The sequence below is a fragment of the Phalacrocorax carbo genome, chromosome 1 (genome assembly GCF_963921805.1).
Source record: "Phalacrocorax carbo chromosome 1, bPhaCar2.1, whole genome shotgun sequence".
Taxonomy (NCBI): Eukaryota; Metazoa; Chordata; class Aves; order Suliformes; family Phalacrocoracidae; genus Phalacrocorax; species Phalacrocorax carbo.
In genome coordinates this window covers 98934392-99006480 of record NC_087513.1, presented here as the reverse complement: position 1 = coordinate 99006480, position 72089 = coordinate 98934392, and the positions used below count along the sequence as shown (strand labels likewise).

The 72089-nt window shown below is 39.7% G+C and overlaps 1 long non-coding RNA gene across 1 annotated transcript; it reads left to right on the top strand.

The window, feature by feature from the left end:
• The first annotated feature begins 15559 nt into the window (after window positions 1-15559).
• Window positions 15560-25434, top strand: LOC135316197 (uncharacterized). The gene is made up of 5 exons (XR_010375633.1): window positions 15560-16138; window positions 16463-16569; window positions 17738-17803; window positions 22234-22440; window positions 23120-25434. It is a non-coding gene; the product is annotated as an uncharacterized LOC135316197 (long non-coding RNA).
• The last annotated feature ends 46655 nt before the right edge of the window (window positions 25435-72089 follow it).

The window sequence follows — 72089 nt, the reverse complement described above, 5'->3', positions numbered from 1 at the left end:
CATAAAATAAAGATAAAAGCAAAGAATTCATTTGCCTGCATAGCGATGATCTTCATAAATGAAAATGAGATTTTTGAAGTATATTGGGCAGAAACTACTTACTTTTCTTTAGCTAGCCCAAAACGTTTCATAAAAAAGTATTGGCAATATACTCTGACGGCAATCTCGGATAAGTGGGGATCCTCTCCAGTTATATTTTCATGTGTCTCTAAACGGTCTGGTCATTCCTGAAGGCTTTTCAGGAAATTCTAGCACCCACAGCACCCAAACTAAGGGTTTGTACCTGACTGTAAAGCAGGCTGAAAGCAGTTGCTCAAGGTGCAAGAAAGGCATCAACCATCTGGAGATGCTTGTTTGTAGTTACAGGGCTCCATAAGCTATTCATGAGAAAAGGAAGAAAAAAAAAAATTAGAAGTCAGTGCTTAAGGTCCTGTTCTGTACAGCTGGATTCCCATCCACTATTTCTGGTAAAGGTCTATCCATTCAGGTAGGTGTGGCAATGCTTTCTAGCTAGAAACAATTACCCTATTTCTGAAAGCTACACCAAGACCCTGGTGTGAAAAGTAAAAATTAAAAAAAAAAAAACCCTCACCCAAAATGAAAGCAGCAAGTCCAGTTATTATCATCAACAACATTCTCTGTAGCCAAAATGCGCTGGGATGAAACGAGCACGCCTGCTTTATATCAGCAGACATTTTGGGTAGCTTATGCAAAATGTCTCTGAAGTCATAGCTCTGCACCACACTCACAGTAAGAGTTTTGTTACACAGTAGCCGGAGCTTTCACTCTGCTATTACTGAACACAGCCCTACCAACATAGGTCTTACCTATTCACAGGTCATATGAACGTTTATATTGTCTGTTTATGCCACTGTCTGTAAAAAGTAAGAGGGCAAAAAAGGCCAGATGAAGTAATTTTCTATGCCAAAGCTTCATAGCAGGCACAAGACAGGCAAAATGGATTTTTCTCCTCACATGTGCTTCTGTCCCCCATGCAGCCGGCAGGTTTTGCACCAAGGAACGGAAGAGGGAGTGTTGAAGAAAAGAGGAGGTGAAGTGCACAGCTCTAGGCTTTTTCATTGCTTTCCAGAGGTCCAAAGAGACCAGGGGAAATGGGATATAAACTGGATGTTCTGACTTATGCTGGTGATCAGGCAGGGACCAGGTGGCTCTTGCGTGCCTTAACCAAAAATATCACTTACAATAACCTTAATCCTTATTTTTCCCCTGAGTACTAGGGATGGGGAACAGAGCTGAGGCCAGTCTTTCAAATCAGCCACACTAGTGCTACAGGGAAGTGGGAACACCAGCTTTTCTCCCAGACGTATGAACCACCAAATGTGTCTCTGTCTCAGTTCGATTTTTAGGTAGTATTACTTCTTCCTCTCCACTCCTCATCCCAACTGTGCAGCGCATGAATCTATTTTAGATTGAAGAACCCAGTAAGACTTCAAGCTAGAATAGAAGGTAGTCTCCTGTCAAAAGTCAAGCAATGATAAAAAAACAGTATTACTTTTCAACTTAACTTGGAACAATTATCCATACAAAAGAAATGAGGCTGGAAATTTGATCTGGTTTGCCCTGTAATAAGCATGACTTTTTGTTTTTGTTGTTGTTTTGGTTTTGGTTTAACTATAATAAAGGAGGATTATTTTCAGTTTGGAAATATGGAAGGCATATGAACATTTGTAGTTTCCTGGATGTCCTGAAGCCTTTTCAAAAAGCAGCGTCGAATAAAAAATATCATAGAGCTCTAAAACAAGGCTGACTTAAGTGCTAAGATGCAAGACGAGTTGACTGCTCTTTGAGTTTATTTAGAGTTTTTGCATGGGTTGCACACGTAGGGCATGGCCCTTGCCCCCTTTATTATCAAGTCACTTCAGCATCAGCAGTTCCTCAGGACAGTCGCCAGCAATTGATTACAACAGGGAAACTTCCTTGAGCCCATCCATAACGAGCTCTCACAAATGTAATACTTTCAAGCTTTTCTGCTATAAACTTGCCCTCTGTAGTGGTCATTTTACATTTCAGTAATATATTGACCCCATCAACTTGCCAGGAAGCTTCCTGCTTCTGACGTATTTGCAAAAAAAAAAAAAAAAAAAAGAAGCTTTTATTGTTAAATTTTGCACCCTTGCTCCGCAGAAACTTTTTTGGCCAGCTTTGTTATGGCTTTATGTTTAGCTTGCTGGAAGTTTTATTATCTTTTCTATGTTCTTTATTTGGACTTCCACTTATTGAGGGATGTCTTTTTTACTTCTTATAACCTCCTTTGTTTGTTTTTAGCCATTCTGGCTTCCCTTCTCATCCTCAGTTCTCTTAGAATTCAGGAGTATTGGACTAGATTCCAAACACACTCTCTGAAAATGCCAAAAGAAAAAATTACCTAACTTCTTGAAAGCTGCCAGATTTTAAAATTAAATTTGAAACTGAAAAGCATGCCCACCCTGTAGCAGAAAACCATGGTTCAAAGTAACTTGCTCCCTCTTAGATGCCCCCTAAAGTCATCATAGCTTTCCAGGATGAAAATAGATGCGTCTGAAAAACTGACAGAGAATACCTTTCATGTGGGGATCCCCAGGAGGGAGAAAGATTTAGGTATGAGATTAAGTTCTTCAATATGCAAAACATCTACTTGCAGGTCTGAAAGGTTTAATCAGATCTTACAAAGTGATGCAAGTTCAAAGAATTTAACATAAGTGTGTACTGCAGTGCTTGAGAAAAAATCCTGTGATGTTAATGCAAGAAGCTCTGAAGTGAATAATTCTCAAAGCACGTCGTGGAGCAGGCAAAGATTGTGCCCTTAAAACAGTGGTCGAGAGGGAATGTGTGATTTAGTAAATCAGTCAAGCAGAGAGTTTTCTTCTTTGGAGCCCTGGTTTATAACTTACTTAAGGCGTTAATTATAAGTGTCTTGGGTATCTGTCCCTCACTTAATTAATCTCCACACTTACATGAATTGTGAATCCAGATCATAACCAGAAGCTCTCCTAGCACACACAGGCTCATCTGGCTGGAAGAGAAGGAAAGCTACTTTAGGGTCCAGATGTAGTGGAAGGACAACTCGCACCTAAAGACTTACAAATACTTGTGCACCAGAGATGAGAAAAGATTTCACTCTTTCACCCAGCAGTGGTCTTCCGAGTCTGAGAATCCTGATCTAAACCGGGATCCTCAAAATTACCACACAGTGTAACTTCCCATCGAAGAAGGTTTTGTAGGATTTAGTGCCCATCTATTCTGCAGGCTTTTCTTAGGAGGTTACGTTAGTTCATGCTGATTCATCTGGTTGCTAGACCTGTATTGTTAACCAAGCGAGACAGTTGAGAGCCGGTATGGATATCTACACTGTTGTCCTATAAGTGTAGAGTAGACATGCCTATGACCTTATGGTGTCTGGACCTTCATTGTACAGTGGTGTTAAATTTCTGATTCAAAGAAAGTTGTCCATTGAAACTTCATTGATGGAAAGAAAAGGAAGCCAAAAGCAATAAGAAAGGTGATATGAAGATGAAAGAGAACAGAGATAGAGGAAGAACCAGGTACCAAAAAGAGAAACAGATCTTAGAGAGAAAAATAAGAAAAGCAGCAGACATGTCAAAGGTAATAGATTTAAATGCTTCAAAACCTAGACTTTTCTCATAAAGTACATTAAATGGAGAAACACTAAGAAACATAGTTTGTTTCACTGCACTACACAAAGCACTTGCTAATTAAAAATAAATAAATCAAAACTGAGATTTCTGTGCACATCCCAGTCTTGTTACCTGTGTAACTTAATTTTTAAAGATTTTTGATGTCTTCTAGTGATGAGTTCATACAGAATAAAACATCAGTGGATTAAAAAAAAAGAAGACAAAAAGCTTTTTAACTTACAATTGTTCTTTTCAACCAACTGCAGCATGGACATTCTTCATACGATTAGTTTTGCACGTGAGTTAAAGATATAATTCCATAATGGAGTCGTTAGGTTACGGGAGCTTCTACTTGTAGCATTTATGCAATCTGTTTATTATTGAAAAGGTAGAGAAGCACACGTTATTGCAAAGCATTTTTAACCACTATAACAACATTTAAATGTTAGATAGTAGTATTCATTTTAGGTTTTTAAAGATTTTTTCTTGTTTCGTTATTCTGCCCATAGTCAATCTTAAATTAAGATTAAATTAAGATTATAGTTAACCAAGATACTACAGGCTACGTCTAGGTCACTGCTTCAATTTGGAAGCTCATTTGTGTCTATTTTCTAGAGTACGACAACACATCAGTGCCCAAAAGTTAAAATTTTGTAGATCATAGGTTATTATATGGAATATCTGAATTCCCGCCCCAGCTCCCACAAAGGACAAACAATATTTCTCAGATAGTATGATCTTTGCCTGCAGACCCACTGAATTTGGCCCTGCAGCTCCAGATGATGGTCATTCTTGATGAATATTGATAGGTTTAACATCCTCAGTCCAGCTTCATTTCTGCTTAATATTTGCACTGGATAAAGAGTAGTTAAATAACTGAATTAAATAAAAATTCTGCTATTGAATGAAACTATGAATAGTTTTGTCATGAAGATTTTTTGCCGACTGTAACTGCATAAGTTTTACTACTTACAGTAAAGCTATAGTTCTACTATTATTATTCTAGAAGAGGATAAAACAACTTTTCCACTTTTTGAGCAGAACCAAATGTGTTAGAAAGGCATCTGTTTATAATTGTCAAAGGTCTGGCTTCATGGCAAGTGCAAAATCACCAATAACTAACATAGCTGCAAATTCCAGTCACCTTTTCTATACAGAAACAAGCTGGTTGATGATCCAGAAGCCCAATGTAGAAAAAAGGCAGGGGGTTTGCCACCAGGGACCTGGCTAGATGTCATCAGATAACCTAGAATAAATTTTTTGTACAGAAATACAATTATTATTAAAATACAGTAAAGCATATATTTGCCATATCACTCTGAAGGTTGTTGGAAAAAACTTGGAAATATGCTTCTTAATAGCTTAACACTGGACTCCAAATAGGTAGCATCTCTTTAATTTAAAACTTCTGATTGGAGGTTGATTTCCTAGCTTTTAGGGACCAGCTTTTGAGTTATGAGCACTTGAGAATGCTGTTATTTTTATCTCCTTTTTTCCACTCAAGGGTAACTAAAACCTAACTTCCTATATCTAATTTCTTCTCATCGCTGTAAGCTCCATGCGCGCACACACACACAGAGGCTCATAGCTTCATCTGCCTCTTATGGACCCAAAGTGCTTCAGAGGAACAACTTGAAATGTCATTACTGTTAGGACTCTCTTTGACACAAAAATAAAGTTCCAGCTATGCTGTAAAATTACACAGCTAAAGTGAATCTCAATTTTATTTTGCTTGGAACTCAATGGATAATCTTTGGTACAGAAATCAGCTAGATGAAGGATCATGAATTCATGGGTCTTGAGCCTCTTGTGGTTCATGAACAAGTCAAGTGTGGCTCAAGCATGCAGGCAAAGTCACGCAGCAACGGCTGTGTCTTGGTGGTGCCAGCCCTATGGTAAACCACACACCCAGAGAGACGATGGAGCAGTCTAATGGGGAGTGTTTACTCAGTTCATTGGTTCATCCCCACCCTTGGCGAGGGAGGTGGCTCCTTCTGGTACCTCCCACATGACAAAGCTTTCCTGGAGTGCTCTGCCGAGCCTTGGCTTTCTGGCTTTCAGTTCCTTCAGAATTTCCTAATGGTACTCCTAAGATAAGCAAGTTGTTTGTTGCACTACTGGATATGTCTTCTGTTTTGTTTCTGACCCCTGAGACCAGTAAAAATCACGTATCAGAAGGGATCTTGCTTGACATGAAATGGTGTTGAGTCTGCAAAAAGCAGTAGTTCCTTACGAAAAAAAGAAAAAGAGAAAAAAAGTAAAAGAGAAAAAAAGAAAAAGAGAAAAAAAGATGCAGAATATACAAGACTCTGCTTTCTGTGTGCTCTCACTCAAAATGTGAAGACTCTGACAGTCACATTGCTACAGGGACTTAGAAGACATTACAGAATGAGTGGGACACAAGGAGAAAAGGACTTTTATCACTTAATTGGCAAAGCCAACATAACTTCCTATTCTATATGGGGAAAACAAAAAGGATACACTCTTAAAAAAATAAAAGCTTTAGGCAAATGAGTAGGTGCTCAAAAAAAATATTTTTTTTCCACTTGAATTTATTATATTGAAGTGTCACTCACCAAAATACAACATTTCAAATAGTTCATACAGTCCATCCAAAAGATGGACAGAAATCCCACAGTCTTCATGAATATTTTTTTTCTTTTTTGAGTCTACGCTTCTGCCTGTTTTGTTGGGGCACCATGAGGCAGGTGGAGGTGTGTAATACTGCAGGGAGTTAGGCAGGGGTGGCAGCTTAAATAAGAGCCATCACAGTGAAAATAGTCTGACAGTCATTTCAATTGAGTTGCTTCCTGCTGGGGATAGACATCTGATGGCCTTATTTCCATACGAGAGCAGCAGATATTTTAATAACTATGTCATTCTTCACCAGCAGGCTATGAATATTCAATAAAAAATATTTCCTACAGTATTTCTTATCCTGGCCTTTTTCCCCTCCAAATGAAATTAAAAAGAAGATGAGGAAAAAGTCACAGCTGCTTGCTCTACATTCCCATTTTTTAACTTTGTTGCTGTTCTTTTGCATAATACTACAACTATCCAACGATCACAAGAAATCCTGGGTTGCAACTACCAGATTTCACACCTTTTGCTCTGCTCCAAATGCTTACCCTTCAGCGGCCCAGAAAGTAGTAACCATCACTGCTGTATCTGTCATGTTAGCCTCTTCTTTAGGGCTGTTTGACAGAGCATAAAAGATGGTGTAAATTGTACAAGCCTGACACCATAAGAAGAAGTTTCTGTACAAAATTAATCAGAAAAGATTACTTTTGTTCCTTCGTCAGACTCGTAATCACAGAAACCAGAGATTTCAGGAGCACAGGAACCTAGGTCCATGTTGATGCCCAGCTGCTGTCCCTTAAGATTTATACTTAGGCAATGACGACAGTCTTGTTTTACCTCTACTGTGCCTCCTGAATATATAAATAGATTAGGGCCATTGATACAGCATCCGCCAGGAACTACAAATATTTAGGATCTGGAATTATTCCTACAGAAGTCAATGGAACTCTTACTGACGATTTTAATGAATGTTGGACCAGGCTCAAGGACAGGGAAAGAAAAGGTTTTGTTCCTGTAAGTACCTTAGGCCTATTCTGACCTCCCCTCTAATATTTTATTTTTTTCCAAGCATTTAACAGGAACAAATATTTGTATAGGTGTTACACAATTGTTCTATGGGGAAATGTTGAATTACAAAATAAACTGCATTCCGGACAAATTGTAATTACTGCCCAGGAGAGTGAACACCAAGAAACTGCTTCCTCTCAGTTCTGGGAACCAGGCGTGTACTGTGCACCTGATCAGAAAAAAAAAAAAAAAAGAAATAAAACCCCCAAATAAAAAAAGAAATCCCACAACCAGAGGACTTGCACAGATTCACACCAACATGTTTGGGATTTCAGAGTTCCGCACAGATGTCAGATAGGGGACTGGGATAAGAGGGACCAGTGCCTGGTAATTATGGTTACATGAGCTGACATAAAGGAAATTTGAGATTAGAATCTCTCCCCCAAATCCAGAGGCCAGAACTACACCTCCTGTTTACCAGAAGTAATCCCTTTCACTTCCATGATACGGCTCCAGATACACATTACACATGCAAAGGGCAGGATCAGGCCTTCATGTATTGCTTTTTCCACAGTGCTGTGTCAAGAGTTTCAAAGATGTGTCAACATCACCTCTAAGTGTTAAAAAAACTCCCAACTACATGTCAAGCCTCAAAATTCCTGAGATGTGCTAAAAAGTAGACTTAAAAATAATAAATGCTTAGCTTTCTTAGTTTGCCCACCCCGTTTCACAGTATGTAAAGTTCACATATTTCAGATTTTTCTCTAAAACCACAGGGGCCAAAAATTTATTTACTTTCCAATAAAAACTGAGATTCTCAGGTGAAAACCAGACTGCAGTCCATATTGTGAAATTCATGAAGCCAGAGGGCTCAGCAGTGGCAAGCTGACAGATTCCTGTCGGATGAGAGCAAGAGGTGGGTGGCCAGCCAGAGTTGGCAGGGGCTGATTGAGGTAAATTGGAGCCAAGGGGTTCGTCGCGTGGTAAGCATGACCTGAGATCACATTTGTACCAGGTGTTCCTGCATCGTGCCATACAGGCAAGACCACTGCTGCCATCAGTCCTTCAGCACACGCCCCCACCTACCCCAACACATATAATTCCCCTCATTCGGGCTTTTGCCTGCTTCAGCTGCTGATCCAGCTTTTGCTGACGGGAACTAATGTGCTCCTCCCTCATGTCCATAATCCTCCCAGGGCCTGTCCACCACCCTGGAGGGCACAGGGTCTCTTTTCACAGAAATGGGAGCACAGAGTCACCCTGTGGGGCCCCAAAGACCTTGGGGTGACTCACCCCCTCTCCCCACCAAGCCTGGGCCTTACACACCCCCTCTGCCAGAGCTCAAGTCTTTGCATACCCTGGGGCTTAAAAATGACCCTTTAGGGCAAAATGAGAGTTGAGGGACACAAACCATCTCTGTAAATGGGTCTTCAACAAAAGACAGCTGCATGTGAGGCATAAGGCTGTGGATCAATAAAATGGGCCCAATCGTTTCTATTTCCTCACAGAAGTGGAACATCCTTGGGCTTAGGGCAAAATCCTCAGAGATTTCGTCAGTCTTTCTCTGACAGTTTATATTTTTGCTCTGAATCATTGGAGACAGTTAAACAGCCTGTCTGTCTCTGCTCTGACCCAGCCAATTTCCTTTCATCTTGTGTGGGTATGCAGTTAAATAAAACCAAATTCCTCAGCTCCTCCTTCCTGAGGTACCTTTTTCCTTCCAAACCAGGAGGCTTTGCTTCTCCAGCCACTCCTGATTTTTCATTTCTACTATCTGTGAGGGAAGAGGGGTACACTCTCCACCTCTTGGAGAAGCTACAGGAATCAGTTCTCATAGCCAGCCAATCTCTTGTCCTCTACCCAAGTTTGCAGCTAAACAGGGGATGAAAGGCTCACTGGCATACCATTATCCCCAGCTTCTCATGTGGGAAAAGATCAGAACCAAGACTAGCATGCTTTACTAGCAATAGCAGGAGCCATGCTGCAAAACTACCTGCATTGTATGGACATCAAAAGCTTCCCAACCGGACAAAGATTGAGGCAATGGCTTTTGTTTTGTGCCACCTCTTGTGGCTCTTCCAACTGACCAGTTCTCTCCTCTCTCTACGAAATAGCCCCATGCAGAAAGGCTCAGACACTACAGATATTTTTTACATATTTGTCCTCATAGTTCTGCCAGAAGCAGGGAAGCACACCTTTAAAATAAATGGGAAACTGGGTGAGTAGCACACCTAATGTCACACAGGACATCTGTGGTGTAGCAGCTCAGGCTTTCAAAGGCCACTCTCGGGTACCTCAGCCACTCAACCACTCCTCCTTTAGTTGGGTTTGGAGCCAGGAGATGATGTCTAAACACCCTTTTAATAAAAAGAAAACCAGGTAAAGCTTTCAGGTATAGATCCAAGAGCCTAGCCTTAATTCTCCACAGAAGCTCCATTTGCTCCAATTTCAGTCATGGACAGCTAAAGAAAACATTCTAGGCCACATTGTCCACTCATTCAACCCTGCAAAAAATCACTCAAACCGACAGCTTCACCAAAGAGTTTCCCATATATCTTATTTCTTTCTCATTCCTTGGACGTAGCCCTCATCCAGATGAGGCTAAATCATGTAAAGCAGAAAAAAGGTGACACAGATCATGAAAAAGGAAATTGTGAGAGGGTAGAAGAGCAATACCATTTTCCCCCTCCCCATTTTCCATAAAATCGTGCCTTTGCTAGCATATTACTTTAGCAAAGGAAGGGAGCATGGGTTGCATTTTGGGTAAAGTTCAGCCTCCTCCTGTGGTTGATACCTGGACCAATTGTCCAGTGCAGCCAGTTTGTCAACAGTCATAACTTGTCCTTCTAAGCAAGAGTACACCAAAGAGAACGGGGAATTCAGACTTCAGGCTGGATAACAAGTATTTAAATAGCTTTCCAACTCAATGAGGCATTTTAAGCTTTTCATTAGCAGCAATTATGCAAGAGGTAGAGGTCACCACCAGAAATTTTACAGAGCTTAAAGAGGCAGGATTCAAAATGTTTTTAAAGTTAGAAAATTAGATTGTACATTAACACAAGAAGCAGATAGATGGAAGCCATTGATATTGTGAATCATTCTCCTGAAAATTAATTGCCTTTATTTAAAATTATGTCGCTTTCTTGCAACTTTTGACTATTAAAGCACAAAAGCTTTAGGTCCGAGGTGCTATTAAGAGGACTCAGTGAGGAAAATGAAGAGAAACATCACATTGAATTAGCTCCTTAAATTATCATGCAACTATTAATTTATTATTTCAGACAGGGAAAAACAAACCTCTTGTCATTTGGCAAACAAAATCTTTCCTTCATTCTTCCTGTCTACTACATCAGGCCAAGCCAACCCAGAGAGAGCTAAAGACTTTGGTTACTGATGTAGAAACCAAAGTTCTCTACCCCAAAAGTGCTTCCATGTAGGTGGATTCTGAGCAACAACATTTATAGGATCACAGCACTTGTGTAAGATGCTGCCTTTCTCTCCAGTAATATTCCAGGAGTAGCAACAGAAGAGCTGTAACACAGCTGGAGGCCCTTGGAAAGCATTCTGATTTACTGAAGTAGCTGCATACAGCACTGTGAAGCTGACCCTCGTGCTCCTTTGAGAGCGAGCCTGTACTTAGAAAACTCATCATTCATTTTCGCACCACGTGGGTCAGAATCCCTGAAGGACCGTGGACTTTCAAAATGCAATGCACCTACTCTTTGAAGGGTCGTGGCGTACAAAGCTAGTCTCAGTGCTCAGCATGAGTGCTGATGCTAGGCTTTCCACCCAGCATGCTTCCTCACTCCAGGGCAGCTATAGCCTCATTAAGAACAAATACTGACTGTGCCCATGCACAAACTTTGAGTAGAAGGATGAAGGCAAGCAAAGGCTTCTTGAGCCTTTGCCCCATGGTTTGCATCTCTGTGGAGACAAGCTACATATTTGGTTGCCCAGATCAAATTCTTAAGAGGTATTTGAACCTTTAACTAAGCAAAGTTTCACAGAGAGAGGTAATCAAGGGTTTATATCAAGATGGAAGTAGCTTACTGGTGGGAAACAGACTTCCTGAAACATGGGAGCATTATTCCCCACAAGGAGAAGGACAACCTGTTTGATGTTACAAGCGTACAGATTCTTTAGAGAGCAACCAAGTCACCTGTAATAAGCCTGTTCTCTAAATGTCACTACTGTCCATCCAGAGGAGCTTCAAATACTGGCAATGTGATTATTCTAGGTTGGCAGTTCTGAACAAATAAGTACAACCTGGCACATTAGTTTTCTTTATCCATTTTTGATTTAGGAGTTGAGGGTTTCAAATGGACTGAGCAACTCAAGAACATTTGAAACCACCAGCAGGACGTGCTCCAAAATCACAGAGCACGTCACATGTCTTGATCTGCAGGAATCGGAAGAGACCAAGTCCCCAGCAAACTCTGCTAACAAGTGAAGCTCAGTTGGCTTTGAAAGCGATACACTGTTTTCTAGCAGCTATCAAACTGCTCATAATGGCTTTAAAATACACTGTAATATAACAGGATGAAAGTCACAATATATTCTTATAGACCTGCAGAAGCTGTAATTTCATGTTCAAGCCGCAAGAGTCTGGATTCCTTTAGCAATGGATGTGAGTTCACTTCCTGGTCGTGCTAGTAAAAGACCTCTCTGATTACAGGGCACAGGAGAACCAAGACTCTATAAATGTAAAGTAGTAAACTTTTCTTACCTAAATAATAGAGGGGCTGCATGTTCCTGTTTGAACTACAAGCTCTGGTGGTACCAGTTAAAGCTGAATATCAGTTAATTCATTCAGAGGCTGCTACTGGATAAATACATAATAATGGAAAACAATACTTCTTAAAAGGCATACAGTGAGTTAAATAATGTGGACTCTCCTCAAATATGGAGAACTGCCTCTCATAAGAAGTCTTTAGTTTTGATTAATCATTTGTAATCTGATCAAATGGAAGAAAACAACCTGCCTGGTGCAAATGACTATTTTCCCTTCTTTAATAGCTGACCCAACAATTGAACACCCTTCTGGGTTGAGGAACAAATTAATATTCCTCAACTGACTTGAAAGCATTTAAGGACTGAAACAGGCTGCATATGGGGATGTAGCTAGAAGTGGGTTAAGTAGTACGCAATTAGCTGCATATAAACCATGAATCAGTCTGTTTTGATGATAAGACTGTAATTTCAGCTTTTGCCTTTTCAATATGTTTCACAAACACAATAGGCAGGCTCACACTGAAATGGGAGCAAAATATAACTCTTCTGTTGAGAGAACAAATTTCTTTTTCCTTCCTTAGTGCTCTCTAGGAACCAGGAGGAAGGTTCAGTACAGCACTACAGACACCTTCTGAAGTTGTGTTTGTATGGTCAAGCCCTTCAAAAAACACAAGGAAAAGATTCACATTAACGTTTGAGTGTCCCATGGGGAAACGAAAAACCTCACCAATATGGTCAGCAGATCAGACTTTCTGTGTGATACCCTGCTTTTAAGTAGTTCAGTGTGACTGCGCATAAAATTGGTGAGTGCTAAACAGGTGAATTATTCTAGCTAAAATTTTCCCCCTTCCTAAATTGAAAGTAAGTCTTGTAGTTTATGTTTGTTTGTCAACTCTCTGTTTTATTATTAGAATTTAATAAATACTTACATCTCTACCTGAATTCACAGAGTAAAATTATTACTGATGCTTCAAAAGGAGACTAGAGGTAACACAGAAGTTCAAGAAACACCAAATGAGGAGTGCATTAATCTGGGGAATGTAAGAAAAAAAAAGCAACACTAAAACCAGCTTCAGATTCATCTTAGAGTTTCTGTCCCAAACTATTTTATTTAGAACCATTTTATGGTTCAATTCCCTTGTACTCCTTGATTTAAAAGACAGGCTTGGTCTACACCATGATTAGTAACATAAAATCTGATCAAACGCAGTGGGTTACACAGGGACCAGTGTTAAAAGAAAGTTAAATGAAAAGAGGGTATGGCCATAGATGTTTTAATCACTAACCACAACATCAGGCTAATGTGAACAACAATTTCATAAGGATTGATTAATTTTTTTTTATGTGATGATTTTTATTCTTTGGACTTTCTCCCAAATCTCCTTCTGCTCAGAGAATTTTACGTTAAGGCTTAGGTGTCCTCTCTCTGGCCAGAGAGAAAGGGTAGGCAGAAGCACAGGAGAAGTTCTAGGGGGACCCATTCACTGAGGCCAGTTGCAGCATCATAAATTATGATACATGCCTATATTAATTTTGTCAGCACTTCATGCGTGAAATATATTGTCAGATTTTGCATATTACTTTACTACTATGCACACACAGGAGAACACCCTTTCTGCAAAGATAAAATTAAGGATACTAAGAGAAACAATTTTTCAGAGACGCAACCTTCACCTCTGCTTTTCCTTAGCCTCTCAAGATTTCATGGCTTACTTTTGACCTCTAACTTTCTTACTGCTCCTACTCTGTTTCATAGGCATGCACCTCCAAACCAGTAATGACGGTTATTTATATTTATAGTGCAGTTGTGAGCCTGGCCTTGGCAGTATCTCACAGACTATGGCATTAGCCATGATTAAGCTGAGCCCAAACTGTGCAAAATGAGAGCTCAAGCTCTTACACGGTGTAGTAACAGGGGTTCTGGCCCCTGTTACAGATCTGAGCTGTGTTTTAAGAATACAGTAGAAAATCTGTTTCCTTTTATATGCAAAATCAATGTAACTACAATAAGAATAAAACATGAAAAAGATTATGCGTCTCAGCAATCATAGCAGTACAGTCTAGAGGATAGGATGCCTTTTCCTTCTCTTATTCATGCATGTCCTTCTGTTCATAGCATGTTGGGACAGTGATGCCAACAATGAAGCAGTGCAGTGATTTATTGACAGTTTGGTAGGAAAGGGGTGAACACCTGGTAAAGGGAGCAAGCGTGTCTGGAGCAAAGAATAAAATGAAGACTTCCTGGCTGTAGTTCACATCAAACTGCTGTAAATCAGTAACAGAACTGGGCCACTTAGTCATCTTCTGTTCCAAGAACAGTTTTCTCTACTCGAGTCAACTAAATTATCAGATCATTTAGTGGATGGATACACCAATTCCTGACCTCTTCTGAGAGTTTTTCTCTGCATGCTGATGTATGGGCTTGGAGCAGGCTCAGGAAGGACCATCTCTCTTATCTCTAGTTATAACTATACATGAACCTGTATTGCCCTGCATTTGTTCTTAAGAACAATTCTATGGTACCTAATACAACCATGTTCAGCCTGAGTGAGTTCTGGACCACTCTAGTAGTCAGATAGAGCCAGGAGTGGTTTGGAGCTGGTCCTTCTCCTTATCATGTTTAACCACAGAGAAGATAGCTAGCAGGAAAGTTAACTAGACATTTAGTACCTTAGTTCTGGTTTACCAATGGAGAAATGATCTCTGGTTTAGAGGAGAAACTGTATGAGAAGTGGCTAAAGTCCCTTAGTTTGTTCAGCCTGGAGAAAAGGAGACTGAGGGCAGACCTCATCGCGGTCTGCAGCTTCCTCACAAGGGGAGGAGGAGGGGCAGGTGCTGATCTCTTCTCTCTGGTGACCAATGACCAGGACCCGAGGGAATGGCAGGAAGATGGGCCAGGGGAGGTTTAGGTTGGATATTAGGAAAAGGTTCTTCCCCCAGAGGGTGGCGGAGCACTGGAACAGGCTCCCCAGGGAGGCAGTCACAGCACCAAACCTGACGATATTCCAGAAGCACTTGGACAATGTCCTGAGAGACATGGTGTGAATTTGGGGTTGTCCTGTGCAGGGCCAGGAGTTGGACTCGATGATCCTTGTGGGTCCCTTCCAACTCAGGGCATTCTATGATTCTATTCTATGATTACCTTGATAGTGTTTAAAAGAAATATTTACAGGAGAAATAGAAGAGATACAACTGCTCTTTGGGTGTTTCTCTCATAGAGGAACCTTATGAAATTTGGTAGGATTTTAATACATAAATTTATAGATGTTTACTATTGTTGAATAGAAGTGATATATAAAGGCCTGCAGCTATTAAAGCACTCCTGCCTCCAGTGGAGAAGGGCCAGGTAAGAGACCGTCGGCTTAATGTGGAATGAAATAATTTCTCTTTTTAACTATCCTATAGAGTCCCATGCATGTGATGTAATTCTCTACTCAATTCCACAGAGAAGGTATCATTTCCTATTAGACTCCATTGGGTGTTTGTACATAGGTTTTCTTTCACAGACTCCTCAACATAGCCAGAAAATTCATTTTCTCTGTGTAAACTAAGTGGTGTAGCTCTTTTTCCTCTGAAGTCGTATGATGTCTGTCACCACAAAAGCAGCCTACATGCAGCTGTATCTTGTTTTGGAGACTATACTCTTGCATATGGTTTCTAGATGGAGGCAAATATCATTGCAACTGAGCTATTTAAATAATATATTGTCACATAATGATTAATTTCTCTTTTATTTTCAGCATGAAAGTCTGTGGCATAGACCCCCATATGGTAAAATAATAGGCTGAAAGATTAGCCACCACCACCATCTGTTACTCGTCCCTGATTTCACTCCCTCTTTCAAGGGCTGATTGCAATTTAAAAATCTTTCATTGAATGAGTCTATTTTCTTTCAAGTTATTACCTAGATGACTTCAGTAATTCCATATAGATGGGGCCTGAAAAAGAAATGCTGAGAGCAGTGAACTCACGTAATACATTTGCATAATGCAGCGGAGGAGAGGGTGCTGTGATAGGAAATTCGCAGGGCTGGCATCTCACTTCACCCATCAGCGTTTACAAGAGCATAGCTCCATTGCCTGCTTTGCAGTCACTCCAGAAAGCCACGCTGCTGCTGCTGCTGCAAGAGAAATGAGGTCTTCAGTGTCCCATTTCTTACCAGAGTCATCCATTGTGTATAACAGGTGAGAGATAATAAACCATTTCTTCTTTTAGTATGCCTGCCTATTACATGTTGTTTTGTTTAGATGAGCATTTATATCTATATAGATGAACTTATTATGTCCAAAGCATAGGAAAGTAAAAGGCAGAGGAGGGGAAGGAAGGATAAGGAAAGCCAAACAAAGAAGAGCAAGCATGTCTTAGAAAATCATGAAGGGAAATCAATAAAAAAACCTATCCTGTGATCAAGATCCCCACTTATTTGTATGACTGACTTGCTCCAAGTCAAATTAATATGCACCATACCTTTGACATGTAGCCCTTCAACTGCATGCCAATCTTTGCAGGAGAACTTCTGCCATTTGAAGGCTCAGCACTGCAGGCACAGTGGACACTGGCTGCACTGTGCAGCGCAGTGCTTTGTGATAAACATGCATCATTCTCATGGATCAAGGTAAGGCAACCAAGCCTGGTAAGCAAACATACATGTTTAGCCTGTAGCAAATCCTGCTGAAAGCAGAAAGAATCCACACAATCAGGTTTTTGTGGGTTGTTTTTTGTTTTGTTTTGGTTTTTTTTTTTGCTATGGGAGACACTGCAAACGCATAAGCTGCATCTCCACATTTTACCAGGAGCAGTACTGAAAACATTACTGCTGTTTCTGAAACAGAAGTAGAAACAAATAGCTTCTTTCATAGTAGCCCTATTTATGTTCACATTTGAGCAGGAAAAAAACCCGCCACCATTGTGCCTTTGGACAATGTTGTGTTTAGAGGCGCCCTCTTCCTTCCCTGTCTCTATGTGCAAGTTCTAGCCGGGGACCTCCCCTTAAGGCTACAAAGTTTTCTCTGTTTCAACTTTGAACTATATGTAATGTACAACATGGAGTCAATGACGAGTAACATTTTTCTATTACACGGGTAAAAATGTTCAACTCCTTTAGCAATGAAATGAAATTTCACTATCAAATTTTCAGTTTTGAGTGAGCAATTGCTTTATTCCAGGCTACCATTAGAAACACTTAGACTACAGGATCTGCCTGTGTTCATGTCCTTCTTTTCACACAAGCATAGAAAAATATTTAACTTGCAGCTTTTTACTCCATTCTGTCAGCTGAATGGATGCTAAGTGTCATGGCTATCCTGCATTTGCTCCACGACTAATTCAAATCACACATGCTTGAGCCACTGAGGTGTGGGCATATTCCAACTACGAAATCCCACTCTTCTCCTTAGCCTGGTCTTGGGTCCCATTGCCTGTAACGTGCCCTGTCAGCTTTACTTTCTAAATTAGACTTCAGGCATATGAAAATGACTTCCCTGCTTGTAGACTGCCCAGCATATCATCAGGAAGCAATAAACAAAAACCTCAAAGAGGTACTTCATGCCACATGGAGTGAACTTTGTTTTCTAGATCCATCACTTCAATTGTTCGCTACGGGATATCAGGCCAGATTCTCAGTGGAAGTAAATCAGCCCAGCTTTGCTATGCGTGACACAGCTGCCCCAAAACTGAGCTACTAATGTTTATGTGCAGGAACAGTCTAAATGTCACTCTTAAGTCTGGCTCATGATTCAGAAGACCGTAACTGTTTGACATAACCCATGTATTTGTTATTTTAGGGGGCTGGTTGGAAGGAGATGGCAAAGGTTTAGGAGTCAATGATCTCCATCAGCTCTACAAACAAGGCAAGACTGCTGGGCTTTATTTTCTTTTGGGAACTTTCCAAGCATCAGTACTTTGCAAGTTGCCCCCATAGGCAGTTCAGTGTCTGTTTCAAGTTAATGTGCTTTGTTTTTCAGGCCACAAATAAAATCAGAACAAAGTAAAAGTTCAGATTTGTTTGAAAACAACCCAAATTGTGTACCATGTGAAAAGAAAGGTAAAAAGAAGGTCAGGGAAGCTGGGAGTAGAGAGGGCATGGGATAGGGAAAATCTCTCCAGAGGAGGGAATGTGATTTTTAACACACAGAAAAAGAATAAACTGAAGAGAACAGAAAAAGCTAATAGTTAGAAAGTCTACATGAAAATCACTTCGAAATACTGTAGCTCCCTTTCTCCTGGTAAGATTCTGGTCTTGCTCACAAGAGGGTCAAAGGGACTGAAACTAGGTAGCTCTCGTATTACCATTGTATTAGAGGCACATGAAGCAATGACAGCAATACAGCCAAGATACCAGGCCAAATTCTGCCTTTGATTACAGGCATTCAACTAATTTGAGAACCTTGTTCAACATGATATTTTAATTCTCTGATTCCTGAAAAAGCTATAGCAACAAAGGATGCATTGCATTAATCAGATATCAAACACACACACACCTTCGTTAAAACAAACATGACATCCAATAGAACGGTTTAGAGGGATTATTTTTTTTCATAACAGCAAAGAACTGTTAAGGAAGGTACCTTTGTTTCCAAATTTGTGAATATGATTATGTGTTAGCTGATTTTCCCCCTACCTTATACTTGCTTTCATCCCACAGCTCTTTTCTCAAGGATGGCACCAGAGTTAGGCTGCTAGCTTGGTGCTTGGAAGATCCAGTATTACAAATCTCCATCCCTTTACAAATACTGGATGAATATGGGGACAGTGATCCCCATCTGTCAGGTGGGGATTACATTTTCCCTGCAACATAAGTATGGCAAAATGAAGAAAATATATACTTTGGTGACAAGTTCTGTTAGTACCTCTTCTGGATTAACATATTTTCTCTCCTGTGTTGGATGTATTGCTTTGTGAAGTCAGCCTCAAAAATTTCCATTGACTACCATGGAAACTGCATTGGGCCAGTAGTAGCCATAGTGATGCCAGAGGGTAAGAAGCTATGCATATGACTGTGATAGAGAATTGCTCACTGAATACTAAATTCAGATGACTGCATTGGATCCAACGCAATCCGAGTTGAGCACAAATGCAGACAGGGAACCATCCCCCCAGTACAAAACCTAGATAAAAACGATGCAAATATTTTGTGAGAAATTAAACAGGGTAAAACTATATTCATTGATACAACTGCTTATCCTTTATCAGTGGAGAGGTTGCACCCTTTGATTCACTGGATGGGTTCATCATTCCATGAAGATATGCAAAAGAAAGGAAAAAAGAAAAAAAAAAAAGCCAAGAGGGGGTGATTTGACTAAGATGAATGTTGAGCAATGGAACTGGCAGGCTCACAGAACTGTAAATAAGAGATGAAGCCTTTGAAACCCATGTCACCACTTCAAGGCTGGCTTCAAATCAGCAGTGACCCATAGCTATTATTATACATGGGTGAGATTTTGGTAACCTCCATGAATTGGGTTTGGGTTCTTAATCCAGTTAAGAGCAGATGTTCACATCAAGCAATTCAAAACCCAGACCTGCACTCTCAGGGAGTTGGAAGAAATGAAAAAACTAAATCTCATTTGTGACATTGAAAGGAATCGTGTCTTTGTCAAAAGCCAGAAATGAACTGGGCCAAGACTCCCTTCCTGCACTGCTCTGTTTAATAGTAAACCTCAGTGCCTGGATATTGCAATGAGGATAGCAAAGAGAAATTCAAGACAGATGAATGTGTTAACTGTCACCTGGGATAAGAAAGTTGGTAGAACGGAGAGAAATTTATATTGCTCCTGTAAATTGTGTGTCTATGCTTTGCACTATTTTTTGCTCGTTTGTTTGTTTTATTCTGAAAACAGCACAGAAAACTCAGCCTGTGCAGAAAAACAGCACAAGCAATGTAGGCTTCACCAGGTAGGGTAAAATTTGCAATGTCCAGTTATCACCTTTCTCCAGCATTTTATTTCCTTTGCAAGAGAAGAGAAACAGGTCCTTACTTTTCAAAGGACCTCTTGCTGGCACCAACAGAGAGATGCAAATGAAAAGCAAAGCAACATTTTAGATAGTTTCCTTCCATGATAAAGTTTCAAGGTTTTCATATATAAGTAAGAAGCAGTGGTAGACAAGGTGAGAAGCATATGACACTTTCATCTTGGATGACTAAAAAAAATAATAGAAAAAAAGCCATTTTAGTAAAGCTGCAATAAGAAAAAGAAAAAAGGAAGCTTTACATGCCATGGATACAGCTAGAGGAGCAGTTTACAAGGCATGATTAACAACAGCTTGAAAACATTTCTCCACATACCAGCTGCATGCATAAGGGAATATACTTTCATTATTGCTCTTATAATTAGCCTGAGGATGATCTTCCTAGATGAGCTAGGCACCTACCCGATATCTAAACATATTTATTTCCACAAGAAGAGACACTGACATAATGGCAATTTTGTGCAATGCAAATCACACTAAACCATTGGTTTTTTAAGTTCAGCAGCTGATCTTGCATGGTTGCTTACAAATGCAGGCAAAGAGACCACGCCGATAGCAGCAGTAAACTGAACTTATATCTCACATTGGCTTGAAGATGTAGTTTGACAAGTGCTGCTTAAACAAACCTGAGCATGTCAGTTATTTTCAAATGATTTACTCATTGCAGTCGCTCACAACATAAAAGCCAACAATCAGTCATTAGCACGCAACAGAGGAAATTTTCCCAGGGTATTATGTATCGTGTTTGGACAGTTAGAACTCACCGCTATTATTTATTCACGCCGCTATAAATTATTCTTCTCAAAATGAACCCGAGTCACGTAAATGCTGACTTGGAAAGTATCAGAGACCTCTCTTTTCCTGCAGCATGTATATTTCCTTTCTAATAAACTTCCTGCCCAAAAATGGAAAACCAAAAGCTAGTGGAGCTTAGGTGTTTAAAATCAACGCCCTGGAGGCATGGGGGAAAGCAGTTTGGTTAACATTTGCTGTATCCCTTTTAAGGCTCTAAATTCGTTGAGGGCTTAAATTATTCCAGCGCTGCAAAACAGCACCACTGAAACATGTGAACAGCTTTCATAGTGGTGTAAGCATCAGATTATTTTTTACAGACTTTTTCCTTCCTCTTTTTTTTTTTTTTTTAAATACATATTTTGTCCTGTCAAACAATACCCAGCTAAGCACTCTAGATACACAGCTGTTTTAAGTAACTATGCACGGTGTTGCTTACAGCAAGGAAACCAGAAGCAGTCAACCAGACTGAGTCAGCCCTCCGCGCAGTGGCTTTTGGGACACAGATGCTGTTCATATTCCCAGTGTGATGGGATCTACTAGAAACTGTAGAGTAACACCAGTTCATTTTACACAAGCCTCCTGATAGGTAACAATGTTGTCTCGTGGACATTGTTAACAGGGGTTGAATTTAAACCAGGGAAAATAAGGTCCAAAAAGCTCCCTGGGAGTCGCCATAACCAACCAGGATCTGGTACCACATTATCATTAAATTGAAGCTATTTCAAGTTGTCTCTCTGGTGGTTCATTGCCACAGACACTTCCACAAATAGTGGATGAAAAAGATTCCCCTGTTAAAAGTGAAAAAAACCACCCCAAAACCAACAAACCCCATACCAAAAAAAAAAAGGCACCAAAAATGCCTTCTGTCCCATTTTGGAAACACATGATTTTGAAAGACAGCTAGCCAGAGGTACTGAGGATGAACTCATAGAAGAGAAACTGAGTTGCACTCTTATGTCCAAGGGCTCTTCTTGGGCTCATTCTGCTCCCACTGAAAGACAAGAATAATGCAATGCCCTCTGAAGTTATCAAACGGTTGCAGAGTTAAAGCCAAACTTTTTCAACAAATGGCCCTTGAGCATAGACCATGTTATGCCCCTTAGCTTCTACAACAGCTCTAGTGGTACCCCAGCGTGTTGTGGGGACCAAGTATCCCACAGACGCTGGTCCAAACCATGAACAAGTTGGAAATTTTCAGTAGAAAGTTATATTTCTCACTGTTTAGTACTTTCCCTAAACCACATGAAATGCAAACGTGAGCAAAATTTTGGCCGCTCTTTGATGAGCACGGCAGACCGTCTCAGCTCTAACATGCTCTGAGATATTTGTGCTACAACTTCTGTATCTGACTTATGCAAACACACAGGTCAGAAGCACTGCATTCTGGGGCTAACTGCCTGCTCAAATCTGTGACAGCTTTATTGTCATACCATGGGGGAAGTAGATACCCCTTTGAAAATGACTTTGTCATTATTTTAGACATCACTGACATTTCTTTGGGATTTTCTGTCTGCAGCTCCACCAGATGCCACTGAAAGAGAAGCAATTCTATTGACAAGTTACCCCTGGAGCATGCTGTAAATGGGAAGTCGTACCTCACTGAGACATTCTGGAGATACCTTCTTGTTTCATTTATTTGGCAAAATTTATCTCACAGATGCAGGAAACATACACGTTGAAGAAAACTATTACTGTTACTTAACTCACATAAACAGTGTTGAAGGTATTGGCAAATAAAAACAGTTGTCCTCCACTGATTGCTGCTGCCGTAAAATGTCTTTGGAGAATTGTTTCTCCAGAGCCTTCAGTGATGTGAGACAAGCAGTTTTGATTTAGTCTTAAATATGTATATATTTAAATGTTTCTATAATTTCTTCTATGGTTAGACACAACTCTCTCCTTTTTATTTCAAGACAGGACCAAAAGCACGCAGCCATTGTCTGAGTCAGGTTATTCTAGTCTTATCTTTATCTGTTGTTAAAGCTTGAACAGACAGAAGCTCTTACAGACTAAAATCAAACGATCAATTTTTGCAAGCTCAAGAAGATCAAATAATGTGAACAAGCATTGGGAGACAGATCTTTGATGGATAGAAGTTGTAACCAATGGTGTACACGAATTAATGACATGGCCCTTGAGCTTCGGTATTTCTTCTGCAGGACCTTAGCTTTGAACTCCTGAGGTCTCTATTTACCCATTTCCTTGCAGGGCATGTTTCCCACTTAAACAAACATTCTCAGGGCTCTTTGCATAGGTCAGGAAGTTCAGGATTCAGATTCACTCATGATCTTACTGAAATGAGTCATTTATTCTTTCAATTAATTATTCAGATTTACTTATGCGTTTGCTATCGTTCTCCCCTTTTTTTAATCTTTTTTTTTTTTTTTTTTTTAAATTCTCAGGATATGATCCTTGCAGGAAAGGCCTGTGCAACCAAGACAGCTGCTAAAGAATGATGTCACTCATTAATTTCACACCGGAAAAGTAAATATGCTAGCAAATGTCTTACATGTCTGTGTTTATTTGTGAGCAACAACTAGTTTGGAGAATATCTACAGCTATGACTTAAGTCAAAACACGACAAATGTCAACACCTTGGTTAACAAATGCAAAGCAAAGCAAATGGCTTTATCCTAAATTGAAAGTCCCTTTTTGCACGTAGGAGAATGCTTGCAGTTTCACTTGCTGCAGAAGAAAGCCAGAAGCATAGAGGCTGGGGAGATCACCACATCTCACAGTTGTTTGTCCTCCCATCACTAACCTGCGTGGGATACAGCTGCCTAGATGTTTGTTTATGAAACTCCCAGGCTTTGCTCATCAGGCTATGCTGCTTGAGCTAACAGCCAAGTCCTCCCCTGTGACCCATCCCAGTGACTTGTGGAGCCTGTGGGGAGCCGGGAGAGAGAAGACTTTTCCTCCCTATGCTGAATAACAGCTCCATTTTCAGCACCTCATTAACTACTGCAGCTGCAGCAGAATCACTTTTTTTGGGGGGGGGGAACAAACAACAAAAAAAACCCAAAACACAAACCCCAGCAGACCCCCAAACTGAACAATAGGCTCTGCAGGGTGGTTTAGCCAGTGACTCTTCTCCCTCCTCTGCTTCCCGTGCTGAGGAGCTCTCAGGGACACAGCGGAGCAGGGCACGCCTGAGGCCGCACAGAGCTCAGTCCCCAGTGCTTTATCCCGACACACAGGAGACCCTTCCTAGCCATGCTGCCAGGAGGGGCAGCTGTACTGGCAGAGAAGTAGTCGCCACTTGGTAATATCTCTTAAAGAGATGTAAGCAGCACCCCTAGCTTTCTTCTGAAGTACTAGGAGACACAGATACTGTCATATAAGCCCAAAGCCATCTGAAATGTGTTTGTTTTCAGAGGGGGTATTGTCGATGCTGCATCAGTTGCTGCATCCATTACTGAGGAGAACACAGCTCTTCATACCTTTTTCAAACCTGTTAAAACACCCTTTTCATCCCAATGTTTACAGCTAACAGAGTCAGCAGATCCAGCGAGACACCGCCTTCCCTCATCTCTCCAAGTTTCAGTATTATATCCATCACTGATGTCTGGGTTTTTTGAAAATTTGAATTTCAGAATGGACCACAGGATTCTGAGCGCTGTCTGTCCCACTGGCACATGGACCATAATCCATACCAGCTCATGACAGACCTACTAGCATATCTAGTTTGCATTTCATCTGGTTTTGAATTGTCCCTAATCCCCTTGACCTTACTGATCATTACAGGCAAAGGTAGTACAACAGCACATACTTCTCATACTCTCCCCAAAGGCAGCCCACCTTCGACCTGCAAGCATCATCTTCACAGGATGCAGAAAATCAGGCCATGGCTTTGTCTATGCAGCCATTCTGGCCATGGCTCCTCTATTATTACTGTCAGTAGAATATTAATTCCAGAGTTTTAATAAGAGGGTTTTGTGATTTCCTGGCTACTGTGCAGCTGAGGTAAATTGGAGCTGTGAGTAAGTAATAGCTTAAAAAGCAAAACCAACCCTAAACCTTAGATCAAGCAATGTCAATGAGGCAGGGTGATAGAACATGAACCATAAGCAAGTAGCCACTTCTCAGGATAATGAAACTAAGCGGTTTGCCTCAGAGCAGGCCATAATTTGGCATGCAAGAGAAATGAGTACAGAACTGTGAACTTTCAACCAAGCACCTGTTCAGCAAAGAATTTGACTTTTTCTGTGTTTTGGGGGGTTTGTGTTTTGTTGGGGCTTTTTTTTGTGTGTGTGGGGGGGGGTTGGTTTTCATTTTGTGGGGTTTGGGGTTTTTTTGTGTGGTTTTTTTGTGTGTGTGTGTGTGTTTTGTTTTTTGTTTTTGTTTTTTTGTTTTTAAATAAAAGCTCTTGCCTGGACTGTTCGATTTGCACTAGTATTATGCACACTAGCTGAAAATCACACTGTGAAGATATGCTTTGAATAGAATACAGGATGTGTTGGTTTAGGGAAAATTTAGACTACACAAAATCTCCCTTGTTTCTTTCAGTAAATTTGCTGCAACAAGACTTTTTTCCTAATCCTGCCAGCTGAGACTTTCCGTGTCTGCATCCTTAAAGCTGTTGTTATTGTAAGAATAAAAATCTCATAAACCTTGTCTGAATACAGAACTAGACAATTCAGGGATTTTCCTGTCACTTGTGAGCACACCTTTTTAAACAATTGTTAAAGCATCCAGCCACATATGGTGCCAATATAAGAATCTGCAGAGCCAGTAGCTTACACACAGCCAGCGACCAGCAGTGGTGGTGATAAGAAGAAAAGAAAATCACCAAGGTGGTTCTCACAGGAAGTTTTCATTCGCTGCTTACCTCTAAGTGGTGCAAGTGTGTACTCGCAGTTGTATATACACACCTGCCCAATTATGGCTGCTATAGGGAGCTGCGCTGTTCAGTGAATCTACCAGGATGAAAGATGAAGATGGTGATGATAATTATGGAAATAAACAAAGCCAAATAAAATATGTACTTAAATTTGAAAGGGACCCAAATGGAAAGACCTCTGTCAGCTGTTCTAAGCTGTGGAAGCGTCCCTTTAATAGAAACTAAATTAGTTCAAAAAGCACATTTATTTTTACTCTCTCTCACACACACAAAAAACGCCAACAAATCAAGCTGTGTTTATCTCTGCTAACTTCTTTTGGATTTTGACAGTCCAATTTTTCTTTATTTGATTTTGATATTTGCTAAAAGCATGCAACTGGCAACCGAAGAAAGGCAAGTATCCTGATTCCCAAGCAAACAGACTGCGTTGTGTCGGCAATTGCTGTCTTTTCCACACTGACCTGGAAGGGAGACCTCTGGGGGGAAGAGGGGTTGAATGTAATGTCACACGAATGCCATATTTTTGCAGCTGAACTGTGCATAATTTGATGCACACTGTGTTTTTGCAGCTGGAATACCTAAATTGTCTAATTTGTCCAGGATTTAAAGGGTGGCTACAGCGAAGATGGAGACTCCCTTTTTACAAGGAGTCACATGGAAAAGACACGGGGCAATAGGTACAAGTAACTGCTGGGGAGATTCCCATTGGACACAAGATAAAAATTTTTCACAATGAGAACAATCAGCTGTTGGAGTAATGTCCCCAGGGAAGCGGTAGATTCCCCAACATTGGACACTTTTAAGATTGGGCTGGACAGGGTGCTGGGCCGTCTTGTCTAGACTGTGCTTTTGTCAAGAAAGGTTGGATCAGATGATCCATGAGGTCCCTTCCAAACTGGGATTCTATGATTCTACAATTATTATCCACACCACATAGCATCTCATGCAGAATCCTGTTATGGATGTATCAGAGCAATACAAACATATATAAGTTATTACAGTACATTTTGCCTTCCTTTTTTTTTGCTGTTGCAGGGAAAAAATTGCCTCATTCAACCTGATGCAGGGCAGAGAATTATCCAGTGGAGATATGTGTCTGCTGTAGTCACACGAACAGCTTAACCTTTTTACTGAGCTTGTTACCCCACTGGGTAACTTAGGTGCTGCTAGCTGTATTAGTTGCGCAAGGATATTAGTTATACAAGGATTCAGCACATGCACTGACCTGGCTTAATGGGGGCCAAAATCTCAATAAGGGGCTCTAAACAAACGGTTTGACTCTAACATAAACACAGCTATAGGGAACACAATGGTTGGTAGAGGAGAGAAGACTCAGACTCAGTGCTCAGACCCTAAAGCTTTACCCATGTGGTAGTGTGGAGGAACCCACTGCAGGAAATGCATGTCAGTGACCGCAAGTTTTGCAGACTGGAAGGCTGTGAGTTCGGAATTTTTTCCTTCCCCTCATCCTTATTTTAAAATAAAGCACTTTAGAAAGGATGAGAAATACTATTCTTAAAGGCCAGGAAATTTCTATGGTCAATTCAGAGTTTTCCTGTGGCTTAGAAATGTCCTATTCATCATGAGCTTGTATTCAGCCTCAAGGGCACCAGCCTCAGAAAGGGAGCACAGTGCCGGTATTTTTGGAGAAATCTCTCTAAGCTCAGGTTTATACCTGTGGTTGATCTTCACAAAACCAATACAGAACATGTGTTTTCTGTGTCTCTGACGCTCCACCTGCACAAACAACCAAATGTTATTCATGATTTTCCTATTACTAAAGGGATATCCATTGATCTGAGTGCTGCACAAACATGCTCTAGACTGCAATTTAAATGTCACATTGCATAAAACCATCTGCTTGCCTACCAAACTCAGCATTCCTTGCCCACCCCAAATCTTTGGGCACACTGTCCCAGCCCCTAATTAAAAAAAAAAAAAACAAAAACAAACAACCCCAAACCACAAACCAAAAACCAAACAAACCAAAAGACAAAGCAAAACAACAACGAACAAAATATGAAGATGGCTATATCTACTTACATTGCCTAAACAAAAATCAGTTTAAAAGCAGAGCTCAAGAAACTTTGTGAAATAGCACAATTTTGTGCTGTTGTCTTTTCTGTAGTAAAACCAGTGTTTCTTGCTGTGGTGGGCTCATCCCACTGGTGGGACGGTGACAGCACTGCGGGATGGAGGCTGTGTAACCAAGTCCCTTCTGCATTGCAGGGAGCCTCATTTGTCACTTAAATTTCAGAGAAAGATACAGATTGTAAATATGCATCTGTTTAAGCTGTGATGCCGTAAGGAAAAATTGCTGGTGAAGCAAGATGGATAGCCGAAAATGAAGAATATCTTTTCCTGGCCATTTACTACCCTGAAACATTAGTAGAGAACACTGAAGAGCACCTGAAACAGTTTCACACCAGGATCTAGCTGCCCAGTCATTGCCAGAGGTCTTTCAAGTCAGGATTACAGTCTGGTCCTCAAAATACACCTTGGGAGAGAAAAACCCCAAACCAACATAACAAACAAACCCCAAACTCGTTTAAAATAGCTACATTGCTATCTGCTTATCTTCACTTATATCAGCTACTTTTCACTCAGATTGTCATTTTGTTTAGGTCACTATGGAAACTGCACAGTTTTTAATTTGCAAAGAGAGGACTGTAGTACTAAATGCTAAATGAATATTGATATCCTGGGAGCCTCCCAAATGACTTTTTAAAGACTCAGAAATGTTTACTAGGCATGGGAAGAGACTGACACTTGTGGAAAAGGGGGGGGGGGGGGGGAAGAAATCACCTTCTCTACTCCCCTGGTTTCTATTGAAGATGAGGAAATACATTTAAATTCACAAATAACTAGTTTGAGAAACATAATCAGATTTGAGTTTGGGTTTTTTTCCCCCCTACCCTTTCCAGCGTTTCCCATTTGAAAAATAGAAGAGTCTCATGGACATACATAAAAAACCTCCTCAAACCCAAAAATGATAGCTCTTTTTTTTTTTTTAACCTTTACCTCAATCTGACAGTGAATTTCTCCAAGGGATTCTAGATTTAGCCTCATACAACTCCTTTCCCTTGATGCTCTGCTATGCCTCTGTCTGATGCGAATTCAGAAGCTGCATCTAATTTTAGATGCAAGAAAAGACTATCTGAAAAAAGGATTCTATAAAAAAGGGCAAACCAGATTCCTTTAGCCTCTGAAAAAGGGATGACAGCTCTTACACTATCACGTGGAGGACTGAGGGGTGCAATGCGCACCCAAACCAGGAGATACAACAGCAGGTTTTTACTTTCTATACTATGACTATTAATCTCTTTAATAGAGGCAAAGCTCTTTCAGGGCTGACATCGATATGAATTTTGCAGGACTCTCTGCTGTTCCTGGCTTAGGACCACTAATTAATAGGTCTTCAGCTAAGTGGCAGGCTGAGCCCCTGTGGTTATTAGCACGGCAGCTCCAGCTTGAGGAGGTGATGCCAAGCCATTAGGTACTGTGATATTACAGGCTCAGTGTCTCCAGTGCGCTGGCCTGATGTCCAGGAGCTGAAATTCAGGAGTGCTAGCATCAGCAAGCCTTGCTCGTTAGTCTGATGCCAAAGCCATTGCGTTGTTATTGGCTCAGCACTTCTGCTTGCTGAGATCAGGTCCACACGCACATCTCATTGAGGTCCCTTGCTCAGCACACTCATCCTGCTGAGTTAAGGCAAAACGCTTGTGGTTTCTTGCTGAACACATGTAGTTTACTGTTTTGATGCCAAGAGGTTAACAAACCTTGACAGCTCAGTTGGTCCTTCCTGCAACCTGGGAAGTCCACAGACATGACTGGCACGCGCCCTCTTCAGTGTCCGAGGGCAAGACTTAATGACAACGGATATGCTTTCGAGCAAGTAACCCTCATTGCTCTACAGTGCTCTAGGTAGAAAAACAAACCCTGAGTATGAACTGCAACCTGTACTGCACTCCCTGCAAGGTGATTACATCACCTGACAGCAGGATTAATTGAAAGCTACAAGCCTCTTCTAAAATATCTTCTCAAACTGCAATTTTATTCCACTTGAGACTGAGCAGACAGACCTCTATATGCCTGAGGCAAGTCCGGTACCATATCTGAATGGCCCAATCCCCATCAAGCCTAGACATGTAGAGCCCTTGCCCAGGACTATTGCAGGTGCCCTTCCAACCCATTCTCCGGGACAGCTAGCCTTGCCAGAGGATTATTTTTTTTTTCTGTGTATGTATATGCCTTTACACGTGCTGTAAGTTGTAATATTCAAGGTGTAACATGTATGTTCAAAGCAAGACATAACATTTGCTATGTTTACATGCTAGTTTTCAGAAAAAGAAACAAGTGTCATTTCTCTCTTGAACATTTTAACAAATTAAAAATTCCCAGCACTTTTCCTGTGACAGTAGGGAAAGCAAAAACCTGGAACACCTTTCTCCTTACTTGCTTTCTTCTGATGCTTGACGGAATGACTATTTATCTGCATTCATTTATTCAGTCTAAATGGAGAGAAAGGCTTTCTGCTTGCAGGTGGTGGATGGAGCGCATTAAGACATGTCCTACAGGTCTGGAGCCTGCCAGGCTAACCACAGAACACACCCGCACCTGCTGACCACCACCAGCACGACCTCTCTGTTCACCTCAGTAAAGAACTCTTCTCACCCCCAGCTAGAGGCAGTTTTTAATCTATTGAGAATGGCTTGATGGAAAAACGCCTAGCACCTTTTACAGCCAAGATGGACTGTTACGGTTGTCTAACTCTCTGAATACCACCTCAGGCCCTGGTGACCACACCAGAAAGTCTTGTTTCAAGATGACGGTTTCTTATTAGACTATAGAACATCTGTTAGGAAGTTATCAAGTCTTGCTTAAAATATGTCAAGTGAATAAACCAAGCATCCAGAAAGGTTACTGCAGTAGTTACTTATATTCAGCATTAAAAATTCACACCAAGGTTCAAGTCTGAACTTGTATTTCATAAGCTTCCAGAAGCTGCCTCTTTAAATACCTCTGCTAAATTAGACAGCTTGTTAGGATCAGAGAGATCCTCTACCAGGATGGCATTATCTGCCATCTGCTGTGGAAGAGCCAGGTCAGGCATTTTGTGAGTGCTCTCCAGACTTGGGGAATCGTGTCTGAAGCTGCTTGCTCATGCACAGCCAGCTATCACCAGGCTAGGGGGTCACTTGCATGCAGGAAAGAAAGAAGACGGTGCAACAGACTAACATTTCATAGGGAATTGCAAGCCAGAAGGAGAGAGGTGGGACAAAAGGTGTTCTAGCAGTCTTTTCTTTGGTGGTGTGTTGTTTGTTTTTTTTTTTTCAGGGCAGTTTAATTTCATCCACACAACTTTCCTGGGCAGCAATGTGAGACTTTCCATCCTCACTGCTAGTCTGCTCTTCGTGGCACCTTCTGAAATATTCTAGATGAAATATTCCCCACTGAATACCTGCATAGACCCAGCACGAATCTGGAACAACACTGAAGCTGTGAAAGGGAGACAGGTCCCCACCCCCTTTTCTGGTCAGCTGGAAGTGCAGCACGTTTTGGGGGAGAGGAGAAGAGAAGAAGGTTTGAAAGTGGAAAGTAAAATATAGTGATGGAAAATATTTAATGAATTCCAGATGATTCACCAACTGCTTGGCTAGAAATGCAGAGGGCAGCTGAGAGACAGAGGAGGAAATGCAATTAGATAAGCAATAAAGCAGTAGAGCTGCACGGCCACAAATTCTCTTCAGATTTCTCAGAAGTCAGAGTGTTTAGACTTGACTTTGAATTGACATAATGGGCACATTTTACTTGATGTCTTACTAGCAACTGAGCCAAATCACAGTGCACTTTAGCACTCCAGTGTTCTAATAAGCATTGGCTTCAAAGCAGCAGTTCAGATCTCCCTGTGAATTTTGTCAAGTACACATCATATCAAAGGATAAGCATTTGCCAAAGCCTTTCTTCAGCCACAAAGCAGGGGGAAGGTTTGTTTAAAGAATGTCAAGTTGCACCTGCTGGCTCACCCTGGGAGGATGAAAGGAACGACTGGAATTTCTGTCACTGTTGAATTTTATTTTTCATTTCTTAAAGTATTTTTATCAATGTTGAAAGACCTGTATTACAAAAGCAGAATATTGCTGCAAGCCTATTCAGAGCCCTTCAAATGGGAAGATAATAGATTTGTGGCTAATAAAGTGGTACTTGTCTGTGAAGCAAAAGAGTGGAATTAGGCTGGCATGTTAACAAGACGTGGATGCCATGCATGACAAAGCAGCCTAAAGTATTGCACGGCCATTGCTATGTCTAAGCTCAGACTTTCAATACATTAACCCATAAGCTTACAGCAAAGCTGAGATTGGCCTTTTGCCTGCATGGGCAGAGCGATAAGGACCCACAGCTCTCCTGGGGTAGTTGACTTCCCCCTAGATATGATGGGGGAGAGCTAGTTTTGTTTCTACCCTTTAGCTTCATCCAAAGTGATTTTACCAGCAAAGAAGAGGAGACAGCAGGGAGCCGCTGCAGGCGGCACCCCCCCTCTCATGGGAGGCAGGAAAGCACAGCTCTGTGACAGAGCACGGCTGAGACCTGCCCGTCATACAAAGCGAGTTTAAAGGCATGTAGCATAAGCCGATATACAACTTCAGACGTCCACGTTCCCTGAGCTCAGTGCCCATTTATGGTATAAATTATGAGCACATGCCTAGAATAAAACAGTTGTTTCTGTAAAACAATAATTTCTAGGGAGGGAAAAAAAGGGGGACCTACATAAGGGTGGAATCATGTGAGCATGTGTGTGCTGCATGGGCTTAGTCCTTCTGTTCCTGTTTCCATTTTGCTAGCCAGGGAGAACTTCATCTCTGCTCCTACTGTGGGGGTTTGGCAGTGCAAGCTCTATAGAAAGAATGAGGTGCTGAGATCCTTTTGCAGCTGAGCTCAGCTCCGCAGTGAAGAGTCACATTAAGTAGGGTAGTCTAGAGTGAGATGCAGACAATAGACCTATTTAACAAGCCTAAGCTATTATCACAAGAGCATGTGGAAGGTCAGGGAGTAGAAAACAGGGCTGCCTTTCCTGCAATCCCACAACACTTTCCCCTTTGCTGTGCAGCAAGGGATTACAGAGTGGAAAGTAACATTAGGCAGCACAACTCCAATCAGCTAGTTTGAGAACGAGGGACTCGGAAAACCAATTAAAGAGGCTTCTCTGGTTTTTGTCATCTACATTAACAACTGTCTTCAAAATAGTTTCCCAGGTTTTGTCCTTTTGCTGTTATGAAGTCCATTTTCAAGTTATTGCCCCTTTTCATCTATGCACTACATTGGGAAAGAACAAGTTGCTTCTGATTTGCAAACAACCACTTAAAAGGTATTGATTATTTCAGAGGTTACCTTGCCTTCACTTACCAGGAGATTCATAGTAAGTGCCTCTTAACTCCGGTTCATTATAAGGAGGTGAAAAAGAGTTACCAAATCAAATAACGTGTGGGGTTTTTTTTTTTTTTTTCCTTTTCAGGTGTTAAAATGGAGTGCTATAAGCAGCCCTCAGATACCAGCTGTGCCCTGGAGACAGTATATCTTTTCTAAAATATCAGCAGAGGAGGCAGGTAACACAGAGCTGCTGATGGCAACACACAGAGCATTTCTCTGTTAAGTTACTAGCCCTAATTAGAGCTTGGCTCAAGCCAAGCCCTTGGATCAGGTACAGCAAGACTCTGCTGCATTTTGAATCCAGACACAATGTTTAGACGTGATCCAATTCCCAGTTCAGCCTAGCATTGTGCTCACTTGGAAGGGGATGGGACTCATATCTAATTCAAGCCAGCCTGATCGGAGGCTATCCAAAGTTGCCATCTGCTGCCTGATCTGTGGCCTGATGAAGAGTTTGCTGTTCTGTCTTGCTCTTCCAGAAGGAGGCTGAAGTAACAGCAATTTCTGCAGTCAGTATAAGAAAAATTTAAAAAGTGAAAACCGCAGACTAAACAGTTATACCTACATCTAGTTTATCCAGCATTGTTTTTTACTGTTTCAGAATTATAAAGAGGCTAAAACATATCCCTCACACCTCCACATCTTGGTCTCTTGAACCCATTCCTAACATGTTTACATTTCTAACCCTACATGGAAAATATTACAAAATTCACTCAGGAATTCCTTATGTCTTTCATCCGCATCCCCTTCAGCTTTTAAAAAAGAAACATTATTGCAAATGCCTGAATTTAGGACTACCATCATGAATTTGCCCAGCTAGCAGCGTTACAGGCTGCCACATGGTGGACAGCTCTTGCCATCTCTCATAGCCAATTGCCTTAAACTCAGTACAGTGTCCTGCACCACAGGAAGCTTCTGCAAGGCGTCATCTTCCTTCCCGAGGCTTCCTACGGGACAAAAAAAGCCCCTCTCTTCACTCTGCCTCCCAACCCATATCACCTTGTTGTTTGCTATGCACTACACTGTACAGCCTAATTCACACTTTACATATTAGTTCACTACACTTTACCCTATGGGTGTGCCAAGAGGCCCAGCCCTGTCCCAAAGAGCAAGCTTCTGCAGATTTTCCAGTCTTAGTGTATGGAGACCCAGAAAACCCAGTGCTCATCATCATAACCCTGGCAAGTCGTGCCCAGAGGTACCAGGCTAATGGGAACAGGATGACTGGCTTCTAAAAAGTACTTGTAGCAGAAACTAAGGATAATAGAGGTGGAGAGGGGAAGGAAGGAAATTGAAACCAGCACAATATACCAGAAACCTGGTGACTCCTCTTGCCCTGCTATGCCTGGATGTACTGAAAAGAAAGAAGTAGAGAAATACACTCCCCTGCAGCTGAATTTTTTTTGTTTGTGGTTTTTTTTTTAAGTGCAACCATGTATTTTTTCTGTTTCTGATGAACTCAGATGCTTTTAGTAAGTCCCTTTGATGGTGAATGACATTCATTAAACTTTTCTGTTTGTAACTTAAATTCCTCTGGTTATAAGGCTTACATGACTCAGTGTCCCCAGATTGCTTTTAGCATCCACCAGATAGTTTTGTCAAGCTGTGCCAAGGAAGCAGGGAAACTAAAGGCAATGTAAAAGTTGTATATTATAGCATTGATCTTCATTAAATAGATAGCAAGATAGAAGAGAAGCTTTATTAACATCCTTATTAAGAGAGAGGATGCAACATGAGCCACAGTTTGAAACGTACCACACAGCAGAGGAACCTTAACATGATTCAGTCATGGGATAAGCTTTGGCTAAAGCTCACAATGTGTTTGGTAACCAGTTCAAATCAGCTGGGGGTCCCAGATAAATTTGAAAGTATGTTAATTAACCTTAATCTGTGATGAGGGGGAGGAGTGGCAAGAAAGCAAAAAATTAATGGGAAAATACAAGCCTGTTCCGGTTTGTTCACACGTCTGTGTTACCTTCAAGCTTGTCATCATGGTAACTGAACGCATGACACAACACCTTTTTTTTTTTTCCTTTTGCGTGCTTTCCCCCCCTTCCTCTTTTTTTTCTTCCAGTGACAACAGCTTAAGCAATTGTGTCTCCCATCCCAGCTCCCTCTTTTAAATTACACGTACAATTCTGGAGTTTTCTAAAAAAGCATATTTCCAGCATTCTAGCTTGTAACATCACAGAAGAGCACATTTCAAGTCCTAACACAGTTTAAAAGTCGGCAAAAGGAACCATGAGATCTGAAATCTGTGAGCCAGCTTCTTTAATAAAGAAAATTCCCATGGAAGCACATCCTGTGACAAGTCTACCTTCCTAAGGTATTCCCAGCTTGTATGAATTACTCCAATTTAGTTCCTTTTTAAAACTACTATATCTTCTTTCTTATAGATTTCTGGGCTTGGCACCTTCAAAGCACCACTAGTTTTGTTAATAAGTTGGGGAAGTAGATAAAATATTGTGGTGTTCTAGGATTTTTTTTCAACAGCCTCCAAGCATTTATGGAAAAATTTCTTCTCATTACACCCTTTTAATCCTGTTTGTTTTTCCTTACAAGCCTCTAACTAAATAAAAAATATTTAGCTCAGTCACGCACTCATCCAACAGCCTTTTTCTAAATTATGACAGAGTAATTCTATTTCAGTTGGAAGTCTTTCAAGGACCTTATTTTCAGCTACTTTACATTGGGCTCCTAGATAGCCATTTCGGCTTTTTTGACTCTTTCTCATGGCAAAGTCGGCCTATATGTTCAGAGACACCACTCATCCACCATTTCTGGGTGTCTGGGAAATGACAAAATATCTCAGGCTAGACAAAATTTATATCTGGGGTCTTAAGTAAGGAAGCCCTGAAAAAAGGATTGCCATATTTACACACTTTTCATGGCCTATAGTGGAATGTGCCTACATATAAAAGAATGCCTGACTGTGCACATAAATCAGATATCTATACACCCACACAACCAGCAAGACTCCTGTATGTCCAATTGGCAGATACACGGAGGGTGCTTGATTATATAAGTCAAGAGCAATAATAATAATAATAAGCAATAATAAGTTAATACAATGCAAAAATGAAAATTAAAAGGCCTATCCCAGAAACTGTAGCTTGTACTGATTGTCCTGTACAGTTTCATTAAATAGAGCAAGGCATTTTCTAATTTATCTTTAAGTACCAACCTTCTGATAGGAACCATTTGTTTTCTTTTGGTCTGGGATAATGGACCATGTTGGGATTAAAACTGAAAAATCAAGGGATGCACGTTTCTTTTCTTTTTTAAACATTTTAATTAGAAGAGTTGCGAAGCTAACAATGCAATAAAAAAGTAATTTGTGGCAAAACAGAGGAGGCATTGCTAAATTAATTTTTTATGATGCAAAAACCCTAGGGACACCAGGGGGACTAATCAAGATACTCCAAACTGTTTGTCACCATTGTACAGATTCTAACACAAAATTATGTCCCTCAGAGAGTTACTGAGAAGCTGATGATTTTGTGAAGCTCTCGTTGCATCAAATAAAGAATATTTTTCTGTTCAATAGTGCCCATAGTTTGATTTTGGTTATTTCCAACATGTGCCCCTTCAGAGATGTGTTTGTTTTGCTGGCTTTCCAGCAAGAAAATAACAAATTCAAACTTTTTAACAGAAAGGTGCAATTTTCTTCTGTTTTCAGTTACAAGAGACCTTCTCAGGAGTTACTAGCAGAGGAGGTTATGAGCAACTTTTAATGTCCAAGTGAAAGTAGGGTGGTTAAGTGACACTTGGAAATCCAGTAGGACAACCAGTGGCTATAACCTCCAAATACTTCCAGTGTTTGTAGGAATTGTTATGAAAGCAGAATTAAAAAAAAACACAAAACAAACCAACCAACCCCATAGTAAGTATTACCATATGTATGAGGAAGCATGATAGATGCATTGTGTTTATGATTTCTGAAGCTCATATTTCCTCTGATTTATTTTTGGTGACTTAGTGGGGGACAAGTACTTACTGATTATTTATCCTGTTTGAGATTTACTGAAGATGACTGTCCTGCAGCAGAGTTTCTGCTGGTGACTGGCTCCACAATCATCAAAATCTATACTAGGTTAAGTTACAGAAATGAATGTTAATCCTTTCTTTGCAGAGCATTGCTTGCCTCATTGTTCTTCAACACCTATACCACAAAAGCATGCATTTTCTCCTTCATTTAGAATTTAATATTTTCTACATCCTTAAGGATGTAAAAACTTTTACTGCCAGTTTGGCCTATAAAGAGAGCTATAACTTCTACATTGATGGCATATTTGCTGTGGACAACTTACGGTCCAAGATCCTTTTGTGCTACTCAGAGAGATTTCAACATTTTCGAAGAGCTACTAGCAGCTGTATCAGCATTTCTGTTTCCTGGAACTCAGCGAACATGGACAGACTGGGAGAAGCTTGGAAACTTGCTTGGTGAGTTTTGATTCGGAAAGCTAATATTTGCCATGTTGGGGAAAGAGAAAAAAGAAGGATGGTGAAACTTATATCACTTTTACTGCTTTGGCTGGATAATCCTAGAATACATACTTTCAACCTGTAGTAATTATTTAGTGTTTGATCAAAACACATGCTTGGTGTTCTGTCTTAATGTAAATACGAATTACACGCACAAACATGTAAAACAATACAAAACAAACCCAAACCTACTACTACAGCATTAAAACTAAAAACAAGGTATCTGAATTACAGTTGCCCTTTGCAATGTTGACTCAGCCCCACTGATAATATTTGCATTATGATACAGTCTGTAATTACATACTTGATTTTCTCCCCTAATAGGATACCGCCCATATTCATTACACAGGACAGAGGCATCATTCAGGATCGACTATCTGACATTTTCCTGTATCCTTGCTGTTTGGAATGTGGCCCTGTGTTGTTTTCATTGCATATGGTTTAAATTCTCCTTTCAGTCCATTTATATCTTTAAAAAAAAATCTTTGTACTTCATTAAAACACATTACTAGATAGAGATTAAAAGATCATCAAGGCTAGTCCACTATTGATGCAGTGATCAAATAAATCCACTGTGATTTATTTGTTTTAGCAGTAATATCTTCCTGTTTTGTTCTCGTTACTTCTGCTGGAGGACACTGCATAAAATCACCACTCTACTAGTATTCAGTCAAACTATAATTATGGACAGTTTATGTCCATTCCTTTTTGTGCATTGATCTTTACCCTAAAGAGGTTTTTCCCCTCCTAGATTTAAAGCAAATAAAGTTACAGACAGCAAGAATAGCTCCTGTCAAAACAACAAACAAGATTAATCCCAAAATTAATCCAGAGAGCTTCACCTCTAATCTGCACTGTAATCCACCTTTCAACAATGCCTGTCATTAAATCATCTGTTTATGATTCATTTACATTACAATTTACCTTACAATTCTCTTATTAAACATGCCTTTTTCAATTTTTTACTAGTTTTTATGACTGAAATTTATGAATGTCAGGCTGATGCACTACGCTAGACAAAGGATATGTAGTATCTGTATGAATTTATCAGAGTGATTAAACTGGTTTGATCTACACCTTAAAGCCTGTAATTACATTTTCTATTTATTTTAATGTGTTTAATTGTTCCTTCAATATATTTTTCTAATCCCTCAATACTACACATGCATGTAGATACATGGATCATTTTTCTCTCCCCATTTTAAATATAGGTATTGTATTTGCCATTCTCCAGATGATTCTGGCTGTCTGCCTCAATGTAGTCCTTGCTACCCGTCTTACACCTTCCTTTTCTAATTATTTCAGACTCCTGGGACAGAGGTTGTTTATCCTACCTAAACTGATTACCATCCTTATTTTTGGGGAGTGGGGGAAGTCAAGGCCAAATTTTTATGTTTCTTTTTCTTTTTTAATACCACATCCAAAGCAACACCGGTGCTTTCACTGCAGCATGAAAGTGGCTCCATTTATTTCTTTAATTATATAGCTGAAAAGACTTTTCTTACCTATCTTAATATACAAATTCTAGCTGAGTTAGACTTCAGCAAATCTTACTTTGTCTTTACATATATCACCCACAAAGATTTTGGAGATAAGAGCCTCCTCATATCCCCACAACATCACATGGATCACAGCATTGGGGTAATTATAGACATTCTGGGGCCACCCAACATTGGAATGGTGAATATTAATTTAAACTTCAAATCATTTAGCCTACTAAAGTTTGCCTTTCTCAAAAGAGTGCTTTGCTCATCATTAATTTTTCAATTTAAAGTAAGCAAAATTCAACCATCAATCATTTAATCCAAAGTTATTTTCTACATCCAACTCTTGCCCTCATTAGTGTAGGGCAAAGGACTGTGACGTTTACAGACAGAATAGCTTTCTCTAGACACCGATGACATAGAGTTTATCCACATTTTTAAACTCAAGATACTATTTGTTCCTAATAGTACTTCATATGCTGTGCTTAATACAAGAGAAAATATGCTGTTACAGTGTAATTCCACCTGAAGACAAGGAACAGAGTGTAAATAGCTGAGCAAATTTTCTCTGAGAAGAAGAGTTTTGAGAGTTACAGATGGGTTCTTCAAAGGAGTATGACACATCTTTAGACATAGGTGATAACAGAGACTTAGTCTATTAAAAACATCTAAAGAGTACAAAAGAATTGCAAAAGACCAATATAAATTGTGTACAACACATACTCTTCCCTCAAAATCTGAAGGGGAAAAAAAAATATTTACATAATCTTTATGTACAGCCCAGGGGTTGTAACTTAAATAAGCATTTTGATGCAATGATTTTCATTTAAATGTACAGTGAGACATAATTTCCTTCTCAGTGAGATTTCACCTCAAATGAGGCAAAAGACAGAGCTGGAGGTCAGGGAAGTCATAAAGGCCACGGGCAGCTGGGCAGCATTAAGGTGCCAAAACCCAGCTCAACCCGTCGCTTTGGTGCCCTACTCTACACATATCCACAAAACATGGAAGATACTGTCAGCATTACAGCAACCAGAATGCACAAGTACATGCACTCTCTCACTGGAAGATGTATAGATTCTGCTGCCAGGTAATTTATGTTTTCTGCATGTTATTAATAGCATTGCTCAAAAATATTTGTAAAAGCAGTGACATACGGTACATACTCTATGCATTTCTCCCCTCCTCAGTGAAGTTTATTTACTTGAAAGAAAGTTAAGTCAATTAAAGGAAACCGTTTTCTTTTCCCGTGGAACTGGTGGTATCCCTAATACATTCCAGGAGTAAACACCGTTACTCAAACCATCTGCAAGAAAGCTTTGTTCCTGCTGCCTGTTAGTTTCCATTTTATAGCTGGCATTTCTATTATTCCATAGCTGTCATGGTCACACATGGTCCTGTAGAGGGAAGCAGTTCCTCAGGTAACTAGAAACGGTCTCCAGAAGGGTTTGGAGGAGGACTCCATTCTTAAGTTTAATTTTTCACTCAGATTTTATCTGCTGCTGAATAAGATGTCTGTTGTGATTTTGCATTCTAAGACTTATATTATTTGATATATTGCTGTGACATGAGTGTCTCCCTTTTCAGGATAGAGACACAGGCAGAACAACCTTTTATAAAAAGACTATAGTTTGAATTTCTGGCAGGTTTTTTTTCCTACCTTAACAATCTGCGATTCATTCAGAGTCAGTGATTAATGTCATAAAATAAATGTGTGGAGTATTAACTAGCTCAGCAGACAATAACTTGATGGGACAAGTGGAATACTGTTTTCCCTCTCCAGGAGGTACTATTACGTCCTCTAGTCTGAGAGCTGGTACAAGAAAACAAGTATATCTCCATGTGTAGGCGTGGGGAGGCAGGGTAGATTTGCTGTCAGAGGACCGTATAATGCCAGAGTACGTGGAAAATAATACTTTTCACGTGCTAGAGCATAACTTGGGCCAATTGTCATTGGCAGTGTAAAGATAAACAAGCATTCATACACGAAATAGTATGAGAAACTCCAGTGGACCGATTGCCTTCTGGCCCAGTACCTAGCAAATGAGTTTGGCTCCGTCTAAATGATCCTTGCTATGTTCAGTAGTCCCTGTATGGGACAACAGGAGGGATCTAGAATCGCCTTCAAGACTAATACACAATTTCCACGAATGCTTCAGTTCACAATGAGCATTTTATGCAAGGAAGTAAACAGATCACTAAGCATATGATAAACATTTGCAGAATTAACTACAGTATGCTACCCTGTCACATCTTATCATCATTATAAACCATATTCAATGGATGGTTAAAGAGTTAATGATTGCTTCCATTTCAGACTTCTAACTCAAATTTAGTTATAGCTGACAAAATCAAGTGTTTGCACCTGCGAACTGCAGACTGCTGTGTACCTCAAGACAGAGCAAGAACCCAAGTCATAGCTACTGCATGTTGTTCATATACCAGTGTTTCTGACAGCTGGGTTGAGAATAACTGAAGCTAATGATATTAAATGAATAAAAACAATAGGGGGAAAAAAACCAACCAAAAAAACCCAAACAAGCCCTAAGACATCCCAATAAACCTTGTACTACAAAGAGAAGAAGAACGACTGATCAGAGTTCACCTTCAGAATGAAAACTGAAGAGGTGGTTACTAAAAACAGAGTATGAAAAGATCCTCCTCAGTTCATTTCATTTACCCTTCTGTTATACTCCCAAGGTAATTTTTCCCAGTGAGGTCTAGGAAGCAAAAAAGCTCAATGCTGACTCTAAGAGCAAAAGAAACTACTTGGCTTCATATGCACACACATACATATACATATTTTCATATGTACATATTTTATGTCATTCACTACCTTTGCTTTCCCTGACATTTAATTAACAGCATGTCTCTGATGTCAAAACAAACATAAAATATAGCTACGTGTAGGGAATGCAAACCCTAATTAAGATGAAATTTGGACATAAGACAAGCTTCACATTTTCATTGGGAAAATACTCCAGTTTATAAAATATCCCCAGATGTGCTTTTGACTATCTAAATCTCTCTCTGTCTTGAAAAACTACATCTTAAATTAAAACCTGCAATAGTCATCTTCCGTTAAGGAAGTTACCTTCTTGGAATTTTAGACAATATTTACCACTGGCCTGATTCCACTGACTTTGGTGAAGCTCAGGGTGAGACGGAGCACACCATCTTGAAAGCATTAAAGTTGTGGGAAATAAATTCAGACAGAATTAATTTTTCTTTTAATTTACAGTAAGGAGCAATGATCTTAATTTTGGACATCTTGAATCTGCCCCAAGAAACTTCAGAGATAAGAAATTTAAAACAATAAAAAAAGTCAACATTTATTTATGGTCAGATTCCAAAACCCGATATTGAATCTACTTCCTCCCTCCCAGTTCAGGACTATTTGTAAAATAATATGTTAGTTAGCACAAGTCAGAAGCTAGTCTGTGCCCTTTTACTATTAAAAAATATATATATATATAAAAAGAGCTGTGCAGATATTGTTAGTTATTTTTATATATATATATATATTTATCTGGTTGCAATCACTAGGTAAAAAGCAAACCTGATCCCTCTACTCCCAGTGAAACCATGGAAATGGACTTCCAAACTTTCCTCAAGACTTCAGAAGAAAACCCTTCTTTTTCAGAAATGTGACAAAAGCTTTTAATTAGATTCCTTGTATTTGTTGTCGTAATGCTGAGCAAATCTGAAGGGCTGCAGCATTCTGTGCAAAGATCCCTCATACGTTCTTAAAAAGCACCTGTGTGGGTACTCCTGGTGAAATGTCTTCTTACGGAAAACACTTGTGGTAAGAATACTGTGCATCCCAAGGGAGAAATAATTAAAACCAGTTACTTAACAAAAGTGGAAATATTTAAGGAAGAGCGTCCTGAAGACAGTGTATAGGCTTTGTTTTAATTTATTCACACGGATGTGAAGCAGCTATCTTGTGCCTCCTTTAATAAGCCAAGACAACCACCTTAACCCTAACAAATTCCTGAACCCAGAGAAGGTACAGAAGGGCCACCACACTAACTGCTTTTGCTTTCTCTATATGAACTAGGTGAAGTTCAAAAATTGTGCTAAGACAAAGGTAGTAATACCTCTGCATTTCTGTTTAAATCTTTGCGCTAAAATGTCACGTAGCAAACATACTAAGATTTATTAATATGGTCTCCACTTCACTTGCCCTTCAGATGGAAAAGTCAAAAACTCCATGGGGACAAGATAGTGCCATCAACAAACACAGTCTGAGCTCTCCATGTACGCTGCAGGACACCCAGTCGATCCAACAATACAATTGTCTGAGCATCCCCAAGGAAGCATAATAATATGACTTATGCCCTACACTCTTCTTGTGAAAATAACTTACGCAAAGCTCTGTTTTTCATCAAACCTAACAGGAAATTTTCCAAGTCTTCAAAGAGATCTTCGTTCTGATGGGAACCATTATTGAGAACAAGGGTTTAAAAACAAGGCATGTGATATTAAGCTGCGTGTCCTAGACAGGCTTTGTACGTTCTTGCTCTTTTACTTAGTATTTTATAATTGGAAATCTCTTTTTCCCCATTGATGTATACCGTGGTATGACAACTGCATAACATTAAGAACAACTGAACTAAAGGGACCTTTTGGTACCAGCTCACACATACAGACCATCTAAGCTGGAAAACCAAAGACAAACACGCTTGTCTTATGATCCTGAGCTGTTGCAGCTCCACTTGGTCAGTAAAGCATATATTTGCTTCAGCCTTGTCTTTGCAAATTGTCCACTGTGCCTTTCATGCAAATTATGGAAGAGTGATTCCCAATATGCTGACAATTTCATAATTTCATGGGATTTTTAAGCGTCTGTAAATCACATATACCATCTCTGAACAATGGTAAAGAGCTTAGAGAAATTAAAATACAAATCTACTGGGCATTTTCAATATTGAACATTTGGCTTTGTGTAATTGATATCTTGGGGAATTCTAGAAATTAATGAAGGAAATATCATTTGCAGTTAGAAAAGATTTAATGTTCATGACCCAAGATTGCCTAAGGATATAGTTTAGTTTTGGGTCAGATTCGTAGGCGCCGGATCTGAATGCTATTTTCACAGAGACGGTGACCTAAAATAGGATAATTCTGATGAGACCAGGCCACACAGACAGAATTTGACAATCCTGAACTGAATAAACTAGTTGTAAACCCAGCTTCTTTCATAAGGCTTTGAGCACACACAGATGGGATTTAAGATTTTCAGGCTTTTAAATTTGTAAAAAAATGTTACACACAGACTCAACTCTTAGCTTCACTGTATTTAAAAAAAATGATTTCAGATTCTGGTTTTGATCCATCAACGAACTGATGTTAATCAAACTTAGTAGAATAGTTCTTCTTCCAAGATCAGCTTTTCAGCCTGCTCTGTCCCTCTTAAAAACATACTGGAAGACTGCAGGAGAAAAATATTTACTGATCCAAACTGAGTCTTGACAGCAATATTTTATGCCAGCTATACAGAACAGGAATACTAACTCTGTGCTGAATAACCTACTGTTCAAAACTATTCTGAATCGAACTGGGAAAATAAACCAGTAGGGAATTTTCTAACAATTGCTCTTCTACAAATTCAAAGATTAATGTCAGGCTTCAAATTATTTTTTCACTCAGTCCTCTTTGAATTAATACCAAAGGCACTTGAGAACATCTCCTACAGCTACTTCTGTAATCTTCACATAATTGAACTTCTCAAAGGAACAGTGAAAACTCTGCCCACAAATGAGAGATGATTATAAGAGTTAATTTAGAAAGACCTACCTTCTCCCTCTCTCTGTCCCTCAAAGCGCTGTGGATAACTTTTGTGATAGAAATACAGTCCTTCATATGGGGCCAACAGTAGCCCAATCAAATTTAAGTTGTTTAAAGAGCTATTTTTTCAATCAGGTTCCTAAGTGCCTAGACTCCCAATGTAGGGTGCCTAATCCCTCAAATCACTATTACTCATCGTGCTCATCACCTGCCTGATGACTGTTTTTTGCTGAGAATGCTGAAGAAGCATTATGAACAAAATGTGTCTTGAGTTGTAGAGCTGGTTTCTTTGCCTCATTCCAAGGCAAGATTTCATCATGTGCTGAAATATGGTAGCCACCATTTCTGTCAGAAATAACTCAGTAGCTGTACTGCAAAATACATACTCCAGAGAAAGAGAGACAGGTAATCTGGAGATTCTCAGAAGGATTTTGTAGCAAAAGGCCAGTGTGTCACTAGTGTGCCTAGGTGCCTATTGTTTGGAGGTATGGCTTGTGGGCCAAAAGAAGGCAATTATTATGAATATGCCTGTCTTGTATTTTTAGGATATTTTCAAATTTGGGTGTCTCAAATTTGAATTAGTTTCTATGACAGTTACACAAGCTGTCTTTTTAGTCATGGAATTACAAGAAAACATCTTGTAATACTGCAGGACAATTTCTGTCAGGTGCTGATCTAAGATTTAAATTCATTGTACACCCAATCATTATATACTCAACCATTGGTTTATTGAAATTTGCCTCTTATATATGTGTCCTCTATTTCTTAGAAGCATCAGCATCTTGCTACTGATCCCAGTTGTGTCCTGTCCTGCCCTGCCGCAATCTGAGCTCAGAAGAATAAATCTGCATGGATTATCAATTAACCTGAGGTATAGAGATCCACTTTGTGTGTGTCAAAGTATGAGGGCAGTGACATGAAAAATTTTAGCCAAACTACTTGTTTAATTAGCTTATTGTTTGGAATAGAGAGATGAAATACTGATGACATCACTCATATAGCTACTCTTCCCCCTTTGCTTCTGGGCAAAAAAAAAAGATCTATATATCTTCAAGAACAGAACAGATACCTAGAACAATATATTTAATTACTCCTAGGGCACACAGATTAAATTTAAAACCAATTCATACTTAGCCTCAGTGGCTGAAGTTCATTCTTTTAAAAATTCTGATCTTTCAACTATGGATTAATTTTAACTTCAAAGAAAAACATCCCAGAAAGGATTTAAACTAAGTCTTTAGGGAAATGATGAAATGGTCAATAAGACAAAATTTGTAGGAAGGTGTAATATCTTTTACTGTATCAACTAATAGTTCAACAAAAAGTTGAGGGTAACAAATCATTATTCTTCAGATCTTCTAATTGTATCAGTAGATCTGGTAAAAAGCATAACCTTCACTTGAAATTTTGTGGATCATCTATCTGTCTCAGATATAACAACTCAGCTAAAACAGCATGGGAAATAATTGCCAGAGAAACTTCTGACTAGTGATTGTAATTACTGTCAACACATGCAACTTGAATCAATTTACAGATTTCCATGATCCATACTGCAAGTGAAAAAGTAAGTTTTCAAATATATTATTTAGCTACAGTGAAATAGATCAAGAAGAAAACAAGTCATTTTTTCAGCGGTCAAAAGACGACATTAATGTATCATATTAATATCTGTCATTTGGCTGATGGTAGAGACAAAATCATCTGAGGTGGAATAAATTATGACATTGTCTGAACATGTCTCTAGAAGAAGGACCACACGCACTTTCTTTTTGGTTAGAAAGAAAATTAGTAGAAGTTATTTTCCAGCGTGAAATTCACAGTCATCAATAATGGTTCTTAGGACTTGTCTGTGGCCTTATTTGCCCCAAGATCATATACAGATTCAACCTTTGGCTACAGAGAAGAAACATCTAAACCAGCCTTTCTTATTTATTCCTGGATCTTTATTTTGTTTAATTGTTTGGGAAATTGTCAATTAAAACAATGATTATATTTGCTTATGAGCAAGTACAGGGCAGTTTCCTTCAGAGGAAAAAATGGGTCGGCATACACGTTACCCCTTTCAGGTGTCCTCTGTCAGGGTATAACTGTACCAGGGCAGTGATCCAGTTTGAGTAACTGGCACTACCGAGAAAGTCAAAAGTAGAAGATGCAAATATTTCAGTAAAATGCTCTGGATGAGAACAGGAACAAAGCACCATTTCCTAAACTACGGCTGTTTGCAGTATGTCTTCTCTGGCCTTTTCTAGAAGGCTTCTCAATCATCTTACCCCTAGCAAATTATTTCCCAACAGTCACATGTGGGATGACAAAAAACTGCTTTTCCATTGGCAAGGTCCACCAGATTTGACTGTGAAGACATCACAGTGAACCAGCTATAGAGCCAGGCCAAGAGATCCAACACAGAGCCTAGTATCTTGTCTCTCAGGATGACCAACAATGGACATTTAAGGGAAATACTGGAGAATAAAAACAAATGTACAATGTTCCTGATATTATTATTGAACAGCAGATGAGGGATTCCACTCAATGAACTGTTGAACCATTGCGTTTAATAGTTCATGACTCCTTTTTAAGTTTGCCCAATACTTTTTCGATCTCATTTATGCTTTTGGTCTCTAAAACATCCTGATGTGATGAAGTTTATTTGCATTCAGCAAACTTACTTTTGTTTAGTGACAGTAAAACTTGGAGGTACCCAGTGCTATCAAAAGCACTCCCGTCCAGTAATTTAGTGGATGTCCCTATATTCAACCCAATCTCCTCATCAGAAAAAACAGACAATACACCACAAACATTCACACTTGAAAAAAGTACGTGTAAGAACTCAGGAAACCAGAAACTCTAAAGGAACAGTGTGCTTCCCTTTTGTCCCGTGGCTTGATCATCCTCCACACCGGTATATACATGGCAGTATTAAGATGAAAACTGCAAACTACACAGTTGATCTCATGTCACTCTGAACATGGGGATTTTATCTAGTTAGCTGTTGTCTGAAGTGTTCTCACTGCATCAGCTCAAATTTTACCCAAGATGAAAACTTCATAATTTCTGCTGCTATTCCCCATTCAGTTGTGATTCTTTGCGATCATTTAACTTCATAGTTTAGGGCAAAGGTTGCAATTAATACAAAAGGAAATTCATCCCCTGATGCCGAGGAAAGTAAATTTATGCATAAGAGTGGACTGAGACAAATGTAAACATCCATAACAGATTTAGCAACAGAATTCAGGTGACACCAGGAGTATACCATATTACTTTGCACATTCTTGAGTATTTTACTGGATCGAGAAAGATTGCTCAACAGCTTGCTGAATTAATTTTTAAGTAGTACTATCGGGAGAACTCAAGTAGATGCCTCAATGTTTTACTGACCAGATTATAAGAGGTAGCACATGTCTAAGTGGCTTGTTGTATCACAAATAAAATTGATATTTTTAGTTTGTTTTCCATTTTGTACCTTCTCTCTGTAAGATTGGTTATTAGCACTTGCCTGCTTTCTAAACACATCAAGGACATGAATAGTTTGTGGAAGTATATCCAGAAATAAAAAGTTTGCCACTGACTACTTTTTCGTATTTTGACTCAGCATCTATGTATTTATATAATGCAAAATCTGATCTTGTTTTGCTCACTTTCTTTGGACAGCTTCACTGGCAGCTTTGGATTATAACCACCTCATTGCTTTGGGAGCGAAATGATCTGGAAGACGGCAATAGAACTGGTTGCTATCTTTCGCTATATATTCCACTTGCCTCTCTGCTAACTAGCTAAATCATACGTTCAATTATATTTATACCATATGTAAAAATGTACAGCTTTTTATGTTAAAGATTTCCTTTGGATCTGGGTCTAAAACTGTCATAAACTGATAGAAAAAAATATCTTATTTTTTGAGACTGCATATCAGTGCAGTTAAACCTTTTGGGGTACTCAGATTGCAAAAATAAATTGGGAGAAAGCATTTAAGGTTGTTATTTGCATTTAAATATGCTTTGAGGCATGGAGAATAGAAGCAGCGAATCCTGCTCCCCCTCCCCCACCACCTCTGTTGTCAATTCCTGTGGAAGAAATAGGGTATGGGATAGACACATCAAAATTCAGCAAATAACACTTGCAGAGGGTTAACTCTCATATAACAGTTAACTTATAAACAGTTAACAGTTAAGTATGCTATTTTATTAAATCATCACTCCTGGAAAATCCTACATTTTGAAATCTAACTAGCAAGTTTGAGAGTAATCAAGTTTGAGCATGCTGCAACAGTATGGCAAGTGGCTATTGGCACTGCCAAAGTGCAAGCGGAGAACTGAGAAGACGACACAAAGACCATTCCTAACCGGATGCCCTTTCCCTCTTCCTTTTCAGTCTAATGAGGAGCTGTTTTGATCTTGATGGTATCTTCCTTTGAAAATTTTAGAGTGTTCTCAAGAAATGGAGGGGATGGCTTTCTTTATATCTGATCTCAATTGTGTGATCCTGTTTTACTGGCTGTAAAACATTGTCTATTAAATAAATATTCTCTTTTCCTTTTATATTTTTGAATAAAGGTTTCTCAGCACCATGTGCCATGGTCTTTTTAGTCCCTTAACTAGGTTCTCCCTTCTCCATAAAATCCTTAGCATTTCAATTTGTTATTCAAGACTGTTTTCTTCATTCTTTTCCTTTTCTTGCCTACTTTAGCTATCAGGAGGCAAGAGTGTATGTGTCAGATGATCTTTGTCAAGTAAAAGACAGAGATGATGTTCCTTTTGCTTTCCATTTCACAATCCCCCATATTTATTGTTTATTGAGAAAATACTCTAGGTGGCTCCCATTGTTAAGCAACACAAACATCTATTCCCCACCCAAAAAAAAAATGTAGTTGCTGAAATCCAGTATCTTTGACTACTTTGGATCAAAGGCAATCAGTTTCTATTGTTTATGTTGGCTCTGAAATAAAGACTTTCAAAAATTGTAAAAATAATAAGCAAAAAGCCCCAAACAAATTAACAGAAAACCCTCGAGGAAACGACCGTAATAACATACAACTTTTTAGAAGAAGCAGTTTCTGAATCCAGTACTCTGGTGTTACAGGGAATGTGAATAACCATGTTAATATGTATGCTCTTTGGCAGTACTGCTACCCATGAATATGACAACTGTCAGAGCCTGGAAAGTCACTCACTCACTACTGTCACAAATCTGCCTAAAAACAAAGCCACCATATGTTTATGCAAAGAAATGAGTTATTCTCTTGGCTCAAGTGCATAAAGATGAAATATAGAGCATTCATCAAAAAAAAAAAAAATAACATAATGCTTGGCTCTCTCCCTTCTTCCTCTATTAAATTAATTTTTTAAAAAAGATTAATATTTTCATCCATTCTGCAGCATGTCATAAAATATGGAGTAGTGTGTTCTTCTAGGGAAACAAAGAGCATGGGTCAATGGCATGCAACAATCATTCGAAAGATGACAAGAAAATTCAGATAGCGCACGATTCAGAGTGCTCTGTAGCATTCTTCACTTCTGCAAACACAATGCCTGAGCTCCCTTTTACATGGAATTTAGGTGTCCTGTTGACTTTTTATTTAAACAAACATTTTAGCCACTTCAACTCAGCAACTCCAGCTTAGCAAAAGGAAGCACAAAAATAATGCAGTTGGAGAAAAGCCTCATCTGATTTTTTTATTATTTATGAAAAATTATTTTCTATTACTTTCTTTGCTTTAATGATCATAAACATATATATATGTTCAGAACAGTCTGGCATTGCTTAGTTGCAGCTACTTGTTTCCATCAATCCATAGGAACTAACACAGTAATAATACGCTGTCCAAAATGATTTATGATCTCACTCCGCTTATGCAAATGCCTAACTTTCAAATGTGAATCAAACTACTGTGGTAATGTGTCAAACAACTTGCAAAGTATTTAAACAGCTGACTACACCTGTTTCCACTTTATGAATGCTTTCAAGTTTGGGCTGCTTTTATTTAAAGCAATGTGTTTGGTTTAGAGCATTACTATTCAATATGAAAATTAATATTGCCTTCTCCTGGGTATAGCAACGTGATGAGGTCTAACAGCACACAGATCTATTAAAATGCTGAAGCTCAGCTGTCTCAGACTAGCTGGGTGGTTCTGGTCAGGGTAAGCGAAAGCTGCGCAGTTCGCACAGAGCGCACAGCTTCCAGAACCACCCTCCTGCATGTGTGCTAAATAAGCACCAGACTAGGACCTATCTATGGGCCCAGTTTGGCAGGCAGCTGGCAGTTAGCTTGAAACCTTACAGCATTAAAATGGGAGTGGAGACTAAGTCCCAATTCACATTCTATCGCTGGCTGAATTGCATTACCTTGATAATTGAGGCTAATGCCCAACATAGGGAGCAATAATTTATTAGTACTATATATGAGAGAGAGAAGGGTGTGGAAGTGGATGGCAGGCTATACAAATCACTACCACAGCCTTGTCTACTGCCGCATCCCCTCCCTCAGTAAATTGGCATGAACTTCCAAGAGCACACAGTCACGACTGTCTGGGTAACTACTCGCATGACAGTTGCTAGAGTGCTTCTCTCTTCTGTGGAGAAGGAGCATAACCGACGTGGAAAGTGCCATTCAGGTAAGTGCCTGCTGCCTTAGCTAACACTAGAAGTCACCCAGGTAAAGGCTAGAGCTTGAAAAATAAGCATGCGAGCATCCACAACTGTACATACTTGGAAGAGGAAACTTAAGGTAAATTGCATTGCACACGTAACCTTAGACTCAGATTTATGAGAAATAAATAGGAGGGATTTAGCAGTGACTGGGATATACTCCTTACGCATGCTGCTGCTGCACTCAGTTCTGCGAGGTCCTGTGTACCCTCCCCATGTTGTATGCATGTAGGGACAGCTTTTCAAAGCTGGCTATTCGGTCATGCTAAGTCCTGAAGATGGAAGCAGACCAGACTGGACACAAAATATACAAGGAGGTAAAATGCCTGCTAATTAGACAAGTCATGGCAACTTCTGTGTCACCTATCACCTTGGGTAACAACGCTGCTATGTCATGTTGGTCATTTGAAAGCTGCGCTTTCCGGAGTGCAAAGACAAAAATAAGTCTTTCATGCTCAGGGACATTGCACAAATGCAGTCCAAAAGACTCGGGCAGTAGAAGGCAAGAAAAATAAGTATGAACATTTTCTGGGGCATCAAATAATCTACTGTTTAAATCTCATTTATGATTTTGGGATACTTCACTGGTCAATGCTGGAGTCAGCTGGGTTGCTTATGGAAGCTACATCAGTTAGTTTCCAGTTAAGCTGGGCTAAATGAATATATTTCTCTTGCAGAACAATCAGAAATCTGTAATGAATTCTATACTCTACATAAGCCTTTTTAATTAGACAATACCTTTCTCAAGATAGGTAAGGCACAGCAAGATCTTTGAAGGGAGTGGAGAACACTGCAAGAAAAATCAGATGTGAGGAAAAAAACCCCCCACTATATAATATATAAAATGTATAAAGACTCAGTTTTAATTCATAATTAATAACTTCAAGTTTTCCACGATTATTAGAGTCTTGCTTCTTGTTTGGTAACAACTGGGTTATTGTTGGGCTAAAACTGGTAGCCTGTCTTTGGTGGAAAACCTTACTGTATTACAGTACATTAGCTAGTAAAAAAAAAAAAAAAAGATAAAACTCTGTTGGGCCACTCTACTTCCCACCAAAGTTTAAAATTATTAATTTCTTTTTTTCCCCTGTTGGGTTTGGTCTACAAAGTTATTGAGTATTTAGTCATTAAACTTCAGTATCTTCTCCCTTGTGGGAATCTGGAGACATTATCCATTTTTCTTTCAGCTGCCACTTGGGTTCAAACTCGTTCACTGAACAGCCACTAGACAGTTCAAGCCTCCTGTACTTACCCCAAGCAGTTTACAACATTGAACACAACAGCATCAGATGTCCCGCAGAACAGACAAGGTAGGAAACGTAGCTCAGAATAACCTGTCTCCTCGGTCTGCCTAGCAAACCCTCCTGAGCAGCTGAGCCCAGACTTTATATAAGAAAGGGGAGTGACAAATCCAAACATCTGACTCAACTAGCTTTAGCGGGCCAAACGTATATATTTCTTCCAAACTTATTTCTTGAAGACTGCCTCTGGGGGTCAAGTGATTCCAAGAGAAACATTCAAATTAAGGCAAAGGATTTCCAGATAAACTCAGTCACTGCAAACATGCACTTATTTTCCATGGAATTTCATCTCATGGCCTATTTGTACACCCCATGACTCTGAATTACCTCATTCCTCTCTCACTCGCTCTTGGGTGAAATGCTCCATCATTACAGAGGGTCTCCAACTTCCACTGATTTTTAAGAGCCTAAAGGACTGAAAACGATCCCTCTGTAATCACACCTCTTTGGAATACAAGGTGTACAATTTTGTACAGCAGTTTCTGCTCACAGTCCATAAACTTATGATTGAATTAGAAGTTGTTCTCCTTCTCCTGTTCTCCCACGAGACACCCAGGGTTGGTCTAGATACTCCAAACAGTGTACATTTCACCACTGCTTATTCATTACAAGGGTGATTTTTTTACTGCTGTAAGGGGACTCCTTTCAAAGTGTGTCCTTTGTTTCCAGCCCTGCTTCAGACGACTGAGGTAGGTAAGCACTGGTGAGGACACAGCACTGACAGTATGACTGTAATCCAGAAGTGGGCTTTCTAGGTGTTATGGTCATCTAAGTAGATAGGGCTTCTACCAGTCCTGTATGTGAAGAAAAACTTCATCTCTCTGCTACTGTGATGAAGCAGATATAGCAGAAGTGGTCCTTATTTAATTGGTGTAACAGAGAGAATGATGACCTATAACCTACCTTTTTCCATCTCTGATTTAACAACTATTATAACCATATGTATGATGTACATAAAACTTAGTGAACTAAATAGGGGGAATTCTTATTTTATGATAATTTAGTCACAAAGCTCAAAGAGTTGAAAAAGGAAAGAAAAGGTCATGGGTTTGGTGTAGCATTAGGCTGACAAACACATCCAGAGCCAGGCCCCAAGTCCTCTATTAACATACCTTTTCTAAGGAGGAAAAGTTAATGTTCCCCTAAAGCTGGAATTTAAATGGATGTAGCTTTTAACACAACACCTTTTAAATTGTAAACTAGGTGGATTTTTTTCACTGCATTACAAATATCTGCCTATCATCCTTCCTTTCTTCCTCACAGTGAGACCTGAGCAGCTGCGATTAGTGGAAGGAATAGTGTACTTCAATATAAAATTAATTGCTTCCACCTACATTGTTCTCCCCAAGTTCATAGCTCATTTGCTGCTGGGTCCTGCACCACCTGCTCCCTCTTGTATCTAATTTTCCCTCCCGCATGGCCCAGAAGGCAGAACACAAAAGGGAATCAGAGCCTGGGACTTTGGTTGAGAGCCATTAAGCAGGTTCTAACAGATCTAGGAGGGTATAGAAACATGTTATTGCAGAGGTCTTCTCAAAGATAACAGGAAATATCTGTCATAAAGTGAATGTACTTCAGTGCCTAGCTTCACTCTAAATCAAACTCTAACAATCCTCTCTCATAAATCACCATACTACAGACAGCTGGAAGAAGTGCAGAGTGACAAATGAATTTCTTGTTAAGTAAAAAAAAAAAGTACTTTGAAAATTCCCTCCATCTTACCAATGCCTATATGTGTGGGTTCATATTTTAGGTATAAATCATACATTCACACATAACAAACACACCCACTTGATATTTCCTTTCAGAATTCAAAAGACTGATTGTCTGTTGTTTAAAATTCCCCCGTGCATACTTCTGTGGAATAGAATGGGCTTACAAACACTTGTCAAAAACTATATAGAATCAAGTGGGAGCGTTTTAATACTTTGAGTAAGATAGGAACCTCCCTTTATATGTAGAAGTCAGGGCTGTATTCAGAAAAGTATATCCACCCACCTGCAGTCAATGCTTCATTTGCTCCGACGCATCCTCATTTTAATATGGAGAACTGACTGAACACAGAAGCAAGTTATTCACCAATCGCTCACTATTCATTGAATTAAGCTTGCTATCTGTGAAGTTATTAAACATCCCGTGTAACCAGGAATTCAATACCACATAGAAAACCATTAAATTTAAGCTTCAGAAGTAGTACATACCCTGGTATTTTCAAATAATAATATCCTATTTACCATTTTATGAAGACTTCTCCATTTGTATTATGTAGCTCTTGTTTAACACGAAGAACATAAAACTCAGTGACACCTAATTTATTATCAATATATGCAGTATAAGAATGCTACATTTGACTCAAGTAGCTGTCAAACTATCCCACCTGGCAGCACACAGCATCTCTCTTATTTGACATATCCAGACAAATAAACTAGTTAAAGGACAAAGAAAAATTAACATTTAAAATGAAAGAATAGAAAGTGCGAAGTAAAACTAATTTTAACTAAAATATGAGCTTGCATACAAGTTCACTACATTTCCTCTTCAATTTGATTTTTTTGTGTGTGTTTTGTTTGGTTTTTCCTTTTTTGTTTGTTTGTTTAAGAGTACTTATTTGAAACATCAGCACAAAAAGATGCCTGGAACATAGGACTCCACACTCCTCTAACACCCGATCAAATGTCAGTTAAATGCTTGGCAATGATCAAATCCGTTTCTACTTGTTTCTAACAAAGGCACAACTACAGTCTTTGCAATTAAATATTTTTAGACATTTTTGGGAAGTATTCCAACATCCTACTGTGTAAAACAATACCTGTAATGTCTTAAGAAAAGGCTGAGCAGGTGCGCTGCTCTTGCAGAAGAGTATTCCTTGTCATAACACCAAGATATTGGTCGTCTGTATGGCACGAACTCCCTTAGGAGGGTGGGGTAACACTTGATAGGAATGACACGAGGGAGGGCTGATGATAGCATTAGCTTCAGTTTCAGACCCAAAATTTCAGTTGCTGAGGAGGATCGCTAAGCATAGCAGAAAACAGACGTGAAATGGACTTACTGGACTGAGTCCAGCAAAGGGCTGTGAAGACTGGAGCATCTGATATACAAGGAGAGGTTGAGACAGCTGGGACCATTAAGCTCTGAGAAGACTTAGGGGGATCTTACCAGTGTGTATAAATGCCTGACAGGAGGGTGCAAATAAAATGGAGTTAGGCCCTTTTCAGCAGTGCCCAGTGAAACTTCAAGAGGCAGTGGTAAAAGTTGAAATACAAGAAATCATTTAAGAAAAACTGGAGCAGGGGGGAGGGTGTTGCTTGTTTTTTTTTTTTAGTTTTGTGGGGTTTGTTTGTCTTTTGGTGGTGGGGTTTTTTGTTGTTGTTCTGATGTGGGGTTTTTTTTTCTTTCTTCCCCCCTTCCCCCCCTTCTCCTGAGAGTGACTAGACAATGTCACATGTTGCCCAGAAAGGCAGTGAAATCTTCATCCTTAGAAACACTTAAAACCTGACTAAACATGACCCTGAGAAAACTGCTCCAGCTGACCCTGCTTTGAGCAGAAGGTTGAGCTCAAGCATCTCCGGAGATCCTTTTCTGCCTCCACAATTTGGTGATTCTGTGGACTACGCTCTAACACAAATGTGTGTGTAATTTTGGCCCATTGCTAATCCTGCTGTACGTGTTACACATATAAACGAAAGCTTCATGCACTGAATCAACCAACCTGGCATCTCTTCTCAGTGCTGCACTCCAAACCAACCCTAACAAACACCAATTTACAGAGGCATATTTATGTCACCCCAGTATTTTAGAGGGATGTGTGGGAGGATGAAGGTGGGAGACTTCCTCTTATGGCAAGTAATACCATGAAGTGGTAAGAAAACCTAGCAAAAAGGGAAAGCTTGCAAAGCATTGATTGTTGTAGAACAGCTCTGTCTAAAAGCTCAAAAGAACATTTTTTAATAGAAGTGAAGGCACAGTCAATACAGGTACCTATTTTTTGACCTGCTTCAATAGGAAAATGCTCTCGCACCAGCTTCTACTGCAGAGGGCTTTGTCCCCTTTAAATCAGTCCCACTCCACTGCACTTATCCCATCAGTTTAAACAGAGGCCTGGGTCAGCTCCCACTGTACATTAATGACAATGCCAAGTTAGATTCCCTGACTTCTTGCATGGTCCAGTGAAAAAACCAACCACCTTACTGAAAAATGCACAAGAGTATTTCAATAAATGGTTTCACTTATGTTTTAAAAAGTAGTGGCTTCGCATACCTCCATACTTTTTCTTCTCATTTTCTTTCTTCCTCTAAACTCTTTCTCTTTTTCCACATCCTCTCTTCCTAGCTGATTTTTATTTATACTCTTGTATTAAAGAAACTAAGGGGAAAAGTAAAGATTACCTGGGAAGAAAAAATTAGAGAACAGACCTAACTGTATAAAAAGCAAGAAAAATAAAAATCTTGACAACGTAGACAACTTCAAAGTTGAAAATTTATTAGATATAAAAAATTACTCCTTCCACTCCAGAAGTAAACACATTACATTGTGAAATTCTGCCCACCCCAGGTACATCCATGCCACATTGGGGGCTGGCAGATTTCTTCATTAGGAACCACAATCCTGCTTACACTTACTGAAGCTCTGCGAAAGCTGCGTTTCAGCTAGAGAACAAGAGCGGAAGAAAAGCAAAGTTATCAAAATTAAAAAATCCTTGTAGCTACACAAGTTGCCATGTTTTTCCCAATTATTTAATATTAACACCCATCCTGTAAAAACTTAGGGTTAGTTGAGGCATTCTGAAGTAAAGCTTAATAACCACAAAAGCACTTAGAGCTCTTACCTTATATTATTTTTCCAGGACAGACTATGAACACAAACTATACCTTCATACAACTCAGCAGCCCTAAGATTTCTAGATTAGGTTTCTCCATTTTTCATAATGGTCTGTCCACCCTCCCAAATACATGCTTCCTCTGTGGCTGTCCCAGACCAATAGTTTCCTCTTTCACATCTGGTCTCCCCAGATGTCCTTTTCCTGAAAGTACTGTTAGGACCATCTCCTCATAATCGCTAAGCACTTAACTTCCCACCTGCACAAAGGGCACTTCCCAGCAGCCTGGCCCCATGCTCCAACACCCAGCAAAGGAGGACAAAAGGCTCAACAACAGAACTGATGCACCAATGACAAAATATCCTTTGGTTTGGAGCAGCGCATCATTTATACAAGGGGGAAGGAGGCCTTGCCCAGCTAGGCGTCTATTGAGCATAGCACACTATGCCATGTCACATCCTCTGGTGGCCCTAAAAAAGCTGCCAAATCTTTATGTGGCTTCTACAGAAAGAGCATTTCTGGTCAGGGAGATGCAAAGGCTGGACTGGGTTTTCCTATGATTTCTTGTGAACCCTCCCCCCCAGAAGACAGTGTCATACACTCCCTTTTAAAAAAATGTCTTACAGGGCCTCAAAACTTTGTTTACAGCAAGTATCATAAACAAAGGCTTCCCATTAAATAAGAACTGAGCTGAAGCTCTTCATCATCAGCTCGTCATGGACACTACTAGAGAGTGCCCAGAGGAAGGCCACAAAGTTGGTAAAGGGTTTAGAGAGGAAATCATACGAGGAGCAACTGAAGTCACTTGGTTTGTTCAGCCTGGAGGAGACGAGACTGAGGGCAGACCTCATTGCAGTCTGCAGCTTCCTCACAAGGGGAGGAGGCGCTGATCTCTGCTCTCTGGTGACCAATGGCAGGAAGATGGGCCAGGGGAGGTTTAGGTTGGATATTAGGAAAAGTTTCTTCACCCAGAGGGTGGTGGAGCACTGGAACAGGCTCCCCAGGGAGGCAGTCACAGCACCAAGCCTGATGATATTCCAGAAGCACTTGGACCATGCCCTCAGACACATGGTGTGAATTTGGGGTTGTCCTGTGCAGGGACACGAGTTTGGACCTGGTGATCCTTGTGGGTCCCTTCTGACTCAGGGCATTCTATGATTCTATTCTATGATCAGTTAAAGGTATCTCTTTTGCAGGTTACTTGGGTAAGACAGGAGACGTCTTCGCAGCAAAGCACTGCTGCTGAGCCGCAGCAACCAGCTGATAGCAGCAATGCTGGACCAACAGGAGTGGCTGGGGCACTTTATGCCTTATGCAGCAAGCAGAGCCAAGGCAAGGGACTGGGGGATCAGAACTCAGCTCTTCAAAAGTGCAATGCTGCAGCTATGCCATGTCTTAGCACAGGGGCATTCTGCCTCTGCCCACTCCTTGAATTTTTTTCTTGCCTTTGGCAGAAGATTTGATTGCACTGATGCCAGGCACACACGGCTGTGCCATTTTGCATGATGTTCCTCTTGTATCAGAGGTGATACTTTGGGTTTCCACTGAATTCATGTGTGTTTGGTTTTGCAGTATTCAAGATCCAATAAACCACACTGAGTCTTCATTACTGGGGTTATGCTCAAATACCCAAGCACATCTCCTGTTGCTTCAATAAGTACTGAACCGGAAAGGAACGACAGAAAGAAATAAAAGATAAATAAAGTGGTTTTTTTGTTTGTTTGAGTTCTGGATATCCTTTTAAGACAACAAAGGTTATGTACAGCCAGCTTTTCTTCATGGTAAAATAAACCAAGATTTTCTTAGTATTGTCAAAATTAGGGAAAGTATTTTTAGAGATGTTATAAATAACTCATTCTGGCAAAGTGCAAAATTGCTTCCTCAGCATTTATTTGAGCAAAAAAATCTGTTTTCAATGGAGCCACAGCTTCACATGTTTAATTCATGTAGCCTGAGCAATATCATAGAAGATACACATTTTTTTATCCTGAGTGGTTTGTTGGTTTTTCTTTTTTCTTTTTTTTTTTAATAATAATAAAAAAAAAAAGCTTTGTTTTAAGACTTGGCCATGAACCAAACTGTATCATGTTCAAAGTTTATGGAAGAAAATCATGAATACACAAAATCCAGACACAGAATATCTTTCATTGATTTAAGCTTTAAATTTTGTCTTGTACGTTTAGGAAACGCGGCAAGGAGCTCAGTTGATAAGCATAAGAACGAACAGCAATTTTCTAAGCTTTTAGCCAACAAGTTGAGCCTTTCTTAATTAGGATCATCCCTTTGCATGTCATTTAGGGACTCCATAAGGAATACAATGAAGTTGAACATGCTGCATGATTTTTCCATGAGTTCAGCCTTTCTCATGGCTCAGTAAAGCATTTTCTTTAGCTAGAGCTGTATATGCAGCACTAAAGCTCTTCCACACATTGTTCTTCATTTCTAGAGAATTTCTAGAGGTGTCGTTCACCCCAAGCCCCTGACTTTTCCTCTCTGCTTCACATAGCTCAACTATGAACACATTTATTTTCTCCTGCTGCCAAAACTGTTTTAAACCCTGAACTAGCAGCTGTACATAGCTGATGCTTAAAATTAAGCACTTGAGGAGTCATGGTGAATCGATGGGACTTGTCACATACTTAGGCACCAGTTGCACCTTTGTATGACCATAGGAAATCCCAAGCAAAAAGGCCTTTCTGGTGTGCCTGTGCATTCAGAGGTGTTCAGATACTAAACAGCATTAATCCCATGCACTTCAGCAGGCTTTAGTTTACAGAGTTGTGAACCTTAAGAGCCAGGTACCAAAGCCTGATATTTGAAATATTCTATCCCATTAAGAGATACGTATCATTTCCTCCTAAGCTGTTCTTTGCTGGGATGGAGATGCAGCTGTAAACAGAAAATCTACTCCTGATAAAGGATCTCAGGCAAAACTAACTGTGGCCAAACAATGTGTATTTACACATTTTACTATGCTAGAAATAGAGCTATTTTTCACTCAGAAATAATGTGTAAAAAAAAATCTTACCCATCACTAAAGAAATATATGTCCGTCAGTCTGGACATACATAAATCACCTAAGCCATTGACACGTGATAACCAAAAATAGCTGCACCAACGTGCAAGAGATTTTGACTCAAGGACCATACGCTCTCCTCTTCAGGGACTGTCAGGGCCATATTGCTGCCCTTCCTACAAGGAAACATATAGCACTTGGGTGGTGCATGCCATGCATCCACTTTTGGCTAAAAACTTCAGCAGTGCTCCAGAGAGGCTTCACTTCTTACCTAAAGGTATACCCCTGTTAAAAAATGGATGTACCAAAAGAGCGTTATTTGACAGAGATGTCCTCGCTCTTTGACCTACTCATTTGTACTGGCCTATACCCACTCCTCTTCTCTATTATGATTTCTTGCTGTTAAGGCCCCACACCCTTGTTCTTGATGAAAACTGGGAAGGAATCTCCTCCCTGGCACAGGGCAGGTCACAGAAGAAGCAGGTGGCTGTTGTGAGGAGAGGATGAGAGAAACCCAGAAGAAAAAGCTGTTTGGGAAGTAATGAGTACAAGAGCTAATTTATATTTTAATGATTAAAGAGAGATTAAAGCCAACAGCATCATGATTTTAACTCCGCAGCTGGTGGATTGCTTTGTCTTCTGGTCAATGAAGCCGAATTATGAGACTGAGGGAACTTCAAAAGTGTTAAAAGATGTTGTTATAATAATAAAGGGAGGTCTATAATTATAGAGAGATTATTGCATATAATATGTAAGTGGATTGCACTTAAACAGCCTCATCAAACCAATTTCCACTGCAACTCATTGATGTCACAGATGAGGACTTCAGGTGGGAGGATAAGCTAGAGGAATGGATGAACACTTAAGAAACAAAGTCCTCGTTTTCATGCTAATGTCGTTGTGCAGTTCAGAAGAAGGGGAGAGAAACAGTCTTTGTAGAACATTGTGACAGGAATGCAGCATTGCAGGGGAGGAGGAACCTCCTCTGGTGTAGCGATGAACTGCTTCAGATGAACACTTAAAGTTTTCATGAGACAGCAGCAGCTGTAAGCCTTCTGCAATCACAGCACATTTTATTATGATTGCAAAATAAAAAAAAGTCAGTATCTGTCTGGTATAACCAGAATGACAGAGATTCATCAGGGATTGGGATATTTTGATATTACTGTCTTTTCATCATTCTCTTGTTAGACAGCAAGAACAAGCTATATTCTCAGGGGACTATTCAAACGCTTGTCTTTCCTCGTGGGGAACGTCTAGTTGGACTCCCTATAATATTAAAAAGTGTTATTTAAGTTTACATTTTAGGTGAGAATATGAAAGAAGTCCTCTCCCACGCAGCCCTCTAGTTCTGCTTTGGACATTCTTCACCATTGTGACCTCTTTTGGTTTATCTTCTGCATCCTGCCTCAGTGAAACTGCTCTGTCCAGGAAAGACAGAAAGGCAGGCACAGTCTTCACTCCTGGTCCAAATGGCTGGACAGAATTAGTAGCCATTGTATAAAACACTAAGTCAGTGCAACAAAATACTATTCCTTCTGTCCTCTATTCTATCATGTACAGAAAGAGAAGGAGAACAGAGGTCTTAAATATCTTGACCTCCCCCTTCCCTGCTTTGCAGGACATGTTAGCCTTGTTTCCTGCTCCTTGACCACAGTAATAGACCTTGGGCAAATGTTTCAGCTTTCCTATGGACAGAAGACAGTGATGTAGCTCATGGCACTCTTTTTTTGCTGCAGCGTGATGGATTGTTATGAGGACAGAGGTACACAAGCCCTAGTTGTGCCCCCAAAGGTGGTCATCTACCCCACCACACTACCCTCATATATTTTGAGGCTGCACCCAAAGAACAACACTTCTGCTTAAGGTCTGGATTCAATGTAAGTAAGCAAGCTTCTGCCAACTTTGGATAATTTCCAGTAAGAGAGGCTGGTATCTAATGTCCAAGATTCTGTGAAATGCACAGGGGGAAGCAAGTACCATAAACTACAAGCTAAAGCAACCATATTAAGGAAAAGTTGTCGCTTACTGTGCTGTACCAGTTCTCAATGCTACAGTTAATTCTTTCTGTAACTTCAGACACCAGTAAATAAGCTTTCTTTAGAAAAAATAAAAAAGAAGGTTTTATGATACTATTGAAAATAAATTCTTCTTGTTGTACAGTCTTTAGTTACAGTAGGGATTAGCTGATCTTTAATTATGATTAAACTATGACTACTCAGGCTCCTTAACATGTCTGGGGCTGTGCAAGCTTTTTATATGTTCAGAAAGAGCTTCTTTCTGAAGTCAAAGGCCTCAACCCCATTCAGCTAGACAGTGTCCATCACCACCACTTAGGGTTCCCCTGACTCAAGTGGTATTTGACCTGGAGTTATGTGCTTTCCTGTAAAAAATTTAAACCACCAAGGGAAATTGTGCTTTTAGCCTTTGTCAAAAGATTGGTTAAATATGTATTCTGTCATATGTAAAATAAACAGTTGGAACGTGACTCCTCTTTTCTAAATGAAGCAGCACATGTTCCTTCCCATCATGACACAATAGTTTACCTTTAACGTTCTGTACACAAGAGATTTAGTTCACCTCCCTGTCTAGATTTCAGATTTTTCTTCAGTCTCTTACACAGAGTAATGCTGATTGTTCTCTTGAGAAGGATTATATAACTTCAACAAGGGGCCAAATTCTCAGCTGCCATAAACTGATGCTACACCAAGGTCAGTAGAACAGCATAGATTTACATCATCATAATCATTCAAACATAGGACTCCATCCCATCCATCAGTGTTTCTTATCTTGCATCATCATTTGACACTCACTTCTAAAGACAAAATACAAAGATAAAGTGAGCCCTCTGGGTTTTTTTAGCTACTAGAAGTTGCACTATTTAATAATGTAATTGATCTTTTCTATGGGTTGTTTTTGCAGACTAAAAGAGGTGTTGTCATAGTATCAGTTTCTGCTGATTTTTTTCCTTCCGGTTCTGTCCTTTGTGCATATTTGCTAGTTTACACTTAATATTAATTCCTCTTATTAATTTATTTCATGCTTTTATTAGTTTGCTGCCTAAAGTCAAGCTTCAAATATATAGCTGGACTGAGACAACCAGTTTAGCGGGGTGAAAGATGCATTTCATAGTTTTTTAGTGAGGAATCGACAATCACATAGTCAAGTAACCATATGGTGTCTAGCACAATGGATCTGACTCCTGGCAAGTTGTTCTGAAAGGCCACAAAGGTAGTCTGAGCACTGAAAAATCCAAATATAATCACATTAATTCAAATATCTACAGACCTCGCTTTTCATCAAAGATCACAAGAAATTGTTAGTTATAAAAAGTATTTCAGCCATTTCACTTTGGGGTGGAGCAGGGGCAATACATATGACTTCTACAGTCTCAGAAAAAAATCTTTCGACCAATGGCAACTCATCAGGCAACAGCACAGGTAAAATAAGAAATGAACACAATGGAGATCAGTTTGGATTTGGTTTTGGCACCTTTTGATCCTTAGACTGCTTTTGCAACCTCATATCCCCCGCTCCTTTCCAGTTTCTCCCATACAAAGACTGATTCCAGATTCCACTCAAAAGGAGAAAACAATCCAAACCCAACTCCCTCGTCTAAAAATTTTGATGGTCACATTCTTTCGTGTATTACCAGGTTTATCCGATTTACATTGAGGTTCAGCATAAGCCCCTCTCTCAGCAAGATTTACTCACACTCTTGCTTCTGCGTATGCTAACACATCTATTAAACTCACAGTAATGCTGATCACACATACAGAATTAAGCCCATGCTTAAGTACTTGCAGCAGCTGGGCCTTAGAGCCAAATTTTTCCCCCAAGGTATTTAGGCATCTCTGTTTCTTAATCATTTTTGGCAGCATACAAATAGATGCAGATTTGCATATATTTACCAAAAGCATACTGCAGCCTGCAGCTACTGTAACTTTACTTGTAGAAAAGGTATATGATTTTTTCAGAATTTAAAGCATCTCTACTACCAGGTGCCTTTGTGTATTTAACAAAAGCTAAGCTTGACTGACATATAGACAGAAAGATCTGCAGTGTCTCACTTGACACATGTACTGATGTATCTCCAATCAAAGCTATCTGTAACACCAGCTTAATCAGTTAGTCTCCAACCTTGGAGAATAACTCATTAAAGAGGAGCACAAAAGAGAAGGCAGCTCAATACCATTTTCAATGATACATAAATAAAGCTGCCTTGTCATGGTAAATTCTGTGTAACTGGGAAAGAGGTATAAAACCTGACATTGATCTAGAAGCTTGGTACCTCAGGGCAAAGAAAGGGGAAAAGCCATTTAATCACTGACACTGTCTCCATGATCTTGTAGGAAGCTCATGCCAGTAACTGTGACCCACTGAGTGACCCTAAGTCAAAGTGAATGAGCTCTGCACTCTGAGGGAGCATGGCTGAGTGACAATGAATCTGGTTTGATGGGAAGTGGGAAAGAAAACCCAACAAGATTTAATCTGCATTCAAATGCAAAAATATTCATTCTCTACCTATTCTATCCTACCCTGTGACTGCAAACATTTCAGGGTGGGGGGTGGGTGTGGCAGGAAGTAATTGGGTTTCTGTTTGGAATAACAGGCTTCAAAGGAAAGTTCTTTGCAGACAGCCTATGTTGGAAGATTACTTTATGCTAACAGTAAATTCACTACCACATTTACGGAGTATTGGCATGCACAATATCTTCACTTTTCAAATACTACTGATTTCCCAGGCACCTTCAAAACTTGGACAAAGAGAGGCTTTGAAATATCACCCATCCTGATTGAGTTCTCTCCTATCCTAGAGACTTCCTGACTAGTTGCTAAGGACTTAGTTTCTACTGTTGAAAAGAATAAATAATTGAAAATTACTTTTTACTCTGAAATTTTAAAATCAGTTCAGGTTATTAATGCTCAGTTGGTTTTATTTTTTTCCATTTACTTAATTTTATATTTATGTATTTGACCATTACCATGATTAGTATTTTACTTATTTTACCTCAAGTACTTTGTAAAGCACAAAGCAATAGCATAATTAAGTTCTGGTGACTAGCCACAGAAAGGATAATAACTGGGAAAATCAGAGGTAACTAGAGGCAGGGGGGACTTCTTGTTCAGAGTCAATGAAACAATCCTTTATTCAATGTAAAGAGCTGTCAATCCTAGAATTTCTGTATTGAGTGTGAATTTTGGGTGGGGTGTGTTTGTTTTGTGGTTTTGGGGGTGGTTTGGGAGTTTTGTGTATGTGTGGGAAAACACCCACCACAAAACCCCCTAAAAAATCCCAACAAACGAAACAAACCATGTCCAAAAGTAACCCTGTTCACCAAAAATCACATTGTTCAACCAGAACAGTTGTGAGCCTACTCTGAAGGGCTGGTCAAAAAAAGACTGGGTAAGAGGAGCTAAAGCAACCTTTATATGTCTAGAAAAGCACAGAGAAGCAAGGACACCATCTTGCCCTGCACACAGGATCAGGTCTTTGCAGAAGCACTGCATACAGTGTTGACAGCTGCAGGTCAAGACCAATACAGGTGTACAAGAACATCAGAATGAGATCCTAGAAAAATTAGCCTTTTATGTAAGGCTCAAGGAACTCAAACCACACAGTTTATTGAAGAGAAGGCTAAAAAGGTGACTCAATCATTGTACGTTGGTACCAATACACAGAAGAGGAATAATAGCAAGGTGCAGGGGTACAATCGCACAAGGAGGTATATAGCAAGACCAGTGACAGAAATTTAAGATAGACTAATCTAATCTCAACATGAAACACAAAGGTTACTTTTTCCAGGGAAGACAAGTAAACTGCCTTCCCTTTATCAGAAGGTTTGTGAAACTGTCACCCTCACTTAGAAAGGGAAAACCTATACTTTAGCTTCCCAGAAAAGCCTAAGTGATGGGACAAGCAAAGACAAGCACTGCTGCAACCTCAGAGCATAAGCTGTGCCAGTGAGCAGCTGCTGTATCTCAAATCCAGGCCTTAAGCCATCAAGTAGCTCAGTTGTCCTCAAATTCCAAAATTCATAAATTCAAGTGAACAGATGTCACACAAAGGTTTGCACGCAAGAAGCAAAATCTTTTTTTTCATTGTGTGAACAAGGAAAGCCTTAATTACAGGAGAGTCACTGTACTCCTGTTTGAGTGAAGATTGGAAAAATTGAAGGCTTTAGAAATACCACTGCCTTCCTCAGCCAAAGAGAAGGAGGATCCTTCCTTCTCCCAGTCCCCAGTAGAAAGTCATCTTAAACATGGTGCCAAAGGCAGGATTTACCTTCAGGTTGCTAACAGAGTATGAAACAAGTCATGGGGTGCAGTTCACTGAGGTAAGGTCTGGAGGACAAATACCACCTTAGTGCTTAAAATAGAATTCCAAGTGTTTTCTGTTGTTATCCCATGTTTTGTTATATGTGATTGGACATCATGCCATATATAAGACTAGGCACCCTTTAGGGGGAGAGTCCAGGTATTATAAAAAAAAAACCAACACAGAAAATATTCTCATTTATTTTGCTTGCACCAGAGCTGATTTAATCAAACTTAGTCTTGTAAATAGCTAGTTTTATAGGCTGCATTTGTCTGCCTTAGTATTTTAGATGACTTAGGAGTACAGTTTTAAACAAAATCTCTCAGCTTTCTGCACTTACTGGGTTTTGATTCACATTTTGCAGCTGACTCAGAGCACACAAACAGGACCCATTTCGAAACAAGTGAACTAGAAGGTCCATTACGGTACCACATCTAATACAATCCAACTGCAAATGGACAACTAGGCCACAGGACCAGACTGCAGCTTGCCTGAAGTAACCCTATGAAAAGGGTAAAGATTGACATCAGGTCCCCAGCACTAAGTGGTTTCCTCTCCAGTGCTGCTCTTACTGAGCTGCACTTCTTAAGTACTTACAGGCACAATGTAAGTCAAAGTTTAAGCAGAGTAAAGTGCCTTGCACATGTGCTTTGCCAAGGCACAAGCTTCATCTAAAGGCACCACTCAGCTGAACTCTTGCAATCGCTCTCTGTCTGCTTATATGCAGAATATCACATGCAGCCAGACCACTAAACTGCTTTAGGGTGAACACACACCCTGAAGACTACAGGATTCTGAGCTTAAGGTTTATTTTAAATTGTGAAAGCGCACAGCTAAGGAAAAGGTCTACCATGAACTTTTTTTTTTAAAAAAAGTCGTGACAAAGTTATCTTACATCAAAGGAGACATTATGGAACTTTAGAAAACTAACTGAAGGCTTTAACTGTGAGACTTAAAGAGTACCGTTCAAATCCCCATCTTGACTTAAGGAGAGGAGGGAAGCTATTTTTTCCATATTAGTCTTTTCATTGTGCCATGAACATTGAACAGAAATCCCAGACAGTTGCCCTGTCAGAGGATGCATAAAAACAAATAAATCACTCAATCACCATCATGTTTCTCATTATCTATTTTGAAATTTATAGTGGCTCAGCTTTCTTCTCAAATATATCTTCAAGCTGGCTCTTTCACTTCAAGAAGAGCACAACAGAATGCCAGATCTTTTTGAAAAGTCATTTCAGCGGATTATTTTCATTATACATCACGCTGGATTGCTTAAATGTCTAGTCAGATACCAATCTCACCTGAGCCTTGTATGATACTGATTTGCTCTCTGACATTACCTAGATCCCCAAGGTTTCTAGCAGCAAAACACAGGATGCTACATATACGGGAGAAAGTGACAGCCTAAGGATTAACCTGCTTGTTGATATTCATGTTCCAGCACATCCCCTGACAAACAGAATACTCCAGGGGTCAGGCTTCATCCTAATCAGAAAAGAGAGAATACAGATTGTTTTGATCAGAACTACATGTGTCTGGAAGGCTAATCCAAAATTAATTAGATCTGGGCTGCATAGTATTCATTTGGATTTGTAAACATGGTGATGGGGGTATGAGGATTATGCAGATAGAGAACAGATAAGGTAACTAATTTATAGGTTGATGATGCTTTAATAATGTCACAAACGTACTCTTTTATCTTAATAATTGCTAAAAAATAGAATATTTTGCTGTAAATTAGTATGTGTAGACAGCATTTCATTCAAAAATGAAGATGTTTTAACAGCGAGAATGATAGACAGCTAGAAATTGTTTTAGCAACCATAATTTAAACAACATTCAAATGAATGTTTCCATTGTGTATCATAGTAGTCAGTTCAGAGCAGTACAACCTTTTTTAAAAAGACAACTGCCTTTGTTAACTGGAAATAGATACTGAATTATTTTGAAATTATTATTACTCACTACCTTTTCTTAAACCACGAGGCAGACATTCACACGCTGCAAGCTAGCTGACATAGTACTATTGCTTTCAGCAGTGATAAAATAATAATTTAATTTTTAAGCAGCTTCCCCCCGTCAACTGAGCATCAACCTTCATGTGCCAGTGAGAGAAAAACCAGTGGTGTTTAATAATAAAAAACCCCCACCAACAAAAAACCCTAACACAAACCCCCCCCAAAACCCCAACCAATCACTTCAAATTACAGGAACAGCAGGACAGCTGATAATACTGTCCAGAGAAACAGACATATTATCTGCCTAATTTCATGTGGACTGGGAGGGGTGTTGGGGAAAAAAGGTCCTCTGCAGGATTCACCTGAGGGAACGAGACACTTACTGCAGACAGATTCGCAGTCTGCCTGACACAAAGCATTGATCAGTTTAGAGGGATGGAATAGGAATGAGAAAGCATGAAAATGGAAACTGCAAGCACTTACAAATTTGTTAACAAAAGTGCCTTTTCACAGACCAAGGTCATCCTTATTCAGCTGCTAGATTACACATCCTCCCCCCACTATCAACGTGAGCGGAGCAGGATAACAATCTTCACTTGTGTTATGAGAACGTCACAAACAGACCATTTCTCATTTTCATTTTACAAATGGATTAGTGCTGTGCCAATTCATGACCCCATTTCAATCTGTGTTCTGAGTGAAGACTTATCTTATTAAAACTATACTGAGATGTTATCCTGTTACATATATATTAAAGATCAATTGTTCTACATATAGAATTTTCAGATGAAACTATAATATAAATATTTCAAAAAGGGCTAACTGGAAACAACTTGAGAGATCTGCATGTTTGACAAAATGTCAGACAATGGCCCCAAAAGCTAAGACAGAAGATGAGAAAGATAAAAATGCTTGCTTAATGAATAAACCCTTTGGGACAGATTTTATGCTGTATCTGTACAATCCTAGTGCCTCGGCGACCCAACTCATGACTGGTTTTCATCAGTACTATTGCAATAAATGAGTGTGTCACGTTAGGGAAATTGTATGAGAAGAATAATCAAGAGAGAAATTTAAGATGTGGAGGGGGTCCCTCTTTACCCCGCACAAGAGAGTAAAACTGTAATTCAGTAAACATTTTCGACACCTGACCACAGCGCCCCGGCAGAATTTGCTTTTGGGAAAAATGCTTTCCTCAGCATTGTTATACACATCACCACGAGGCCATTTCCTTCCTCACCTGTTTACTGGAGCTTACTTCGAACCTCGCTACCTTTGTAACCAGCCAGTTGACAGCTGACCTCTGAAATACCTACTTCAGTTCTTGGCAGGCTCCAGGCAGAAACTGAATGCAGTATGCTTAAAGCAGAATACTCACAGACATAAATAGGAAAAAAGCTAGAACAAAACATTTTGGTTTTTAACATCAGCAAAGTCAAGAGAGTATGCTGCTGTGATATTTAATACTGCTGAACAGAATCCAAAGGGGATTGTGCAGCATTTGAACAGACGGCTAACAATAAAAAGGGTATTTGCAAAGGAGAAGAAACAGAGCGGTGATGTAGTAAGGCTTACTGTGTTATACACAAGCTAAAAAGAACTAAAAAAGGGCTAGTCGTAAGTTCTTTCAGAAAGAACAAATTTAGAATATTTTTACACTAACGTATTTTACTTTCAAGCAGCCAGCAGATATCAACTCCTAATTTGCTCACAGCTCACCATCCATCTACATAAAGTGTTTTCCACCAAAGATGCTTACCTCAGTGTGAAACTGAAAACAGATACTGGTACAAAGCAGTTCTGACAATGACATATGCTGGTAAGCACAGAAGCTTAGATTTGTGAAGTTATTCCATATAGCTATGCTAGAGTGAGATTAATTCAGCAAATATTCCCAAATATCCACACAGAGGTCTGACTCTTTAAGTTTTATTCCTACAAGAACCTCACAGCTCATCAGGAAAATCAAAACCTTGGGGAACAAAATATGCTCAAAGTAATTAAAAATATTTTGCCTCCTTGGCCTAGAAAAATGCCAAATCAGTGTCAAGCAAGGCAAAAGGAAGAAGTAATATGATGGGGATTCAATATCACATAGCTTCACTTAAAAGAATACCCCCAAATGGAGAGGGAGCGTTCTGCACTGGAAGTGTGAACTTGTTCTGGGGAATATAAAATTTCTCATTGCAAAGACCTTTACGCTAGTCTAATCTGAAAGCTATGACCTTCCTGTGAAGATGACAAGCAGTAGGGAATAAGTTCTTTAAAAGAGCAAGCCCTGATAGTAGGTAGCACAAGCAGCTTAGAAGGGGAGGGAATCAGGATTCATTTGATACCTGGTGTTAGGGGAGGTGCACCCTGCTTTTGTAGCAGTAAGATTAAAAACAAAACCAAAAATCCCACCACTGCAGGTTTTGGACTCACTTTGGATCCTGGTAAATACAAAAAGGAGAAGCTAGGATAATACAAAGTCCTGGTCCTTTTTGAGGAAGTTGTTGTTGGGTGAGCAGCTGTCACACCCACATGCACCAAACCAGACACCAAAAGCCAACTAATGTGTCACTGATGCAGGACAAGCACTGCTTAGGCTTAGCTGAAGTACTTGTTTTAAACAACTTCACTACAAAAATACTATGTGCAGTATCCACAGGTTTACAAAGGACCTAATTCAAGGTATAAACTGGGAACACAGATCTTTTGCCCGGACCACCCATGAAGTCACTACCTTCTTGGCTGCACGTGCTTCCCAAGCCATGTTGTTCATCTCCATGTGCATTCTGTGAATCCAGCCCCTCTCACACTGAAACAGTATTTCTAGGACTGCGTTGTGAAATATATAAACAAAACTAGTCTGAACAAAGAAGATAAGATTTTCTTTTTTTTTTTTTAAACTTGAATTCAGTTCAGAGCAGTCCCATGGAGAGCTGTGCCAGCACACTCTAACACAAGGGAGGAACGAGAGGCGCCAGTGCTGAACATATTTTATCCTGAAAGCATGGCATTATTCTAATTTAAGAAACACCCACATTTTCCTTCAGACTCTCTGGACTGCAATGGTTATTCCTCTGCATCTGCTTCCCTCCACATGCCCACACACAGAGCCAACTACCTAGCTGTTACAATGCAAACATTTCTGAGTTAGCTTCAATCTAGCCAGTTGGGGAAAAAACACCATATAAGCTTAGTACAGTTATACAGACTGCCTAAGCTGAATAAATTCCTCACTTTCCAGTTTCATCAAAAATTTGTATTTCCCGAGCATCACTGTCCTAAACATGCTACGCTTA